Source organism: Pollicipes pollicipes, unplaced genomic scaffold, assembly GCF_011947565.3.
Source record: "Pollicipes pollicipes isolate AB1234 unplaced genomic scaffold, Ppol_2.1 Scaffold_7262;HRSCAF=8765_pilon_pilon_pilon, whole genome shotgun sequence".
Lineage (NCBI taxonomy): Eukaryota > Metazoa > Arthropoda > Thecostraca > Pollicipedomorpha > Pollicipedidae > Pollicipes > Pollicipes pollicipes.
Window position 1 is genome coordinate 21,125,045 of NW_023597055.1, and position 72,089 is coordinate 21,197,133.

Genomic DNA, 72,089 nt, shown 5'->3' on the forward strand with positions numbered 1-72,089 from the left:
ATCTTTTTCTCTTATTCAAAGCAAAACTCAAAGCAATCTTGTATGATTTTGTATGATCTTCAATCTTGTATGATTCTTGTATGATTTTGGTCACCATGGCCTGCGAAAGGTCAAACAAGGTCATTGACCTTAAAGGGGCACGTGACTTTTTGCTTAGATCAGGTATGTAGGTTCTGGGGACACTTTGGAGACCAAAGTTGTAGCTCGACCCTGTTTGACCTTAGTTGACCCAAAGACGTGCCAAAGATTTATTCGGGGCTTTCTGCCGCTGAGAGGAACAGCGGCTTTGAGATAAGAGGCTGGGCATCATTGGTGTAGGCCTCTCATCTTGCCGGTTGCACCTTTGACTTAACGCACTGATCGGTGGATGGGCGTGAGATAAAATGCTTTTAATTATCGTCCTATTGCATTTAAAGCTAAATGAAGATGCTAAAAGTGCTCAAAAATGTCGTTTGTATCTGCTGATACCAAGTTTGCATGGATTTCGCTCTAAATGATTGGGATCACGTTAATAGGGCAAGTTCTGCGCAGGTAGTGCTCACGCGAAGACAGTGAAGGTCGCCAAGGCTCCCAGATGATAATGTGATAACGTCACAAAGCCAAAAGTGATACTGTTTGGAGGTGCTTGTGGAGCCATGTTATCAGTAAATGTAGGGCTGCAAGGATGCATGCAGTTGTGGAAAATACGTAGGGGTGAGGGAGGAAGTGGGAGGAGGGGGGGTGGGGGGTGGGAGAGGGTAAATGAAGAAGAATGAGTGAGCATGCCTCTGAAATGCACTCAAAGTAGTTTTTTTCCCCAGATATAACGCACCTCATTTCTACAGTTTGGAAAGGGGGTGTAGTTTCTCTAAAATTAGTTTTGGGGGCTCAACCCTCAGAAAGTTATGATTATTAAAATAGTGGATACAGTGATAAGCAGGCATATAAAACTACATCCCTGGATGGGAGACCCATCCCCCCCCCCCCTCCATCAACTCAATAGACGCGTGCAGGCTGGTTATATCATTTTTTTTAGAGATTTGATCCGAACCATTTGAATGGATGGATTTTCGGGATCAGAGCTCACGCTAAGCAGTGCTTGTTGTGCGAGCCCTGACCCCTACCATCCGATCGCGCAATTCCATGTCAACGGCAGAATTTCGTGGCGAAAGCTTAACGTGCCGCAATGCTCGGCACGGTCCGTCCTGCCCTCTGACGTCAACTGACCTTTAGCGCGACCGCTGCCACCGGCCGCAGGCCATGCCTGTCAAGGGCAAATAGCGAGCGCCCTAAGGCGACTCGAACCCACCCCGCCACGGGTGGGTGTATCGGAAGGCAGGCGCTCTAACCAACTGAGCCACCTGGACGGACGTATATATGCCTCTATCTGATAGTTCAGTTTAGTCTCAAAAATCATTTAGTGTTTGACGCTCACGAAAAGATGCTTTAGTATGAATGAACCCTCGAAACGAAAATGTTTGATAGTTTTGCCACATTACAGTTAATTTGTCCTTTCTGACTGTTCTGCATGCTTTGACTGTTCCAAATTTCGTCAGTAACAGAAAAGGCACCTTTTTCGCCAATGACGGCAGCAACTGGGGAATGATCGCCCTGCCTCGAGAGTAACCATGCGCCAGCCAACGCCCGCGGCGGTGGGGCTGCGAGTATAGGGCATAGATTCGCAAACATGGTCGGTCCTTCGGTGCGGTTATCTACTGCGAAGGCACGGCCTAACTCTAAGTCTTCAGAATTGTCATCTAACCTCCGAGTACAGGAAAGCGTGTAGGCCTCTGCATATATGGATGTCACGGCAGACATTCCGACAACCGCGTGGTCAAGACTGCCCCGCGAGGGTGCCGAAGGTGGAGCCCTGTCCTGCACATACAGCGTGCAGTGTGTGCGGTCTGCTCTGATCAGGGGTGATATCATCCGTAGCTTCCCGCACGAGGACAGTGAGGCATGGCGTGCCAACTTTGGCACGTGTTGGGACATTTTTCGCCCACCCGGACTGGGTCCGCACGAACGTTCCACTTACCCATCGGATATGCGTAATCGCTGGACGTCGTTATTCTCAGGTCCCCGAACCAAATCCGACGCATGGTTGTCATGCCCGGTCACTGCAGTGACCATGACCTGGTCTCTTTTACCTCGAGCATAAAATGAAGCAGGATGTTACGGGAAAAAACCCATAAGAACAGCCGCTGAATGATGGATACTGACCTGCTGATATGGCATGCTGAAAACCAAGCTAAACTGGTGGGCAGGATACACGCAGCATGGAGCCACCTGGCTGAAGTCAAGCTCGGACACCCAGGCTGACCGCACCGATGTCATTGAGGCGGGAGACGATCCGAACCAGCTGACGAGACGTCTACCTGGGCTCACTCCTGCCCAGGCCCTCCCAGAGGCGGCCAATCCTGACAGGTGAGCTTCGCTAGGTCCCCGGCTGTTGAGGCCGCTGCGGTGCCGGGTGAGCAGCTGATCCGGACTGGACGCTTCGCACCGCTGATGTGTCGGACTGAGACCGACGCTACAAATGTGATGTACCGGGTGAGCCGGTCCGGACTGGACGCTTCGCACCGCTGATGTGTCGGACTGAGACCGACGCTGCAAATGTGATGTACCGGGTGAGTACGAACATGAAACGAGTCGATCAAAAGCAAACATGTGCAATGACGGGGCGGTATTTTTAACAGACTCGTCCTGGACATCGCAACTTGATGCGAGAGTGCAGAAATGCGTAGGGATTCTAAAGCCGCTAATACATTATCGTCCTCTAAAGCCAAAGAACCTCTAGTAGGATTTATGTGAGATTTGGTGGCCTGGACATTCATACTCCAAGGGATTGTTTTTCGTTATTCTCGGAACTTATTTGTAGAGCTACGGGAAAATATAACTGCAGATGCAAAACGACGCTCTCTGTGGCCCTTAATATGTTATAGGGCAACACATTTTTGTCAGGATATCAAAGGCGGGAACAATTTCGGTCAACACTTCTTTTAACACCCCTGACAGCGGCTGCTAGCAAACGCAGGTGCGAAAAAATATGCCCCTGGGAATGGGTCACCAAATGTCTGACTCAAAACAAATGTGCGGCCTTGATGATTGAAAGAATTGTCAACGGGAACTTACAAGTCAAATAACTCGCGACTGGGCATGCATATGCAGATGAAAGAAACATCTTTGGAACGTAGGGAACAAAATGTGTTTAAGAGGAAAGTCCCTATTCGACATCTACAGTAATGCAGTTACCACAGAGTTTCTCAAGCAAGTGTTGAAATTCCACACGGAACGTATGTCTTTGATGAAAAATCACGCGCTGAACGCATCAACTTACGTGGAGGGCAAAATTCACGCCAATTTTCTGAGTGAATAATGCGAGCTTGGGATCGTAATGGGATAAAAATGACGGAGCTTTCATTTGTTTTGTTTGCATGCGACTATTGACCCTCGTCTCGGCACGATAACACGGACCACCCTCGCGAATGTGTAATGCATATTTGGTACTCATGAAGTGGCAGGGGCTTGGAAGGAAGTAGGACCAGGAAGAATATGTGAAGAGCTCCTTAATAAATGTTGATACATTCGCACCGCACACCGAATCAGAAAAAAGCTCGGCGCCGGTCGGGGTAGCATCTGCCACTCGCAAATCAGGAAAAAGGTCGGCGCCGGTCGGGGTAGCATCCGCCACTCGCAAATCAGGAAAAAAGGTCGGCGCCGGTCGGGGTAGCATCCGCAACTCGCAAATCAGGAAAAAGGTCGGCGCCGGTCGGGGTAGTATCCGCCACTCGCAAATCAGGAAAAAAGGTCGGCGCCGGTCGGGGTAGCATCCGCCACTCGCAAATCAGGAAAAAGCTCGGCGCCGGTCGGGGTAGTATCCGCCACTCGCAAATCAGGAAAAAAGGTCGGCGCCGGTCGGGGTAGCATCTGCCACTCGCAAATCAGGAAAAAGGTCGGCGCCGGTCGGGGTAGCATCCGCCACTCGCAAATCAGGAAAAAGGTCGGCGCCGGTCGGGGTAGCATTCGCAACTCGCAAGACCAGGGGCGAACGATTCCGATTTTTAAGAAGCGATTGAGGCAATTGCAAAGCGCCACGTGACATGCGTTACCGCCGCGGTGTTTATTGTGAACATTTACAACGTGATATTATTGGCGGCAATGTAGTTGTTTTACTTAACGCCATAAAGATTGTTAATCAGATAGTCAGGTATCTGGATCTCTAGTCCCACACTGTATGAAGCTGCGGCTATTGTTAGGGCGTATAGATTTGTGCTATTACAATTAAGTACAAAAAACTGGGTGGCGACAAAGTCTCAAAAAGAGGACCGGAGTGGTGGAGCACACAACAGACGCTGGTGATACTCATGTAAACAAGAGCGAAGTGGTTGATACAGGTGACGCTGGGTGATGATTGCCACCCGCTCTTGACGGAAAGGATTGGGAAAATAGCGCACTTTCACGGGAAATTAATGAAAATGAATGCTGCACTTTGGACACCAGAATTCCCGACGCTCCGCAGTCCTGCCTGACATTTTTTCTTATCTGTTTTAATGATGTATTTGATAATAGTGTTTTGTAATACATATAGCATAGTACATCATCTAATATGCAGTGATAATCAAAGATTGTAGGCAATGCATTTTCGTGAAAGCCGATCTTTTCCTTCCAAAATGTTCGCCATATAATGAGCAGCCTCCGCCTTGGCCCAGGAATCGTACGGCCTCAATGGCAAATCACACGACCTTAGAAACAGCACCGCGCGTTACCGGAACCGATACCACGGGTGAATGTGCTGCCGGCTGGCCTGATACGACCTCGGCACAGTTCTGCTCCAGCCTTCCAGACCCAGTTTGAGCTCGGCGCTTAGCAATCCCGCGCAATGTTGCAACATGGAGCACCATAACAGGTCCGCGCGTTCCTGATTCACTGACATTCGATTAGTGTTTGAGACACGCATGGGGCCCGTACACCAGGCATACACGTCAAGCAGTCCAAGTCATATCACGCCAACGCCGCAGACTTGGCACGGCATTAGCGCTGTCCAGAGAGTGAACGCGCAACAGCCAGACTCCGGTTCTCCCCGGCAAGGCGCCAAACACGCCAAACAAACGCCAAACAAAGTCGGTCTCGGCACCATTTACATACTCGACGTTCGATCAAATGCACAGCATCGAAAATTCCTTCTGGATCTCCGCGACAAGCGGATGGTGTGACTGGCATGTCTGCTAAAATTTCTCTAGCTCAGTATTTTAGTTAAATTTACAGTAGCTTGATAGCCAGGAGCCACACCTGGTAAAAAATTGGTACAACACGAAACTGTGGGTCAAACGAGACGGGTGGGGGTGGGGATGGGGCTGGACCCAGCGGTCTTAAAGTGTTTGGGAGTGTCTCTTTCAAAACTGAGATGCCCCTATTTCGTTTCTCTTTAAAGTCGATGACACCCAATGATCAAGCCTGTACACGCAAACATTCAGGATTCTCGTCACAAATCACTACACTAGATTTGCCAGACAATGGTATGAACGTCTTGTCATCGGCACCAAAAGCAAAATGCATCGATCAGCCTATCCGAGACCACGGAGCTTCCAGAGTGTTTATCTTTTTTGCCGATCGCTTTGAATGACAAATTCAAAACCCTGTTAGTATGACGAGTAATTAAATTGATACATGCAACATAAAAATGCAAACCTCACTATCCTAACTGCCGTAAAAAACAAGCACCTCATTCTGTCCTACTATTTCCTCATCATGATGCCGGTAAAGTAAACCTTTAATCCGCGTCAAGTGCATACAGTAGCAGAACGTGCAGCATGTTTGTTCTAGCGTCACCTCTTTTGGATCTCTTTTGAAGCCTTTGAACCATTTAATCATCCTATTTTTACAAAGACCAAAAAGTAAAAAAAAAATGCTGCGGTCATTGCTTTTTATTGCTCTCTGCTATTTTTCTCACCATTTCTGTTCGCCGCCGGGGTTTGAAGCATCCTCAGCTGAAATCCGTGGCGTTTCGTGGTGCCTCGTACCGACTTCAAAGCTTGGTGAGAGAGAATCAGTAGTGCCACGCGACATAAGGGCAAAAGAGCCGATATTGCATGTTATGTTGGATGGAGAGAGCATAACTCTTTAATCCAGAAAGAGTCATAAAAAACAAGACGTAAGAGGGCGGATGAGGAATGGGGGCGAGCAGGTAGAGATATGTCACGGTGACAATAGAGATCTGTAATAGTATTACACATTTCTATGGATATGGTCATTTGCACTTGTCATTATTACACTGAGATTGATGTGGGGAAAAGGCATGGTATGGTACAAATTGTATAACAGAATACGAGGAGCAAGTCAACTGGAGAGGGAGGGTCAAGGATAGGCAAACATAAATTTTTTAGCCACATGTTCCGAACTCACCTGATGTATAGAAACAAACAGGGGTGGGAGTGGCCGTTCAAGTTTACCGTTCACCGTACACCGTTCAAGACGGTTGAATGCGAGCGAGTGTATGAGCTCTGTTCGTTATGCAGTGGCACGTGTGTGCTACGCCAGCGGACCCCACCAATTACACTTTCATAGAGAGCAGAATGTCCGACGCATTATTAAAGCTCGTCGGTGTCAAAGGTGTCTGGCTCCACTAGCTCAGTTTATGGCATCAAGTTCATGGCCAACGGGAGGCCGCGGGCTGACCGGGTCATGATGCCAACGAGCCGGAAGTATTACATCTTGAAAGGTCTGACCTGTCATGCTTTTAAGGCCCGTCGGCGGCCGGGCCTGTCATGCTTTTCAGGCCTGTTAGCGGCCTGGCCTGCCATGATTTTGAAGGGCCAGGGGAGCCATGTTTATAATAATCGGAAACAACGGAGTAACTCAGTGAAGTATGATGTGCGGTAATAATGGGCACTAAGGAACGGCGCACAGGCTGAGGGTGTACGTTTGAGGGTTTTGTAAAAAAACAAAACACTATCCGAGCCCGGACCTGGAATAATGGATGCATTTCTGGGATCAGAGCTCACGCTTATTCGTGCTTGCTGTGTGAGTCCTGACACGTACCATGCAATCACGCGATTCCAGGTGAACGACACAATTTGGTAGCAGAGGTTTAAGGTGCTGCAATGGTAGACACGGTCCGTCCTGCCCTCTGACGTCAGCTGACCTTTGGCGCCGCCGCTGATATCGGTCATAACTGTCAAGAGCGGCGGATATCTCTGATATCGCCAATATCAACTGGCCTTTGGTGCCGCCGCTGATATCGGTCATAATTGTCAAGGGCGGCGGATATCGCTGGTATCGCCAATATCAACTGACCTTTGGCGCCGTCGCTGATATCGGTCATAATTGTCAAGGGCGGCGGATATCGCTGATATCGCCGATATCAACTGACCTTTGGCGCCGCCGCTGATATCGTCCAAAATTGTCAAGAGCGGCGCATATCGATGATATCGCCAATATCAACTGGCCTTTGGCGCCGCCGCTGATATCGGTCATAATTGTCAAGAGCGGCGGATATCTCTGATATCGCCAATATCAACTGACCTTTGGCGCCGCCGCTGATATCGGTCATAATTGTCAAGGGCGGCGGATATCGCTGATATCGCCGATATCAACTGACATTTGGCGTCGCCGCTGATATCGGTCATAATTGTCAAGGGCGGCGGATATCGCTGATATCGCCGATATCAACTGACATTTGGCGTCGCCGCTGATATCGGTCATAATTGTCAAGGGCGGCGGATATCGCTGATATCGCCAATATCAACTGACCTTTGGCGCCGCCGCTGATATCGGTCATAATTGTCAGGGGCCAATAGCGAGCGCCTTTAAGCGACTGGAACCCAACACGCCACAGTCGGGTGGATCGGTTGCCCCGTCTTTGAATGCATCGTGCAGGTACACACCAGGCTTACCAGGCTCTGACAACCTTACAAAAAATCACAGAAAACAAAAAATTGAGAAACAAACAAAGCGCACGGAAAATCACTCGCTGTATTGCCAAGATGACAGCGAATCACAGGTGTGTCATTCCTCATGGCATATTCCTGACCCATCTGTTCGAAATGTTTCATCGGTATGTCAGCATACATTGCAGCCAATAAAATTTCGACATTATTTGCACGCATGCCAGAGTTGGTGCAATATACACATTTGCAAAAGAAGCCGCGTCAGCAGCGGGTTGCCAACTCGTGGTAGAGGTTGATAACGTGGTCGTGGTGTATGTTGTACTGTTCAAACCAACTTTTTGCATTTCAAGCAGTTGTCGTTGAATTTTTGGCCGACCAGGAGGAAACAAGAAAGAATGATGTGGAGGAAATAGTGTTCGATATAAGGGGAATCACTTTGCATCATTGTGCCCTACACAGAACAAACTAGTGGACCAATTCTCATTCAGTCCTGAACACATGTAAAACTGTTTTTTTCCAAAAAATATCTCTGAAATTTGAACCAAACAAAACTTGAGGAAGAAAATCAGGGCACGTTTTTTGGATATTTTGAGTTACGCATTTTTCTCGGTTACCACAAGCGCGCATACGGTATATATCACTATTTACCTTTGCAGCCTACATATACTTGAACCTGCGCTTTCATATCACGGACTGTACTCCAATCACACCGATGAGCAGATTACCACATCAGACAGATTACTACTCACATCACATCAATTGGCATAACTTCCATGCCACTTGCAAAACATCTTTTAGAACACATATTTTACGTGACATCTTTTGGAATACAATACATACATAGAACACGCAATGCACAATACACAATTCACAATACACAATGAAATACACATACTCGAAAATAACACTAATAATGTTGGGAGTTCAATGCGTAGATCATGCAGGGCGTTACGCAACACCGTACTACATGTATAGCGAGCGAACATTCGCGCCTTCACCCATGACACCTAAGTCACTCCACCTTCGGTCGCCATCTGCTGACCGAGCTCCTCTCAGCGCGACGTCCCACGCCGATGCCAACATCGTACTGCTCCATATTCCCGGCAGAGCGCGCGGCTTTGGTGCGGAATATGGCCCGGGGCACGCGCGGGGCCGCTCCCTATATAAGCAGGTGGTGACCGTGCGATCCTGCTGGCAGCGTTTGGAGGCCTACCCATGTGCCCATGGAGGGGAGACGACGCCGGTGCCTCTTCAGCCGAAGACTAACGGTGAGTGGACGTCTCTCCCGACGGTGACGTCACAGCCGGGGCAGACAATCGTCGTCGTCGTCACTGGGGCTTTACGACGCACTGATCTACGGAGGCTATATAGCGTCGCCTGCTCGTCATCCTAGCAGGATCACTAGCATGGAGTCTAGGTCACAGACGAGAACCACGAAGAATCCCACCTCGCATCATTGGTCTCCCAGGCGCGCTGTGGTTAACGCTGACGCGGTAAGCACTACACTGTCGTCCCTCCCTGCGGCAGACGATCGCAGATTTGCGGTAAAGAGGAGGCGGTGGTTAAGGCGGCGGGGCTTTGTTGTTGCGGACTACTCGGAAGAATGGCAGTTCTTTGTCGGGCCTGATCAGTCAAATCGCCGTATACACCTCTCACATCGTCTACATCGCTTCCCCGATGCCCTCTGCGGTGCAAGTTCTCCTGACATGCCCAAGTGATTTGGTACTGCATGTTAAAACCGAAATGCCAGTGAACGCAAGCTCGTTTTCAGGCGCCCTCACATCATGCGCGCTGGCTACAGAATCGCTGCAGATTCTGCAGCCAGTCAACTGATGCAGACTAGAGCTGCCACATTTAAGCCCGCAGCTCATCTAAGCATCGCTAAAAAAGCTAAAAGGTGGCATTTCTCTAGCCAGGGACACCACACCAACGCCGAAAATCCCTGGATTCTGCAGCATTTAGCTTTTGCACTGAGCTATCATTCCTCGCTATTTGGGAGTCTCCGAACTATAGGTCGTATTTTTAGCCTGCAACAGCTGACTGGCAGCAAAATCTGCAGTGATTCTGCCTTTTGCCTTTTGTCCACCTTCGGGCCTTTGTCCACATCGAGCATTGGTGTCATTGGTTCATTGGGACAATATCACGACCGCCGTGCCATTCAGTAGTGTGTCTACATTATGTATTTGTCAGGTATCTGGTCGCTTCAGCGGAAATCTACTGATATGTAAAACAAGTCACGAAATTCTTGATATCCACAGGCATGTTTGTCAGACTTGCACGTGTATGTGTCGGGAAAACGCGTTACCAACACTGACAGTTATTTAACCGCCTCTTATGCAGTGATCAACGACTCTATGCTGTGACCAGCCCGCAGAAGACTTCAGAACCAAACTTTGCAGCACAGACATGTCGACTCGCATCGCAGAGGCCTCGAAGCAGGTCGAGGCCGAAGTGCTAAAATGTAAGGACAGCTACTGTGAACACCATTCTGAACCCACTTTCGACAATCCAACAACGCATCTGTGACTTAGGGAGAGCGAAGCGATCGGACGTAAGTATGAGCAATTATCATCACGTAGTTGATGTCGAAGCAGAAGCGACTGTAGGTCTCCGAGAACCCATTGCAAAGGTTTGATTAATGCGCTGAAATGCTTTACGCCTCGGGCCTGGCAGGCCTGCTTTGGTTGCCGAAATTTGGCATTCATCCTGAAGCGGCCACACCCATTACCTGGCTTGTAATTTGGCGAAGAAGCACCTCTTGACATATGCGTGCATCAGATAGCCGCTGTAGCACTACGCAAAGTCCTTATGTCTCATCGTGCCGGCTTCTGCGTCTGTACGGCAAACTAAACACTAATAAATAGCGGTCATTCCGCAGTCAGATAATCAAAGCGTGCAACATGCACAAGCACGACACGACCAAGCGCAACTTGGATTCATATACAAACCAAGTATTGTCCTCAGCTGGCTCGTGTGGCGCACTGACGGTTAACCTCGCGGGAGAACTCGCACAAAGGAAAGTGGCAGGATTCGAGAACGGCGCAACAAAGACGAGCAAAGAGCGATAAGATTCATCAGTGAGTGATTTATAACTTATGATAAGATTGGTTCAGCAAACAAAGTTGAAGCTGTATGTCCGTAACGTAAACATTTTAAAAAAAACAGCGCTTCCCAGGGGGCGGACTCTGGTTGCACGGCGTAGAGCACGTGACCTTCTGCACAAATCAGCTCTCACTTTTGCCAGTACGCTAGTCCGTTCTCTTTCCTGTCAAAATGTACTAGTCCTGCATCACTGCGACATTGGCTCGTCGAAATCTGGCTCCAGTTGCTAGTCGTGTGGAGCTTTGTTTCGCGGCTGTTGAACCTTACATTTTACATGATCGTGGGATGCAAAGGCTACGTTTTGTTCGCATTGCAGTGTCACAGACAAACAGCGCCTGTTGGAACAGCTTGCACGCAATGCCGAAGCATCTAAGCGACATTAAGTTTAAATAGCTGCGCTTCCTGTTACTAGAAACAGCATGGAAGCGCGCCCAGTGACTGTAAAAAGATTTGCTTCGGAAAGCGTAATGGCCGAACACGACCGCGCCGATCAAATTCGAGGCATTCTTACTATTCAGACCATATTCGCTTGGCCCGCGCTAACGTTCGTAATCACTTATCGCTCTCCTGTTTCGCGGGGAAAGGACAAACGTGTTTTTATGACCTAGGGCTGTGACGGCCGCAACCGATTTCAGCTTACAGTGACGGTGCGCGACAATACACAGCCAGTCTGCAGCTTTAGGTAGGAGGTAGCTCAGTTTGTAGTGGTTTTGGAAGCAGTGATATGACAGATGTTGATAACTTTATTGCACGGGTGCTTCGACGTTACTCTGCTTCGGTTTAGTAACGATGCTGACTGGCCACTGAAGTACCCCATGGCCCGAAATGCACGTAAAATTGTGCCCCTTGGCAAGTGTCCATTGTGCTGTTCTCAGAACACAAGACAACTTGAGCTATAGTTTTAGCTGGAAGTGCAGCACGCTGGAAAAAAACAATTGCTCCGCCATGGCTCTGGCCTCGAATGGCTCCGACCGCAGAATTCCACGCTCGCCCGACGCTGCCGTTAATATTGCAGACCGCCTGGTACCCTCGACGCGACTGCTGGTCATCCTGATGACCGGTCTCGGCGCCGGCACCGTGATGATCAACCGCTACAACGTCAGCATTGCTGTCGTGTGCATGGTGGCGGACGTGGAGCCACCGTCGGTTAGCATTCGGGACGACCCCTGGAATGCGTCCCACCCGCGCGAGCAGATGGGCGGCACCGGGAACGCATCGTCCACGGCAGGCCTCAAGGAGGGCCAGGTGAGGGTGGCCGGTAGTCGGTGGCCACGGCGTAGTAATTAAGATGCGCGTCTGGAAAACCAGTAGTGCTGGGTTCGATTCCCAGCGGCGCCACCCTTCATGTGGGGCAGATGACGGCCCAGTGCATCAGCATGTTGCTGTGTTGTAAATCTAATGACAACAACTGGTTAGGGTGGTAAAGACTAGCGGTGTACAATGTGCACACGGGGAAGAGAGCCCTCACTAAATAGTGTTGGGCGCAAAATCTACGTTGGTAATTTTGTATGCCTTTCCTGTCCATTGTTTTCCTGGAATACATTGAAAAGTCTGGGTAAATCAAAAGCTCAACGTGAACACAGCCAGGTGCTTCTAACGTGATGAATATCCTCAATGTTGCAGGGCGAGTTCCACTGGGACAAGACGTTCCAGGGCCTGTTGTTATCCAGCTACTTCTACGGCTACACGGCAGCGCTGGCACCCGGTGGCTGGGTGGCTGACAGGTCAGCTGACGACGATGATGACGAGCGTGACGGCGACGAGGGAGGTAGATGATTTGGCCCGTAAATGGACACGGAAATGAATCTTGGAAGACATTTGTCGTCTCAACCACATTGGAACACCACACCGGCAATCGCGCCTTAACACGCATCTTATATGAATTTTCAAGTGCTCTGGAACTATAGTGCGCGCGGGCCTTAGGTCCTGTCCGTGCAGCCGGTGTCGGTCTGTTCAGATTTGAACCACATGACCGTTGTTCTTCCTGCGTAAACTCCGTCCCTATAGCTCAGCTGGCAAGAACGCCTGTTTTCCGATATTCCCACCCGTGGCAGGGTGGGTTTGGGTCGCTATAAGCGCTCGTTATTTCCTACTGATAGGAATGGCCTGCGGCCGTCGGCAGTGGTCGCGTTTGTTTAAGTTCGGGTGACATCAGAGCGCAGCATGGTTCGTGGCGAGGATTGTGGCACCGTCAACGTACGCTGCCGAATTCTGCCGTTGACGTGGAATTTGACGCCCAGATGGTAGCAGCCTGGCCAAATTCTGTCCTTGACGTGAAGTTTCACGATCGGATGGTAGCAGCCAGGCCTCGCACAACAAACACCGCTTGACTTGAGCCCAAATCCAAGAAATCCTTCCACTCTAAAAAAATATTTCTTAGTTGAAAAAGTCCTGCCGCACCATGTGACAGGAAATAAAGAAAAAGGCCATTAAGCTCAGTCCAGTGACCCTCGGTGACGCTTACGTTTGCATTGTTGCGAACGATAGCGGCACGTCCGTCGTTAGCCTACTTGGTTCCTTGAGCGTTGGCTTACGCCGTAACCCTGTACCACTGCCACGGGCGGGTTTTGTCGAGGGTGGACGGATATAGCCGGCAGCAGGCGATGCTGCCAGCTCATGCGTAAGCTGTGCCTGGCTCAGATCTGTCTATGCGGGCGCAGCGGCTGCCCGCTGCTGCAGCCGCTGATGCATTTCGACGCCGCAGCGGTGCGCAGCGGCTTCTGTCGTGTGCCACGGTGTCTGGAGGAGCTGCGGCGTTTATGTAAGGCGTGGCACATAGAGCGGGCAAGCTGAATGATCAGAACCCAAAGGTATCAATAACTGTAAATGATTGGTGGAGGCGAGCTAAGGGCTTAACAGACTGCCCTCCGCCCAATTTAGACGATGTCGCCCCCCCCCCAAACACAAATTTTCATATCCGATTTGGTTTCTCATGAGACGTTACTTACCATGGACCTGAGCAAATGTTGCTTAACACAAAATTCTTCGCGAGACCAGCAGTGGAGTTAATACCATGTTTGGGCTGTGTGGAGAAAAAGTGTCGCGGTCGACATTTAAGAGTCAAAATATGAGGACTGAGGCTATTGCTTTTGTCTTATCTAGATGCATAATGCTCCTCGCAAATGCACTCACCAACTTATGCAATGTTTAAAAGAGATTAAACAACAAAAAAGTACCAAACATGATGCTAGATCTCTTCCTATCGAAACTTTTCAAAACCTATCGAAAACTTCGGTGGCAGACACGACAAACATCTAACGCAAACACGACGATAAAATTGTATATCCTTGCAGCGTCCCTGTTCATGGACGTACAATACGTACGGCGCTTACAGCACGTGCAGAGCTTGCTCCTAGTATTTGCGGAGCTTACAGGGCGTACACACCGCGGCATGATCCAAAATAAATGATGATTGTATGAAATGGTCCTCAGAGCCCGCCTCGCTTCACACAGCACCGATGTAAATAATAATGGGGCTACCGACATCCAGCGCCCTCGACCGATGCACCTTGCTGATTGCCAGGCATAGTATTCTTTTTCTCCAGAATATGGGTGAACTAAAGGCATGGGCAGAAGAAATGTCCATAAGTGTTTCTAAATGATATAAAAAAATTGTTCCTAGCTAGATACATGTGATTTGACTATTGCATCTTGATGGAATTACATGGAAACAATATTTCCCTTGTCAAAGTATCAAGACTACATACTAAAGCTTCTTGAAGGCATCAACAACTTAAGAGCTTTTTATTCCATTAATTCATCATAAAAGGCTAATATTCTAGCCAAAAATATTGGTGGCCCAAGCCAGGATTGGAAGGAGGACCCAACCAACATTGGGGGAAGGGGAGCAAGGCCCTCATAAAGTAATACAAATCAATGCCCATGCCAGGGCCACCAAATTGTTGAAAAGGGTGTCTACGGTGTAAGTAACCGCAATTGAGTCTTTTGCACAATGGCTTGACTTAAAGGTGTTTATCTGGTGGACGTCTTCGACGGTCATAAATATAAAATAACTTGATAACGTTAGTTACTAACACTACCTTATCCCATATCATGGGTAGACGCAAGAAGTTTGTCACCCCCCCCCCCCCACCCCCCCCCCCCACACACTCCTCCGCCGAAGTAAGATGGAAAGCACCCAATCAGTCACTAAAAACGCTGGAACAGCATTTTTGCCAAATTTGTTGAGTGCTCGCGTTCCTTCGAATAACGGCTATTCTGATATGAATCTTTGCCTATGTTTTACAATATCCAAGCGCAGTGTTATGTCGTCGATTTGGTGTCAGTGTTCGTGAAATGGTCGGTAATAATAATTATGCCTGTGAAATCTAAGCAATGGCGCTTTCAGAAGTTTGGCGAGAACGCCTGGCCGAGGTCCGATTAGCGGTAAATAAAGCCGGCTCTGTTCGTTGGCGACCTTTCGTTCCGCTTAGACGCAGCCGTTAACTCCTGTTAATGGGGATATTGGCTTGACTCGAAAGCTAGGATTGTCGTCAAATGGTAGCAGGCTGTAGCCAGATCTGGCACCTGATGATCAAACCAGCTGGACCCGTTGTAACCGTTGTAACCTGTAACTGTAACCTCGGGCATAAGGACTATATACAAATGAGAATTGTTTAGCGTTGTCCTCCGGTGCCTGAGCGATATCGTTCCCTTCACCTCACCGCCCCCACAGGGCACGCCTCTGGCTGGCATGGGGGCTGGTGCTTGATGCTTACCAGGCCATGCAGGTGTAGGAGACAATGCATTGTAATGCAACGGTGGTGTGTTGGGAGACAAAAACTCCCATCTCTGCCGTCGTATCCCGAGAGAACGGCGGTTAAGTTAGGCAGTTCAACAAGCTGACGAAACTATACTCTGGGTGCACTGTGTTTGACCATCAAAGCCTTGTTCATCATACTCTGCTTCGCCCGTATTGCTAGTGTTGGCTATAACGTCTGCGTCCAAGCCAGCCGACTTGTTGAGCCTGGGTCTAAGAACTTTGTACGTGTGCCTGTCATTGCAGACTGCCTGCCTAGCTTGTGCTCATGTTCACCTACGTGTGCCACAGACTGCCGGCCCAGCTGGTGCTCATGTTCGGCGTTGTCACCCAGGCAGTGGCCACACTGCTCTTCCCCATCGTCGCCAGAACCAAAGATTATCTGCTTCTTGCACTGAGGGCAGCACAAGGCTTCACCTGTGTAAGTAACTGCACATACTTCATCATGGGTGGGAAGGGAACGCTTCACCGACAGCCGTATGTGACGTCAGCGTTGTGACGTCAACACCGGGCCGGTGCTGTTCCAGTCTGTAGTCCTGCCGGCCAGCGTGGTGCTTATCAGGAACTGGAGCATCCCCGACGAGTACTCCACTCTTTTCTCCATCGCCTGGTCGCTGCAGTACATCTTCGCCGGCTTCAGCTTTCCCATCAGCAGTTCCTTGTGCGAGTATGGCGGCTGGCCGTTCGTCTTCTACGTCACCGGTGAGATGTGACGTCATCTGACCGCCCTGTCGGCGGCTCGGCGCAGGCGCGGGCCTGCAGGCACGGCGACTATTCGTTCGTCTTTTACTTCACAGGCTCGATATGCTGCGAGTCGTTCTACGCCAATTCAATCAGTCGAGATCATACCAGCATCTCAGATCTTGTGAAGACTTGGTCTGTAGGGTCATGTCGTGCCTTGATCACAATTTTTTGACGATTCTAGTCTTTTAAGCTTAAGCTTAAGAGCTCAAGGCACCTCGCCCCCAGCCGCTTCCATCGGAGCTGCCGGCAGAAAATGATGTGGTGATGATGATTTTTTAGTACAAGTGTGGTGACTTTACGGCCATAGCGCATATTTGTAGTTAAAAAACGGAGTTGTGTAGCCCACGTCATGCTTTGAGTGGTGCTATAGAAAAGGACCAAATGAGTTGCAACCTTATTCATTTAGCGTCCTATCTACAACAAATGCTCAACTGCTGAACTCCGTGATACATTGCAGTCATCAGACACTAGTCTCCAGAGGGTTCTATTCTCGAAACTGACCTGTGCATCTACGTTGAAAACTCTCAACAGAAAATATGGATTCGCTGTTCACTCGCGCTGTGCGGATGCGATCCTGGCCGGTCGGAACAGCGCGGCGCGGCGCTCCCGACTGGCCTCGCCCGCCACCCAGCCCATTACCGGCTGGCCCAGCCGTACTGCTCCAATCCCGTCCCCTCCTCCGTCTGTTGCAATGGTTCCAGCCGCTCTGGGAGCATGACACAGGAAACGTACGTAAACGTCCTCCGTTATTTCGTTGACCAGAGAGTAGTCTTCTACATAAAACCAATCTTTGACATGAGGGGCGCAAATTGGCGCGGCAGAAACCTGTAAAAGTCAGGCTTTCGGGTAGGCTAGGTCAAAATTATCGGCTGGGTCCCCAACCCACTTTTTAAAGTGACACCCCTGTCGGCATCGTTATCACCCGGGCACGTGGTTAATCACCCGCACGCGCGCTGACAACGGTCTGGACTCTGCGGCACGCTGTCATGTGCGTTTTCAATAGCATGGACTCTGCGTTATTCTACCCACTAGGTGCGGTGTCAATGACCTGGACTCTGTGGTGCGCCTCCGTGTGCGCTGCTGCTAGCCTGGACTATTGGCTCGCCCCAGCTGCGCAATCCCTAGCCTGGATCCCATGGGACGCCTCCTTATGCGCTACCAATAATTTGGACTCTATTGTACCCCTCAGGTGCTCTACCAGTAGCCTGGACTCCGTAGTCCTTGGTGTGCCGGTGTGCACTGCCAGTAGCTCGGACTCTATAGTTCGCCCTCAGGTGCGCTATCAATTGCCGGGGCTCCGTGGGACGCCTCCTTGTGCATTGTCGGTAGTTTAGACCACTACGCCCCCAGATGGGCTACAACAGCCTGGATTCCGTGGTACGTTCCCAGGTGCTCTGCCAGTAGCCCGGTCTCCGCGTGGCCGCCTCCATGAGCGCTGTCAGTAACCCGGTCTGTTCGTGCTTCCGCCAGGTGCTCTGCCGTTAGCCTGGGTACTGGTGGCGTGGTTTCTGGTCCCCACCTGTCCTGATGAGAGTCGGCTATGTTCGGAGGACGAGCAGAGGTTCCTGACATCCCACCGGCTGTGTCGGGTTGCTACCATAAAGTCCTTGTCGGACAAACAGGTTAGTGTGAAAACGACATTGCGGCCGCTGGCCAGTCTGAGCCTTGGTGTCGTGATTACCGCAGGTCTCCTGTGACCAAACAAAAGTGACGTTTTTGAGCTAATCGTGCAGGTATCTGTCACTTCTTGGACTCCGGTGTTCCTTGCAGCAGAGCTAGTTATTGGCTGGGCCCAGTGACTTCTTGGTCAGCCCAGATTACTGACTGGGCCCAGTGACTCCGTAGTCAGACCAGGTTACTGGCTGGGCCCAGTGACTCCGTGGTCAGCCCAGATTGCTGGCTGGGCCCAGTGACTCCGTGGTCAGCACAGATTACTGACTGGGCCCATATTACTGGCTAGGCCCAGTGACTCCGTGGTCGGCCCAGATTACTGTGGGTTTGGTGATCAAAGATGATGCTTCTCAGCGACATATTTTTGGCGTTAATTAGGACACAGTTTAATTATTTAGGTATCTCTTGGTCCGGCTGTATATTGTTTTTGTTTCATGCTGATCAACACCCGTATTTTGCCACTGTAGCCCCTTGCAGTTGTAGCCGTTTACTGGAGACAACCTTTCGTGGGATTCGGTAGATGTGCCATCGTCTGATGAAAAATCACGAATGTTTATGAAATTGATGCTGGATGCAGGGGAACGATGTAGCGCTTGTTACAAACATAGACGGCAGCCTTCACATGGGCCTAGATTCATTGCTTTAGTCAGATTTGGAAAATTTTTGACTTCTCTAAAAGCTCGCACGTTTGTAATCATTTAGGCGCCAGCATATCATTAATGGCGGACATATCATTAACATAATGGAATAATTAAGGACTTGACAAGCAGGGTAAACGCATGGATATCTAGAGGAAATGGGCAATTGGTTGGATGGGCCCACATTTTCAAAAAATTGTAGGTATTGGTGTTGTTATCAGTAAGCTGTTTACTAAATCACGGGTAAATACTGCAAGAAATTGTCTCAATGGCACTGCTTTCCCCTCACGCCGTTATAGCTCTGTCAATTCACACCACTGCTGCAGCTTTCAACGCAAAGCAGTGCCTTTGGATGAAAACGTTCCTGACAGTTGTCGATGCTTTAGACTGAAGTTCTGTGCAACGGTAGAATTCGGGAGTACAGCAGTAGCACAACAGTGGGGAACAAGTGATTAGGATTGTGTGGCTGGCGGGCATGGGCATAGCCCCGAAGATAGGTGGATGGCGCGAGAGGAAGCTTACCTGTAAAAGCGTTCAGTAACTTATTTGGAGTGCTCGGAGATATGCGATAACTTTAACCAGATTAACATGATATTTTGACAAATTTACCCAAATCCACAAAGCTGGATTCAGTCGAAACTATGTGTGTTTCGAAGGTCATGGAAGGGCAGGAAGCAGAGAACAAGGTGCCAGCCTCAATGAGCGCAGATGTCACGTGCGACAATTTCAGTGAGTAGTTCATGAATCATATCTCCTTTTATACAGTTAATCCTCCATGCTGAGTGGATTTTGCAGCAAAAAGATGTAGCATAGGATGACTGGAAATATTAATGGACTATGAAGTCAACGTAATTATCAGTAAGATGAGCATTCAAATCATAAAGCTTGTCCACAAAAGGGCTAAAACAGCAACTAGCTGTCGATTGCGTCATGTCGCATTAGCAGGACCTAGCAGGGCTTAATCTGGTTTTGATCCGCCATGTTCTAGTAACATAAAATAAGCCATATCCGAAAGCAGAAGTTTTCTTTGGGGCACCTAACTTGTCGAACAGCTCCCAATGCATCAAAGTGGTTTTGCTACCATGTGCTAATCTGATACGTCTGTCATCAGTTGGGACCACGAATGTTTGGTGTTGGGCTGTCATAAGTTAAGAACTCATATTACGATTTATGAACAAGGCCCCGCCTCAAAGAAAACCATACATTACTGTGAAACAGAGTCGGAAAGTAAACACGCAAGTCGACCTATTAAAATGTAATTTTAACCCGACCCAAGGTAGGTGGCTTTGCCATTAACCAGCGTATCTCAGACATTTGAAGGCGCATACGTCCAAGCTCAGACGGCGGGAGCTTTTTGTTCCTGGAATTTATATTGCGTTTATGAAATTACTTATACAAGACATTGGTATCGCAAATATGATAATTGTTCACATTAGTATCGCAAATATGATAATTGTTCACATTGGTATCGCAAATATGATAATTGTTCGGGCCATTGTCCCAGTCTGATGTATTCGTATATGACAGCGTTTCATGCACTTAGTTCTCCGGATGTTGGTAAATGTCAGTGAGAACAACTGAATAGTGTTTCGCCTTCAGCGACGCATGCATCGTTGTCCACATGTCTCTATTGGAGTTGCTGTGGTTGAACCGGGCTCCTCTGATCACGAGTCCTGCGCTCTAGCTCGAAACTAACCAGGTGGATTATTTTTATGTTCGAACTGAGTTTTAATCATTTCCTGGATATTATTATCTTTCTCGTAGAATTCAGAGCCGTATTGGAGTACTGATTACAGCACCATGGATTACTGATGGTGCTGCTTATCCACGTCATATGTGCCGACTCTTCGACCTTTCTGACTTTCCGTAGTTGTTCTTTGTCGATGATGATTCAACTCAAGCGGGTCGGTGGTCGAATTCTCACCACATACGCTCTGTCGCGCCAGACTTTAGAGTCCGTAACCGGACAGTTGGCTTTCTGTGCTCTTCCAGTCTGATCGATAGAAGGCGACTGGTTCTTTTCATCGCAGGACCTACCACAGCTGCGTGGCGTGCTGTGCCTGCAATTTGTCATATGTTTCCTCTTTGTCGGTGGTTTGACTTTGTCACATGCTCTTTGCGAGCTTCTATTTACTTCAGAAAGGACTGCTCTAATGCTACTTATCGGTACAAATTTCTCTGGATCTCTCTGACAAGTCATTGTCGTAACGATATCCCTGTCGTTGGTTTCTCCTTCGACTGCCCTTTTTTCCGGCATGCTCCTTGGGATTCCGGTCCTCCAGAATGTTTCGGTTAGGTGGTCAGGTAGTTAGGTGCTGTTTCTTTCCGCCGTGGCAATGTCCTGCATCTGCTGTTGGTTTTTCCGACTTTTATGACTGGGAACGGTAGCCTTTTATTGTTGACACGTTCCATAGTTAACTAGATGAGAACTTTGGTGAGCTGTCTATAATAAACTGTCGCAAGCTGTTGACGTGGTTGAGGAACTACGGCCACACCTCAGCTGAACGAACAACGCTACCAGAAAATCGAGGGAGTGGCCATGTGATCACCTCTGCCACGAGTGATTGCCGGAATCTGCGAAGAACATTTCGATGACGTGGTGATGGAAAGTGCACTACTTAAGCCTTCGCCGTGCCCACGATACATCGACGACATATTCATCCTCTGCCCACACCAAAAACGGGATGGCGTGCCTCGACCACATAAACAGCTTGCAACAGGTTGTCCGGATCACTATGGAAAGGAGGCAACAACAGGCTACCGCTGCCAGACGTACAAGTCGAAAGAACCAAGAAAGCGTACCAGAAATTAGTGCACCGGGACCGCAACAGCAACTGGTCACTACCCGAACGTCTGGTCACATGAACTGGGCACCGTCAGGAAATGTACCGCGGGATGCTTTGCACATCGGGTGACTGACAACAGCTATGATGGCGCATCTAGGGGAGAAATAACCACCTGACCGAGAAATTGTGCAAGCACGGACACCGAAAAAGTCTCCTTAACAGAAGTTGAAAGAGCATGCTGGAAAATGTGAACAGTCTAAGGACATAATCCTGCGATATCATTAGTTTTGCACATGGACTTGCCGGAGAAAATCTGAAGAATCTGTGGACAAAACACATCAGGGCAGTCTTCAACAGAAGATCAGCGCTCAAAAGAACGCGTACACAAATCAGACTATCGGCACCTAAGGAGCAAAGAACTGCATGTGCGACATACCGGGCAGTTGTGCCAGGACCTGCAAAAGAGACACGAGTCGCCGTCTGAGCGTCGGATTAGAGAACAGAACCGAAAACATCCGGTGTGGGACTTGGAAGCCTGGTGAAGCAAAGGCGCATGTTCAAAAGACAATCACTGACCAGCATGGGATGGGATAACTATCATCGAAGGGTGCAACACTGGAAATCCAGAAAGATCAAGGAGGCAGCAGATATGACATTGGGTAACAACCCCACCAGCAAGCCAAGTGTAGACGTCACCCCAATATGACTTTGAATTCTCAAAAACTCAAGCATCCAGGAGATCAATGTCAGAAGGTTCTTACACCATTAGATCATCTTGCACAATTAGCTCAGTGTTGGAACGTTGGACTCATGCTCAGCATACAGCTGTTAGAAAGCCGGCAGTATCAAGGAGAAATTTGGATTGTGGCGTATTGGTTGCAGTGACGCCCACAGAGTTGTCGCAGAATTCAGTCAGACCTGACGCCTGAGCTAGTGGCCGAAGCGCTGCATCGGTACGAACAAACTAGACGGGGGCAATGTCCAAACATACTCGTCCCCGAAGTTATAAGGCATAAACAAAGTTGTTGCACGGCTGACTTCTTAGCTGCTTAACAGGTATGATTCCGCAGTTCTTTATCGTATAGGGACGTGGCATACATATTCTGTGGTTTTGGATGAGGAAGTAGCGTGTCTGTTCATTCATGCCTAAAGATGGCCATACTATGGAGCTACAACGTGGCCAAAGGCATGCGTTATCTGAAAATGTGCGAGAAATAAAAATGTTAAATGAATTTAGATGGCTAACACACATGCCCTCGGATGGGAATAGGTAATCAAACTTACCCTTTCAACGATTTTTCCAGAATGATTTAAGAACGTTAACTGTCGAGAATCGAATAGCGGGCGGCTTAATGTGAAAACAGTTAGATAAGCCTTGTGAGGTCGCTGACTTATGGTAGGTCCAATTCAGGTCATGGCTGTCGGTGACGGGCATTTCTACGGGAATCATTCAGTGTGATGTAACAACAAAGTGTTAGACAAAGCCACGCATATGTGAAATAGTTCGTTGACAGTAAATCAACTGACTTTAGAATTGCAACCAACTCTGTTGACCTGGGGTCAGGCATGAAGGACAGACCGAGGGCAAAACTATTCTGCATTTTTACTCGAGAGCTTGGTTTCTGGAGTAGTTGCTGGTGCTCATGTCGAATATTTTAATTACATGTCGTAGGCATTTGGTCCTCTTGCAATTATAAAGGTCAAGCAATGTCACTGACCTTAAATGGACACCATTAACATCCTGCATAAAACAGGTATCTAGTTTCACGGCGGTTGCATGATGAGACTTAGGCACACTTGAGAGACCAATCTGGAATTTGACCTTGTTTGACCTTGTTTGACCCCAAGGTCATAACCTAGGAACATCAAATTTCGTTGCAAGTGAGCTCACGTACAGGCAAACCCACCCGGTGAATTTGGTGTCTTGAGCTAGCTTTCTTTATGACATCTCAATGGGGCCAAATTGACCCTCACCCCAGCGAAGGGCATTCAACCGTCACCCGGGGCGCGCGTTAAGTTATTTGGATTATCCTAAACCCCACTTGCGACAGAAAGACATTTAAGTGCGAGATTGGGAAGAATCACTCTATAGTCGACCGCCTTGTCAATACTGATCGCCACTCCGTGCCATATCTGGATTGCCAACTGCCTGTTGTCGTAGGTGAAGCCGGTGCCGACACCGCTGTTGGCAATAGTCACCAACCGCCAGGTGCTCATCATCGTCGGGACCTTCTTCTTTTACCACTGGTTCTACTACTCGCTTAACATCACGCTGCCGACCTTCCTGAAGGAGACGATGAACGTCGATCTGACAGAGGTCAGTCTCGTAATATTGGCCGTGCTGCGCGATGTTGACCTGCCGCGTGACCTTGGCTGTGTCCTGCGACCTTGCTATCCGGCACTTTCCGTACGAGGGAAACAGCTGCGATCGTGAGGGGACCACTGCGAGCGGCGTCATCAGGTGGACCGTCAGCATGACCCGAACGCTCCACATACATCAGCACGCAATATTTGGCAAGGTCATCGCCGTTAATACTAAGTCATTTGTTTGCATATAGCGCTATATTGAAGCAGTGACACTCAAGTCACGCAAAATTCCACTGTATCGTCCGCCTTACATGACATAACCTGCGTTTGCCAACGTGCCTTATTGGCCGACGCCATATCTGAACGAAATGGTCGTTCGATGACGTCGCGTATCATAACCGTTTTTTACTTCGCAGAACGGTCTCCTCTCTGGCTTGCCCACCTTGTTCAGCTCGATCGGAGTTGTGCTCGGTGGTCGGCTTCTTCAGTATCTCACCACTAGATGGCAGTTCAGTCGCACGACCTCACGCAAGCTGATAGCTAGTTTCGGTACGTAGTTTTCCATCATCAACTTCCTTATGTAAGACGTCTTCGAATGCTGCGAGGGCCGCTACTACTTTTGGCTTATATGTAGTAAATTTGGGTAAATGTCTCACCACACTGGGCCGGATCGGACCTGACCAGACCGGACCGAACATGGCCTAAAGCGTCCTGATCTGATCTGACATGACCTGATCTGATCTCTTTTACCAACAGCCATCCCACAGCGCCTGCGTTCCTTCCTCTCGTCTTATCCTGGATCTTCGCGGCGCCCCGTTTGTCCGGGGCTAGTTACATGCATCAGCCATGAGTGAGCTGAAATCCCCCCAAGCGGAGGTCCCGTCCGGGCGTCGAGCGCAGCCCCGCTCAGGGGTCCCTGTGCGGGATAAGAGTCGGCGGACGGACCTCAGGAGCATATAGTCTTACTGGACCATTATCTACTTCCATTATTCCCATTGCTCTGAACTTATCATCGGCCGAAAGGGTTCTAATCTAAACCAAACCAAACCAACAGCCATGCTGGTGCCTGCTGGATTGCTGGGGGCCATGCTCGTCCTGCCCTCGGGCAACACATACACCACCATGGCTCTGATCTGCTTGAGCAACGCAATTATCGTCCTGAACGTCTCCGGCGGTAAGCTGATCCCTTCCCGTCCTCACGGCGGAATCAAGCTTTGTTTGCGTGGTTTCTGCGGGTAAACCGATTCTGAGTGTTGTCAAAAGTTAAGCAGATTCTGTACAGTCACTGACGTTTTTGAACACAGATTTTAAGTGAAGGTGAAATACAACGGTAATAACCTGACCGGCTCCGAACTGAATTGTTGGCGCAGGTAGTGTTCTCGATATACTCACACTAATTTACTGCAAGCTCAGGGAGCGATGGTTAACTGCGAGATTCAACAGAAGCAAACACAACTGTAGTTCCACCACGGCGCAAAACGCAGAGCATGCAGGACCCCACCCCTCGTGAGGTCAGTTCCACGCTTTATGCATTCCACCTGGCCCGTAACGCCACCTGTAGCGGCCGCTGACGGCTCCCCGTGGCGTCCATCTCCAGGGCCGCTGTCAGCAGGGCCTGACCTGGGGCCGCAGTTCGCCGGCGTCATCTGGGGCCTGGCCGGCTCCGTCGGCAACCTGACGGGCGTGCTGACGCCGATGGTGGCGGCCGCCATGACCCCGCACGTACGTCAGCGCCCGTGGCCGACCGCCACGAGGGTCGGGCACCGGTGTGGGGACGGGAGGGGGGGGGGGGGATGTCCGGTGAGAGATGTAGGGGTTCTGTGAGAAAGATAAGCCGGGCTAATGGGATACGCCTCCGATTGGTCGAAGTCCTGAGATGTTGGAAGTTTCAATTGCATTTTGCCATGAATTGGTTCTAAGCATACTGCAACGTAAATAATATTCCGATCTGCGTTGCGGTTGAGCACAAGACAGTAAGACGAAACGCATCATGCCATTATTTAGTTAGAAGACAGATGATTAAGTATATCAACACAGCTAGCTTCCAATATGCGACTCTTATGACGACCGCCTCGGTAAGCTGGCAGGAACACGAATTAGAAGGCCCTGTGAGACATTTTATTGACCTACGTGCACGCCATGCGCAGTTCTGCTGAAATGAATTTGTTGGGGCCGTTTGGTGATGCCAAGTACCAGAACCACAACAAAAATGAACAAAATCTAGTAAGCACTCCAAAGTTGAGTCTGGACCGTTGATGAATACAGATACCGCCTGGTGTTCCGACGTAGCTATGACGCCGAACCACGTCCATTGTCCGTCATGTCACAGATGTTTGTCGGTCCGTTGTACGAATGTCCGTGAGACCGCCTTGTCGTCGATACGGTGGCCACTGACACCGGCCATCGTGACCAACGGCTGCATTCATGCTTCAGAAAACCTTGCTGGAGTGGCGCTACTTCTTCCTCATCGCGGTGGTATTCTTGGTGGCTATGGACTTCGTGATCGTGCTGTTCTGGAAGTCTGAGCTTCAGCCGTTCGCGAGGACTGACGATACGCCACCCCAGCCGTCTGTCCGGTCCCATGAGGACGATCCTCATGAGGACAGTCCACAGATCAGCTGCTCGGATGATGTGTGATCACCACGGAGACGTCCCACTGATCAAAGTCAGGAAGCCGTTGCGCCGCTCTGTGATCCGACGGCTGATTGGAGGGAGTGACGACGGAGGCAGGACCGTCCGCTCTCCGACGGCTGATTGGAAAGAGTGACGACAGAGGCAGGACCGCCCGCCCTCCGACGGCTGATTGGAAGGAGCGACGACGGAGCCAGGACCGCCCGCTCTCCGACGGCTGATTGGAAGGAGTGACGACGGAGGCAGGACCGCCCGCTCTCCGACGGCTGTTTGGAGGAGTGACGACGGAGGCAGGGCCGCCCGCCCATGATCTGCTTCTTCTTGAGACGGAGTAGAGGAGGCCTCTAGGGTTGACTACACGACGCTGCAACGAGCTGAAACATTCCGAAAAACAAGTGGGCTGTGAAAATATCGAATGTCTAGCAGCGTGGATCATAGCGTCATGGGTAAATACAACGAAACGAGTTGGCTTTAGATTCTTCTGACGGCATTTTGTGCCCGAACACCGATGCCACTAACATTCACACGCGATTACAAGCGGTCACTCACTCACAAACGATCAGACGGCGCCCACGCACGGCCATGTGGTGGAGAGATGCTCTACGATGTAGGCCTGTTCTGAGACATGACTAAACCCGCATAAGGCCTGCGACATCATGAGATGCAATGCCACGGAAAAACGGAATGACTGTCGAGGTCAGTCATAAGTAATTGTCCCACACAACCAGCGCAATCGTAGGGCAACTCCTGGCTGTTCCAACGATACACTCAGCACCAGATCACTTCACGGATTAAATTTTCAGCACTCGATGCCGTCGAGCCTGTCTTGCCAACAACCAAGCCAACCACCAATGCGCTTTTCACAAATTTCGAAGCCAATTCAATCCAGTCCGACCTATCATAGAAATGTATGAACCAATCCGTGCCAATCCGCGTCCGTGTTAAGGACTTTCAAAATCTTAATAGCGCTCTTGAAGCATCATTTGAGTATTTTGAGTTTATGTTATTTACTCATTGCCACTGGAAAGATGGCAATTCGTTGACATAAACCAAAGATATCTTACATGGCTCGTTCCATGTTGGGAATGTAATTTTGCACGGGCATCGGGACAAACAAAGCTCATCATATCATGATTAATTTCACAGTTGTCTCGGCCAATAATTTACAAACACCACCGCATCACAGGGGTCAAAATCGCTTCTAGTTTCAAAGACCTCAAAGCATAAGCGCGTTATCTAACTCCTTCAGACTTCAGGTTAAGTGAAACATATCTACCTGCACTCAGCAATTTCAGCGGTGCGCAGTCCACAAGCTGGCGACGACGACGACGGACGACGCTCGTCTAGTACGCCTTCTGAATAAATAAAACGACCATCTCGCCTCATACATCACAAGCCATGTGTGCATTTGTTGTCAGACAAACGAACTAATCAAACAGCCTCAACTGCATCCATGGTTTCCTGCTAGATTACCGGCTTTATCAAAACTATAACCCACGCGCGCCACTCTCCCCTGCAGTAAATGCTCTTTTATCCCCAAGAATGGAACAGCTGCGTCTTTTTTGAACCCCTTTGCTGAATTGCCGGATGCTACCAGATACTCCTGTTTCGCACATAGCCCTGTACTGGAAACCATGAAAGCTACGTTTAGTTGTAATTGTGAAAAGCACAGTTGCGTGAAGTGGTATTTAAGCAAATAAAAACATCGTTTTCCAAATGTATTGGCTATGAGACGGCACATTCTGTCCGTTTTTATTGTTTCCAGCAAGCGAGGAGAGATACCCTAAATAAGTAATTAAATGAAGCAGCACATTAGTCGAATTGTGTAACGTCTGTCGTGCCTCACCAGTGCGAACAGAAGCCCCCGTATTCACAATACGTGGTGCAAGAGCGGGGTGCATCTCGCCCACCATCCGACATCGGAGATGACCGCTGTAGCTTTAACATTTCATACACATGCTGGCCATTTGTCTAGGGCTCTGGTGATCGCACAACCTACTCCAAATATTATGTGCGTCACCAAACCTTGTCTGTATTGTGAGTGTTACTTTTACATATCAAGTCGTCAATGTGACTTGTTTACCACAACATTTTGTGTGTGGAATATGTGGCCGGGTTATGTACAACGTAACCTGTTCGTACATTGCTTGAAATTGAAACTGTTGTATTTTATTGGTTCAAAAGTACTTTTCTGGGTTGATGTCTCCATTGAGCATTTCAGAGATCATTTAGTGTTTTTTCTTGATTCGTTTGGGGCATTCCACGACAAACTGACCACAGAGTAACACAACACTCACTTCGAATAAGACCAAAACACGTCTGTGAGGTACGTATACGGCTAAAACACGATTATGCTAGCTTTCGAGTTTTAGGACCGCACGGCGTAACGATAAAGAACTAGAAGCAGATAAAATTACGCGGTGACGTACGTCACAAACCGTATTTTTCAACTTCGTGTAACGAAGACAGTTTGCAGAGAACAATGTTTGGGAAAAGTGCACAAGGAAGCCGAATGAATGTCTATGCTCTCTTCAAGATGGGCCTCTATTTAAACTGATATGCAATTGCAGATCATTCTATTGCCGCTCAGACTAAAAAAGAATTCGACAGGATCTCCTCTAGATCGGTTGCGAATTGAATTTGAACATTGGCGGACCACACACAGCTGCACGCTATGAGCCGACCGGCCGGCATTGGGTGACCGGGCGCCATCGGCTCACTTCATCGGGAACTGTGACTGTGACCTCGAGAATATGTACTTTAATCTTAAAACAGTCACTCTGTCATTTTTCAGAACCCTAGAACCATGTATGAATGGGGAGTGCGTGTTAAGGAGGAGTGCGTGGCGATCTGACGCATCTGTCGTCTCTCATGCGTTGCGTAGATGGTAAAGTCGTGTGCTCCGAGTCCTCACAGTGCATCAAAAATTATTGCGTGAAGTTGAGCTGAAGGTCAACACGAGGAAAAGCGAACGATTGGTCTGGTTTTGCACAATTCGTTCTCCTAATCTGGCCTGGATCTGAAGCAAAGTCGCCTTATGTGCCGGCCCAGCACGCCTGGAATCGCATACATGGTATCCAATACAGCACGCGTCTAATTCGACGCCGGCTCCGAACGAACCGGGACGGGGCTCACGAGTGGGCGAGTGAGAGTAGAGCCTAACTGGCGGGGGTCGGGGAAATGAACGCCTGAAATTGTGCTGCTTTCATCAAGTACCTCCAGGGAATGCTCAATAAAAAGAACGAGTAGAAATTGGGTGAAGATCAGAGAAAGCTGTTTGACGGTGAGTGTACCGCGAATCATTTGTCATCTTCGAAAATGGGATTTTTAAAAATATGCAGAATGATCGTGCCTAGCTGAGAATACTGGGAGGCCGTTTGATCTGAACCACAAAGCATTCAGCAGAAGTTGCGCAAAATTACCGGCAGCCGTCAAGACAAGAACTTCTCTTGAAAGGGTGTGGTAGAAATTCTGGATTAACTCCATACGGCTTGCTGGAGAAGCATAGCTATCCACCGTCTCAAGTACGGATGCGACTCTGTCAACGGGTAAGTGTGTCGAAGCCACATAATTTATGACCACAAGCTCCGAATCAGCTGCAGGACTGAGCTCAGCCACGACAGTGGGAGCCCGGTTAGCGAGATCATGATTTTGCGATTCATGATTTGTTCATAATTCATGATGCTTGCGATCATGACTCCAATGTGCACCTTCGAGCAATTACAGGCAATGATCTTTACGGCTGTCGACATTGAGTCCGTTCAAGTAAGACCAGTTTTATTTTTTTGTCCATGCAAGTGCTCAACAGGCGAGGTGAGCGCGTTCCCTGATGCCCCGGCCGCACATCTGTGTGTGTTAATGTGGTACAATAATGGTAATGATGGCGTTGGTGTGCAGCACTTCGCACATAAAAATCCGGCACAATTCCTTAACGTATGCTCAGTTTATTTGCCAGGATAACAACGGCGCCGCACTCGTGATAGCATTGCTCACCGTTGTAAGGGGGACTGTTGAAAACACTACAGCTCAAGAAAGCACGGAGGAAGTTCGGTGCCGTCACGCAAGGCGTAACGATACATATGTCCATTGGCCACTGGCCTTTTCCGAAAATTATGATTTCATCGCACAAGACACAGTCTCAGGCAACCGTTTCGGAACTCTTTTGGACTGGTAGTGTCTTTACAATATGCATCCATTCGTGGCATATTTCAAAACCGCTAATGAGCTCGTCAGCAAAATTATCTGTATCATCACTGAGAGGTTAACCCATTCCACGGCCGCAGTACACACTCGCCAGGGAAACGTGCTAGACATGCTGAAAAGTTTCCACCGAGTACAAACAACATCTTTGCTTCATCTATTGCTGCCTGATCCAATACAAAACAAATGCCATTTCCTCAACACGTGTCAACGTATTCATTCCGTTTCCTCGCCACCTTTCACGGAAAAGACCCATGCATCGAAGTGAGGACACCATTTAGCGCCTGACAGGATATGAACATTTGCAACACCCAAAACAGGATCAAATCCTGCCGCCACATTGATGTGATTCGTAACTGTGCCGATCACATTTATTTGGTGAGTTAACAGATACAGTGTGGACGCATTTTATGAAATGCTCTACGGAGCACAATATGGGGAGGTACAAGTTTGTACGTGTTCATTATAGCTTACGTTCTACATATGCACACACACCATCTTTTTGCGGGTAATCCTGCCATTTGTTTTGAAATTCATGTAGTTTAACCCGACCGTTTTATTTTCATTCGTCGGCGCACTTTGCATCTATGGCACACGTGATGAAATCTACAAAACAAAGCATAGAGAAAAGGTTAAAAAACGCACGAACGCTGAAGAGAACGCACAGCTACAGTCCTAATTAATCCTGTGGAAAACACGCCTCAGGTGCAGCTTCATCAATAAACGTAACTGCTCACACATCCGAGGTCATTCCGTGAGGGACGAACGCAGCACAGAACATCGACTTCAACGACTGAGGTGCAAAAAACCCACGGCGCAGAAAAGCAGTCAGCAATTTGAACTTGCTTGCTTTGTTTTGTTGTATTGACATCACCGACAGGAACAAATGATCCGTGAAATAACTTGCTGCAAACGACTCAGTTGCACGGAACCTACGACACAGAAAAGTAGCCAGCAATCTGAACTTGCTTGCTTTGCTTTGCTATATTCTCATCACCGACAGGAACAAATGATGCGGGAAACAACTTGCTACAAACGACGACTTTGGAGCTGATGACATATGGCTACACGCCACACCATTGAGCTATAATTTCCCCTCCCTCCCTCCACGTGACTGAGGATAGATGACAGGTACGTAAGGTCGATTAAAGACACTTTCAAGGTATTGCACCAGGGTCGCGCTTGGCTTCAAGGCCGCGGTCACCACGCCCGACGCAGCGCGCCGATCACACCCGGTCACCCGGTACCGGCCGGCCAGCTTATGACGTGCCCCGTGCGTGACCCGCCCTTGTTCAAATATGATTTTCGACCGACCTGACAAATGTCCTATCAATTGCTCTGCTTTAGCATCAATGGCAATAAATTGGTCTCTTACTGCATACCAGTTTAAGGAAAATCAAATACGCTATGCGTTTCAGAAAATAAGGTCAAAGGTGGATCTAGACCACAATATGTGCCTAATTTACCCTTGAATGTTACATTGATCAATGCTTCAGAAAAAGGCATTTAGTTTTCCGATGCGTTTTTCCCAAGCACTATTCTCACCAAACTGTTGTTGCTAGATCAAGTTGAAGAAAAGGGTTCGTGACGATATTGCGTAATTTCATCTCCTCCCAGTTTCTTTTCGGTATGCCGCACGGCTCTAAAGCTTGCATAATTATGTTTTAGCCCTATGGTTACGCTTTAGACCTGTCCTCGTCAAAGTTTAAGGGGGCTTCGTGTCGAAATACAACTATTTTCGCTAGATTTGTTGTAGAATAGCCATTTGATCAACAGATCACATTGACGTGAGTTATATGAATGAGTGGCTCAGACACACAAACACGCAACGAAAAGTGGCGTAATGGTTTCGACTTCGATCAGTGAGACGTCTCCGTGGTGATCACACCTCGTCCGAGTGGCTAATCTGTAGACCGTCCTCATGAGGATCGTCCTCATGGGACCGGACAGACGGCTGGGGTGGCGTATCGTCAGTCCTCGCGAACGGCTGAAGCTCAGACTTCCAGAACAGCACGATCACGAAGTCCATAGCTACCAAGAACACCACCGCGATGAGGAAGAAGTAGCGCCACTCCAGCAGGGTTTTCTGAAGCATTAAGACAGTAGATGACCACAATGGCCGGCGTCAAGGGCCACGGTATCGACGGCAAGGCGGTCTCGCGGACATTCATACAAGGGACTGAGAAACATCTGTGACATGATGGACAATGGACATGGTTCGGCACGGTTGCTGCGTCAGAACGTCTAGCGATGTCAGCATTCGGTGACGATTCGGACTAAAGATCGGGGTGCTTACCGTTTGTGTTACTTTCCGTTACTTTACCGTTTACCTTTACCGTTACTTTCTGTCCGTTTTTGTTATGATTCTTGTAATTGGTATCGTCAAGCGATCGCAACAAATTCATTGGAGCAGCACTGCGTGTGGCGCATGCTTATTGCAGTGAAGTTTAATGTACGCTAGAGCGCAGTTATCTATGTCATCATGGTCGCTGACGTACGTGCGGGGTCATGGCGGCCGCCACCATCGGCGTCAGCACGCCAGTCAGGCTGCCGACGGAGCCGGCCAGGCCCCAGATGACGCCGGCAAACTGTGGCCCCAGGTCAGGCCCTGCTGACAGCAGACCTGGCGATGGACGCCGCGGGGAGCCGTCAGTGGCCGTCACAGGTGGCGTTACGAGCGCAGCTGGGGTCTTCCATGCTCTACGTCTTGCACGATGGTGGAGTTACGACTGTATTGTCCTCTGTTAAAGCCCGCAATGAGTCATGCATGCCTAAATTACAATAAACTACACTCAGCATGTTGGAAATAAAACGCGCACAACCAACTCCCTTTGGAGACGGTCAGGCATACTTTCTGCGGCTGCAGTTCGGCCCGATTCGAAAGCCTCGTTCAAAAACGCAGTTACTACGCAGACACTGCTTAATTTTTGGCAGCACTCAGAATCAGTTTATCCACAGAGACCATGCAAACAAAGCTTGATTCCGCCGTGATGACGGGGAGGGATCAGCTTACCGCCGGAGACGTTCAGGACGAATATCGCGTTGCTCAAGCAGATCAGAGCCATGGTAGTGTATGTGCTGCCAGGAGGCAGGACGAGGATGACGCCGAGCAGCCCAGCAGGCACCAGCATGGCTGTCGGTTTGGTTTGGTTTAGATTAGAACTCTTACGACCGATGACAAGTTCAGAGCAATGAGATGAATGGCAGTAGATAATGGTCCAGTAAAACTACATGCGCCTGAGGTCCGTCCGCCGACTGTTATCCCGCACAGGGACCCATGAGCGGGGCTGCGCTCGACGCTCGGACGGGGTCTCCGCTAGTGGGCATCGGTGGGGGGGGGGGGGGGGGCAGGGGGCAACCCACTCATGGCTGATGCATGCAGCTGGCCCCGGACAAACGGGGCGTCGCGAGGATGCAGGATATGAAGCCGGTACGGAAGGCAAGCCGGATGACGAAGCGGTTGGAGCCAGACCAGGCCAGATGAGGTCAGGTCAAGTCGAGTACGGTCATGTCATGCCCTGCATTGCCAGGTCAAGTAATGCCATGTCAAATCAGGTCAGATCAGGTCAGGTCAGGCCCAGTCCGTTCCAGCCCAATCGGTTCAGGTCAGGTATGGTGAGGCTGAGTAGCATTTAACTAAATTTTGCAATCTATGTGCCGTAAGTCACAGCCGCACTTGCAGCATTAAATGACGCCAAACATGTGGGATTTCCTGATGGAAAACTACGCACCGAAAGTAGACATCTGCTTGCGGGAAGAAGTGCGACCAAACTGCAGTTCAGTGATCAGGTACTGAAGAAGCCGTCCACCGAACAAAACTCCGACGGACATGGACATGATGGGCAACCCAGAGAGAGAGCCGTTCTGCGAAGCAAAAAACGGCTATGACATGCGACGTCATCGAATCACCGCTTCATTCAGATATGGTGTCGACCAATGAAGCAAGATGATGATTATAAGATGATGTAAGGCAGACCGTACAGTAAAATCTTGCGTGACTTGAGTGTGACTGCTTCAATTGCGTATTATATGCAATTAAATGAGTTAGCAGTAACGGCGATGACCTTGCCAAATATTGCGTGCTGATGTGTGTGGAGCGTTCGGGCCATGCTGACGGTCCACCTGATGACGCCGCTTACAATGGTCCTCTCGCAGTCGTAGCTGTTTCCCTCGTACGGAGGGTGTCGGATAGCAAGGTCACAGGACACGGCCAATGTTACGAGACTTACTTCTGTCAGATCGACGTTCATCGTCTCCTTCAGGAAGGTCGGCAGCGTGATGTTAAGCGAGTAGAAGAACCAGTGGTAGACGAAGAAGGCTCCCACGATGATGAGCACCTGGCGGTTGGTGGCTATTGCCAGCAGCGGGGTCCGCGCCGGCTTCACCTACGACAGCACGCAGTCCGTAATCCAGATATGGTACAGAGCGGCGATCCGTATCGACAAGGCGGCTGGCTATGGGGCGAGTCTTCGCACAGCGACATGCCTTTTGATCGCAACTTGGATTATTACGTCCGATGAAATTCTGAAAAGCTTAACCATCTGAAATTCCTTCAGCATTTTTGTTTTCCGCGCATTTCAAAACATGAAATGCATTTCGCCACGCTGCTAGTACACACTAGCACCGGTTTTGTGCATGAAGCGATGAACACGTAAAACCAACAACCACGGCAAATGTACGCCGCATCCATACGTGATACAGGATTACACAACATCCGCCAATCCTGACGTTTCTGAGTTAAGATTAACTTTGTTAAATGAAATGTTCTAAGTTTAAAGACATTTGAGCAAACATCACATAAGATCAAAAAAGGCCGCTTATAACTATTGGTATACTTTTAATTGCAAAAGACTGCTCCAGACAACACATAGTTAAACTGAATAGCATAGACAACACTGCATAGTTAAAACGTTCCTCAATACGCTATTGTTTGGTTATGGGCTCCTTGCACGATATTGATTCGGAGCCGATCGATAGCTGTCATACTTGGAAATCGTAATCACGAACTCCAGGTATGAACGTCTCTACCATTATGTTCTAGTCGGTCTTGATCGCCATGTGGCTAATGGAATGGGTGGAAATAAATGATGTTATTGTAACATTACAGATGCTGGGTGACCTTACGATAGTCACCCTGAAACAGTCTGCGTATCGTTGCGGGCGTGTAGTTAGAAACTAGAGTGGTTTAGGTCTTCAGATGGGCGGGACTGTGAACTTCAAGTGGCTATTTTAGTACAAGGGAATTAAGACGACCGGCTTACAATAATTACATACATGATATTCGCTAAGTAAGCTTTACTTTTGACAAACTTTGGGTCCCAGATCTTGCTCATTAAAAATGTCAAATAAATCATTACAACAGGTTTATCATATTTGAATAGTTGATTCTGTAAGCGAGGTCCATAACTAGAAAATCAGCAAAAATACAAGCTACTGGACTAAATCATGTACATCATTATTGTACGGAGGTCATCTTAATTCCTTTTAATACTTGTCATGCCTCAAATTGCACAACCACTGCACCATCTTATAATTTCTGAATCAAACAATGACAATTTATTTCAAAACCCCACACAGATGTGGAACACTCCCTTTGAAGAGAATGTTTCTCATCTAAATACATAAAAGCAAGCAGCAGGTATGATGAAGCAAGCTCACTTATAACTACAGGTATGCTTTTAAGTGGAAAATACTGCTCTAGACAACGCAATTTTCTATTTGGCACATATGCTCCTCATGCGTCCTGGCTCGATTACGCCATCGTACTTTGGCAAACATTGAAAGCTAACTGACGGTCGTTATATCTGGAAATGGTGCTCACGAATGCGAAATATGAATATCTCGACAGTGTTATTTTTTGGTCTGGATCATCGCATGGCTCACGGAATGACAGGATTTGGATGACGCTGTTCTGACGTTATGAATGCCAAGGCGACTTTGAGCTGCTCCCCCGAAATGCTGCCCGAGTGATCGTGGACGCGTAGCTCAGAAACTGGAGGGGCTTAGATGTTAGGAAGAGCAGGGTTGTGAATAGCACCGATAGGTCTTCAATATCGCAATTTCAGTTCAAAACCCCATATAAATGTGAAACACTCCCATGAATACATCTATTTGTCAAAATGCATCATTGCAATACTGCTATTCATAGGTATGACAGCTTAAAGCGTGCCAGTGCCAGCTTGGCTTACGGTTGGATGGTGTACGCACAGCTTATGCGTCTCTTAAGAGTTCCGGTTTTCGAAAGGCGTGTCCTCTGATGATGAGTCCAATGCTTCCACCAATGAACTAACCGGTAAGCACAGTATAATGCTGTAAGAACTTCTCTCTATTTATCTCCTAGGTACTTTAGTTGTTTTTGACAAAATTGAAAACGTTAGGCGTACTAATGGGGTTGTCAGTCAACATCACGTGTTCGTGCCCTTCGATTTTCCAGATGAGTCCAGTGTTGCTCTCTGTCGATGACGGTTACTTGAACTCAAGCTCATCAGCGACAGCCCTTTGACCATGCGCACTCTTTCACGCCAGGCCCCCGAGTCCCACAACGGATGTTCCGTTCTGCTCTCTTCTTATCTGACCGACAGAGGGCGACTTCCTTCTCATTTGCAGGTCCTGCCACAGGTGACTGGCATGTCACATATGCAGTTTTTTTGTGCGCTCCATAGGTGTTGGTGGTCTGGTTTTGGTGAGTGTTCTTTTGAGCGCTGATCTCCTTCTAAAGACTGTTGTGGTGTATATCGTGCACATATTCTTTGATCGTCTCTGGCAAGCCTATGTGTAAAGCCAGCGATGCCGTTTTCTCTGGTTTTTCTATGACTGTCCAGTTTATCCAGCATGCTTTTTGAACCTCTGATCGAGGACACCGTTGTGTATCCATCCCTGCGAAACGCCTCGGTTAGTTCGCTATTTCTCTCCTAGCTGCACCATCACGGCTGTTGCTATCTGCCCAATGAGAAAAGCATTTCACGACACATTTCTTGACAGTGTCTGGTTCATGTGAATAGAAGTTCGGGTGGAGACCAGTAGCTGTTGTGGCTCCGACACGCCGATTTCTGTCATGCATTGTCGGTCCTTTCGACTTGAACGTCTAGGAACGGTAGCATGCTTTGTCCTTCGTTCCGTGGTGGTCTGGACAACCTGTTGCAAGCTGTTTATGCGGTTGAGGAACGCCGTTACGGATTATTGGTGCGGGCAGGGAATTAATATGTCGTTGATGTGTCGCAGCCACAGTGACGGCTCAAATGGTGCAGTTTTCATCGCCAAGTCATCGAAATGCTCAATGTGGATTCTGGCAATCACTGGTGACAGAAGTGATCCTATGGTCATTCTCTCGGTTTGCTGGTAACATGGTTCGTTTAGCCTGAACGCGACCGCGGTGACACAGAAGGCGAGTATCTCCACTTTATTATTGGGATGCATGTTCCTTCCAGTGTCTTTCCATCGCTCTTTGACCTGTCCTGCACAGCAGTACGCGGCCTCATATGTTGGTTCGGTGTGTTCGGCACACCCTTCTGTACAACCACGACTACATTCCAGCCAAGCGAACAATGCTACTAGCAAACCGAGACAATCGCCATGTGATCACCTCTGGCACCGTTAATTGTCAACACCTTCTTGGAATATTTCGAAGGCATGGCGATGGAACTGCCCAGCACACGGCTATAACCATTCATGGCTATCCGTGTGGTTGCGACGCTTCGACGCCATATTCGTGCTCTGGCGACACCAGGAAGACGTAATGACATCCGGCCACGTCCACACCCGTTGGTCGTTCACTACGGACAGTTCACTATGGGCAGTTCACTATAATTCACACGTAGTTCACTATGGATGGCGAGAACTAATAGGCTTTTCTTCCCAGCCAAGTCGGGAAAACTAACAATAGGTTCAGTACATCGGTATACCGGAAAGGAACAGCAACCGGTCACTACCTCAACTTCCAGTCGCACTGGTCCCACGCTGTCTAGACATGCCACATGGCATGCCTTCAAGATCGCGCGAATACAAATGGCCCTGGTGGCGCCACTGAGAAGAGCGAAATGACCCCCTAACCGATGCATTCGGCAGGAGCGGATAGGCAAGAGGCTTCCTGGACCCGAAGCCCAAAGAGCATGCCGAACAGGGACAGTCAAGGGAGAAACGAGGGGCAACGGCATCGTTACCTTACAATAAAGACTTGCCAGAGAAGACCACAGGAATCTGTCTACAATACGACATCAGAACAGTCTTTTCTGAAGTACATAAACGCTCACAAAGCGCAATTGCCAAAGTCTGACCAGCAACACCCAGCAACGAGTCAAATATTGCATATATGACATGCCATGCAGTTATGACAGGTGCTCTAAGGAAACAACCAGTCGCCCACTATCTGCCAGAGTTGAAGAGCACAGAAAGCCAACTATCCGGTTAGACTATCCGGTTAGACTATACGGAAAGCCAACTATCTGAAGTCTGGTACGACAGACCATACATAGTCAAAATTCGATCACCGAACAGTCTGAGTTGAGAGAATCATCAGCGACAGGAAGCAACTATAAAAAGTAAGGAAGGTCGAGGAGTCGGCACACATGACATGGATTAGCAGCACCATCCGTAAGCCAAGCGTATACATCAGCCCAATATAGATCTCAATTCTGCGAAAACATAGCCATACGTCCAAGAGATGAGTAGGAGGGAGTTCGAACATAGCAAAACGACCCAAACGTTCCAGCTCAGAGGTATAGCGGTGAACCTATGATCGGAGGAGACCAGTTTAACCCCAGCAATTCCAGCAGCATTTGGGCTGTGATATACACATGGCTGAAAGCCAGGCACTGCCCAGCCATAAATACTTAAAACACTCATCGACATCCCGAGAACTAAGTGGTTGAAACGTTGTGCTTGCACGATCACACCAGGCGAGGACGACAGCCCAAGCAATTATCATATTCGTGATACCAGTGTGTTATATAACTCGCCCCCGTAAGCCCTTCACAACCATGAAAACCAAGAAACGCGACCCAATTAAACTTGAAGAAAGAGCCTCGTGCCTTGAAAGTGCCTTGAAACGTCTGAGATATCCTGACCAAGGAAAAATATCATCCTGGATCGGGTGAGATTTACGTTTTAATGGATCGAATTCAGTGTTTAGTTTTCAATTTTGTTTCGCGGTAATGCATGGTTCTTTGAGCCTGGAAGTTTTTACAAGTCATAATATATCAATGAGCTTATGACTGCCCAGTACAAGAAATCGGTCCGTCCCAGTTCACCTCAAACATATCAAATTAGCGTGTGGTAACAAAACTGTTTTGATACGTTGGGAGCTGCTCGATAAGTTATGTGCTCCAATGAGGCCTCCACTTCCGGACATGATTCACATTTTGTGACGCGAGAACACGGTAGGTCAAAACATGCTTGGGCCTTGTTTTGTCCTGCTACTGTCCAATCACGCAAAAGAGCGCTGGTAGCTGTTTCTAGCCTTTATGTGGCCGTGCGTTATGACTTGAAGGCACATCTTGCTGATAAGCACGTTGAGGGCCATAGTTCATTAAACTTTCGGTTCGTGCTATGCCGACTCACGTTTTTCAAAATTCATTGAACATGGGCTCTTGAAGACATACAAACACCGGAGAGTTGTTTCATGAACTCTCCACTGAAATTGTCCCACGAAGATGTGTACACATTGATGCTGATGCCATGTCCCCTACTTCTTAACTCTTCAGAACTCCTCACTAAAATTGTCCCACGTAACATGAGTCATTACTGAGGCCTTGTTCCCTACTTGTTAACTTTCCATGGCCTTCGAAAGATATAAAGATTGAAATACACCTAGTTATGTCAACATGGGTAAATTTGGCAAATTCCGTGTTAATATGGTAATAGTTACCACATATCTACAAGGATTCCCTACCTGTTAATATGGGCCTTAACAGGTAAGCTTTCCTTCACCCGGTCCACCTGTTGCCCATAAGGCTTTGCCCATGCCCACCCGCTACACAACCCCAAGCAGCTGCACCCACCCATTAACAATCCGTTTTATTCCTCCAGCACTTTAGTTTAAAAAAACGCATGACTGCCAGGAAAGTTTACCACCAAACTTATCGCTTTGCGTTAAAAATTGACATGGTGGTGTGATGTGAGATACTTATGATGACAAGGAGAACAAGTCATGACGTTGAGCCCGATTTCTCGCAGCATTGACCCAAATAGTGTGCACAAAACTGGAGAGGCTTGGGTCTTCAGAAGGGCAGGGCTGCGAACAGCGCCGAATTATCGTCAAGATGGCTATTTCAGTTTAAAACCTCGTGTAAATGTGGTTCACTGTCTTTAATCAACATCACCAAACATATCACTGATGAAACTCATATTTCATGACCGAACCTACAATAATCTGGGACAATCACGGAGTCATTGGTTGCAGCTAGTAATCTGGCCTGACCAAAGAGTCACTGAGCCCAGCCAGTAATATGGGCTGACCAAGGAGTTACTGGGCCCAGTCAGTAATCTGGGCTGACCACCACGGAGTCACTGGGCCCAGCCAGTAACCTGGTCTGACCACGGAGTCATTGGTTGCAGCTTGTAATCTGGTCTGACCACGGAGTCACTGGGCCCAGCTAGCAATCTGGGCTGACCAGGCAGTTACTGGGCCCAGTCAGTAACCTGGGCTGACCACCACAGAGTCACTGGGTCCAGTCAGTAACCTGGTCTGACCATGGAGACACTGGGCCCAGCCAGCAATCTGGGCCGACCACGGAGTCACTGGGCCCAGCCAGTAATCTGGGCTGACCAAGAAGCCGCTGGGCCCAGCCGGTAATCTGGGCTGACCACGGAGTCACTGAGCCCAGCCAGTAATCTGCGCTGGCCACGGAGTCACAGGGCTCAGGCAGTAATCTGGACTGACCGCGGAGTCACTGGGCCCAGCCAGGAATCTGGGCTGACCACGAAGTCACTGGGCCCAGCCAGTAACTAGCTCGGCTGCAAGGAACACCGGGGTCCAGGAAGTGACATATGCATGCACGATCGGCTCAAAAACGTCATTTTTGTTTAGTCAAAAGAGACCTGCGGTAACCACGACACCAAGGCTCCTCAACAGCTGACTGACCAGTGGCCGTCATGTCATCATCATACTAACCTGCTTGTCCGACAAGGACTTCATGGTAGCAACCCGACACAGCCGGTGGGATGTCAGGAACTTCTGCTCCTCTTCCGAACAGAGCCGACTCTCATCAGGACAGCTGGGCACCAGGAACCATCCCAGTAGTGCCCAGACTAACGGCAGAGCACCTGGGAACGTATCACGGAATCCAGGCTGTTTGTAGCCCATCTGGGGGTGTAGCGGTCTAGAGAACTGACAGCTCACAAGGAGGCGTCCCACGGAGTTCCGGCAGTTGATAGGGCACCTGAAGGCGAACTACAGAGTCCGAGCTACTAGCAGTGCACAGGGGCACACCACAGACTATGGAGTCCAAGTTACCACTGGTAGTGCATATGGAGGCGTCCCATGGAATCCAGGCTAGGGATAGCGCATTTGGGGCCAGCCACATAGCCCAGGCTAGTAGCAGCCCACACGGAGGCGCACCAAGGAATCCAGGTTATCGACGCCGCACTTGGTGGGTGGCACACCACAGAGACCAGGGTATTGAAAGCGCACATGACAGGCTACCGCAGAATCCAAGCCGCTGCCGGCGCGCGGGCGGGCATACGACAGGGGTCAGGCTTTGGCGGTCGATCGGAGCATGACAAAGGCCATTAACCACGTGCCTGGGTGGCGATGGTGTGGGCAGGGGCATCACTCTTCAAAATGAGTTGGGGAACCCAGCCGATAGGCCCGACGAAACCTCTCCCCTAACTTGATTTGTCTTCGCATTTGATGAGCTCAAATTTGCATTGCTCATGCCAAGGGTTACCACTTTATTCATCGCAATGAAAGAGTGTTTTAATAAAGACTGGCTCCCAGACCAAGCTGATGAGAAACTGCAGCTTTGAGGGCGGCTTAAAATTGAGGGTTAATTTGGTCTGACATGTGGGGTCAAGAGAAGAGTGCGCGCATAATATATTGTCTTGTTGAGGGGTTAAAATGCATCATATGCACTGACAGGAAGTACCTTCACTTCAAACTCTGGTGACCGGTCAGGTCGCCAAAATGGCCGTCTTCATTAACAACTAGACATGGCGATACAGTGACTTGACATGAATTTTATGTTTATGTAAGCAGGAAAGGCCTTGCGCTTGTTATGCTTGTGCATAATTTTGACGGCGGCAGCATATTTCCATCATGAATTACACCGAATAGAGATACTGTTTACAGTAGTTTGCACAATATGCAAAGTAGTTCGCTCCACATTCTGCCACGAGGCTGTATGTGCTTGTCATGGTTGACTAACTTTTGAAGGAAAACATAGCATGATATATCGGTTCCTGCTCGAACAGATCTACATGCAGATACAATGCAAACCATTAAATGTGTGAAATCATGCAGGAACTGTGCGCAAGGGAACTCAGGACGGCAATGCGCCTTTAGTACTAAAACAGAACTCTTAATAGCAGAACTGTATTCCGAAGAATGTCTCTTTTAAATATGCTTCCAAAGAATTCTTCCCCGTCCACAAAGGAATGAAGCATGTTTACGTAGGCCTCTTGTCCCATGGTCCCAGCGCTGCTAAAACGATTGCAACAGACGGGGGGGGGAGGGGGACGGGGGACGGAATTGGGGCAGTACGGCTGGGCCAGCCTGTAATGGGCTGGGTAGCGGACGAGGCCGGTCGGGAGCGCCGCGCCGCGCTGTTCCGACCGGCCAGGATCGCATCCGCACAGCGCGGGTGAATAGCAAATCCACGTTTTTCTGTCGAGAATTTACAATGTAGTTACACAGGTCAGTTTCGGGAATAGAGCCCGCAGCGACAGATCTCTGAAAACTAAATGCGTTATGCCGTTCAGAAATTTAGCCCTCGCAGCGGAAAACCTTTTAGCACAAATGATGTGGTCATAAAGACGTTTCCAAAACATCACTCAAAACATTGCATAGACCATGTGCTATGGTCGCAGCGACACCATGCTTTCACTGAGAAGATTTCCACCATTGCTGATTTTTGCCGGCAGCTCCGACGGAGACTTCGCGGGGCGAGGTGTCTGAAGCTCGCTTAAAGAGATCTCAAATTTGTTAATAGTTGTGATACAATCATGATCAGTGCACGAAATAACCCAGTAGACAGTCTTCTCAAGATCTAAGACGCTAGTATGATCTTGACTGGTAGAGTTGGCGTACCGAGAGAAAGGCGGGTAATTGTCAGTCAAAGTAACAGTCAGATGACGTCACATCTCACCGGTGACGTAGAAGACGAACGGCCAGCCGCCATACTCGCACAGGGAGCTGCTGATGGGGTAGCTGAGCCCGGAGAAGATGTAGTGCAGCGACCAGGCGATGGAGAAAAGAGTGGAGTACTCGTCGGGGATGCTCCAGTTCCTGATGAGCACCACGCTGGCCGGCAGGACTACAGACTGGAACGGCGCCGGCCCGGTGTTGACGTCACAACGCTGACGTCAACGTCACATTGACGTCACATACCGCTGACGGCGAAGCGTTCCCTTCCCACCCATGATGAAGAATGTGCAGTTACTTACACAGGTGAAGCCTTGTGCTACTCTCAGTGCGATAAGCAGGTAATCGTTGCATCTGGCGGCGGCGGGGAAGAGAAGTGTGGCCACTGCCTGGGTGACAACGCCGAACATGAGCACCAGCTGGGCCGGCAGTCTGCGGCACACGTAGGTGAACATGAGCACCAGCTGGGCCGGCAGTCTGCGGCACACGCAGGTGAACATGAGCACCAGCTGGGCCGGCAGTCTGCGGCACACGCAGGTGAACATGAGCACCAGCTGGGCCTGCATCATGCGTAGGTGAACATGAGCACCAGCTGGGCCGGCAGTCTGCAGCACACGCAGGTGAACATGAGCACCAGCTGGGCCTGCATCATGCGTAGGTGAACATGAGCACCAGCTGGGCCGGCAGTCTGCAGCACACGCAGGTGAACATGAGCACCAGCTGGGCCGGCAGTCTGTGGCACACGTAGGTGAACATGAGCACCAGCTGGGCCTGCATCATGCGTAGGTGAACATGAGCACCAGCTAGGCCGGCAGTCGGCAATGACAGGTGCAAATGCAAAGTTCTTAGACCCAGGCCCAGCGAGTCGGTTGGCTTGGACACAAACATTATAGCCAAAACTAGAAATACAAGCGAAGCAGAGAATGATGAGCAAGGCTTTGATGGCGAAGCACAGTAGACCCTGGGTTTAGTTTCGTCAGCTTGTTCGACAGTCACACTTAGCCGCCGTTCTCTCGGTACACGACGGCAGAGATAGGAGTTTTCATCTCCTAACACGCCAACGGTGCATTACATGGCATTGCCTTCTGCACGTGCATGACCTGGCAAACACAAAGCATCGGCTCCCACACGGCAAAATGGAGCGTGCCCTGCACGGGCGGTGAGGTTAATACCGGTCATTGTATTCACGAGCCATCCCGATCATTTTAATAATCGGTTGCCAGACCTAGCCAGCATCACTCGCCAGCAATCCTAGCGTCTGATTCAAGCCAACGTCCCCGTTAAAGGGAGAACGTTAAATTTTTGTGTTGTCAAGTTATTTTTGGATCAGATGTGTCTGGTTTGATTCTGCTCCTGCGGGAGAAAGCTCATTGCACTTTCCGGTTACCACCATGAAATGAATAATGGGATTTGCCTTCCTTTCACCAAAGATTGTGTTTAGTTATATTTGTAACACAATTTGTGAAAATGCTTGTGTTGGAAATGCTACGAAGGCTCGCCACAAGCTTTCTAGAGAAAGGGATTATACAGAAATTCGCGGGATAACGGCCAACATGAGGCTGTTATCCCACGAATCTAGTGAAACGTTACACTGTGGCTTTGATTTCATCCTAATGGCTCTTTTCGAAGCGGACGTTGGCTTCGGGAAACGGAGTATCTCGTGATCTATAGTGACGCACTGATTCGAACTTCTACAAATGCCTTTCTCGCCAACTGGCCCTCGCCGCCCACTGCCTCAACCACAAACGTCCATTTGTACTGACGTCATTCATGCCTGTGGTGGTGCCACTTTTAACCTTGCAGGCCCACAGTGTGGGTTAAAACAGCTCAAAAGTGGCGCCTCCAACCCATGACAGCTGACAAGGGCCCTCAGCATATTCTCCCTTAGTCACGACGACAGCGGTCGCGACAACGCCAGTTATCACGGACTCGGGATACACTAAGCGATTACCAAGGAGGGAAGTGCAGTGGTGTTGTAAAACGTAATACAGGTGCACCATCGCCCGTGCTGTGATGTGTTCCCTGTGCGCGCGCCCCCGCGTGAGCCGCTGGTGCTGTGCCAGTGGGCGCCCCGCCGGCGGTGTGTAACCGGCCGCGGCCGCTGACCCGTCCGCACCCGGCTGTGCGTGCTAACGCTCAATACAACGAGGTCATGCTGCCCTGGACTTTACATATAGCGCGGACAGCGTGATTTGTAATGGAAAATAATTTGAAATGTTCTCCGTATTATATCCTGTGGCGATGCAGTGGCGCTACACAGCGCTATCATTAAACACAAATGGTCATAAAGTTCCACCAGAACATGCTTTTGAACACAAAAATCTGTTTCAACACTCCCTTTAACAGGAGTCCATGGCTGCGCCTAAGCGGAGCGAAAAGCCGCCGAGGAGCAAACCGGTATTGCTCTCCACTAATTCGACTTCAGCCAATCGTTGCTGCCAAAAGTCTGAAGACAACGTCAAGCGGATTTCAAAAACAGGGTTAAGAATATCGATCGTTTTACGAATACTGGCATCAAATCGTTGCTGCCGACATAACATTGCACATGGATATAGAGCAGGGGTTGAGATTCTTAACCAGCGTTCGAAATTACACATGAACCAGATATTGAACCGATTATTGCTGTTTCAGCAATTTTAGTCATTTTCTGGCGGTTTACGCCTTGCTTCGACGGAGGAAGATAGTGTTAGAAACTAATGCTATCAAGGCATAGACTAGGCAATATTGTCCAAATCTGAAGAGATCGCCCCCAAGGCCCGCGCACTCTGTAATCCAGAGCGCCTGGACATTCATATAAGATGCGTGTTAATGCACGATTGGCGGTGTGGTGTTACGATGTGGCTCGAAATGACAAATGTCTTTCAGATGCCTTTCCGCTATTATTTACGGACAAGTTATCTGCCTCGCTCGTCAACGTCATGCTCGTCATCGTCGTCGTCAGCTGACCTGTCGGCAACCCAACCACCGGGTGCCAGCGCTGCCGTGTGGCCATAGAAGAAGCTGGACAACAGCAGGCCCTGGAACGTCTTGTCCCAGTGGAACTCGCCCTGCAACATGGGGGCGTTGATCAAGTAAACGTCACGTGACCGCGTTTGACCTTGAGCCTTTTATTCGCGACGTGTTTTCCATGCATTGAAAGGAAGCAATGGATGAGAGGAACATATGCCTACCAAGGTAGATTTGGCGCCCAACGCTATTTGCTGTGGCCCCTGTTCTCTGTGTGCACAAAATGCACCGCTGGTCTGTGCCACCCTCGCCTGTTATTGTTATTGGGTTTGCAACGCACTAACATGCTGGTGCGCTGCGCCGTCACCTGCCTTACACCCTGACAGGAAGGGTGGGCACGGCTGGGAGTCGATCCCAGAACCACTGGTTTCCCAGACGCGCACCTTAATCACTGCTCTACGGCTATCGGCCACGCTCACCTGGCCCTCCTTGAGCCCTGCCGTGGACGAGTCGTTCCTGGTGCCGCCCATCTGCTCGCGCGGTTGGGACGCATTCCAGCGTTTTTTCCCAATGTCGTCCACCGGCGACGCCACGTCCGCCACCATGCACACGACAGCAACGTTGACGTTGTATATGGTGGTCTGTGCGATGCCGACGCCGAGACCGATCATCAGGATGACCAGCAGTCGTGTCGAGGGTACCAGGCGGTCTGCAACATTGACGGCAGCGTCAGGCGAGCGTGGAGCTCTGCGGTCGGGCCCATCCGAGGCCGGAGCCATGGCGAAACTCTGCGGTCGGGCCCATTCGAGGCCGGAGCCATGACAAAACTCCGCAGTCGGGCCCATTCGAGGCCGGAGCCATGGCGAAACTCCGCGGTCGGGCCCATTCGAGGCCGGAGCCATGACGAAACTCCGCGGTCGGCCCCTTCGAGGCCAGGGCTATGGCAAAGTTATCGTATATTTCCAGCGTACTGCATTTCAAGCTAAAACTGTAACTCAGGCTGTCTTGATTTCTGAGAACTGCATAATTAACACTTAGCCGGGGGGGGGGGGGGGGGGCAAAACGTCGTACATTGGGGCCCCCAGGATATCGCAATAGGCAGTCAGCATTGCTACAGGGCCGGAAAAAGTAGCGTGGAAGTAGTCATACATGAGTTATCAGTGTCACATTCTTGCGAGTGCTTCCAAGTCTATTGCTGGCTGCCCACTGTCGCCGCGTGAGGCCACTGGCACACGTAAAAAAGACAACAGATATACAGATGACATATCTTACAAAGCCAGATAACGTCATGAAGTTGTAGAACAACACGCCCAAGAAACTACAGTAGTAAACTAATGTTTTGAGGTGCTTGCAAGACATTCTATCGCTAGGTGTTATCCCTCATTATTCGATCGATGCTAGAATACTCAAACGAATTGACTATCAGTAGATGGGGCGGAAGTTGGAATCGTCTGCTTACGTACGAGCCTGTCGTCACAAAATCCCGTCTATCTTTTCCCCACGAAGCAGGAGTGCAACGAGGGATTACAAGCGTTGCTACAGGCCGAGGGAATATCATTTGAATAATAAGAATGTCTTGAGCTTAATCCAACCGGCTCTCCCGGCCATCACGCCATCCGAAGGTGACGTTTTTGCAGTCACTGGTTGCAGTTGCATGTTTCTCTTAGCAACATAAAGCGCAGGTCTTTAACTTCGTCTCACTTGGGTCCTTGGGCATTACATTTCAGGGCCATAGATGTCGGGTGGAACAAAGTTCAGGAAAAAACTGCATTATTTAACTAGAACCATCCTAGATGTGCAATATACGGTAGACTGGTAGGAAAAGTACACCGTAGAGCGGTTGTGCCACCAACGTATTTCGATGAAACTATTGCGTTTAAGCTGTTCCATCAAGCGTTGTTTGCCTGCGAAATGGCAATTCGAACAAAATATAGCCTCCTCATTTGATGAGCATGGAAAACATGAAGTTGATCAGCCACGAAAAAGCTCGATGCGAGTAGCAACTGCAACTAGATTTCGACGAGCAAACGTAACAGTTATATGGGACCAGCAAGTTTTGGTAGCGGTGAGAACGGACAACCCATAGATTCAGGACTAGAGAGGACAACAGTGTCCGCCAGTACGTGAAAGCTACCACCATCTTGGAGCAGTCATTGAGCCGTCTGTGCGGGTTACCTGAGTACGTCGGAGAGGTCGGCATTTGGCGTTGGTGGCTTTGCGTAGCATTCATTGAAGCTACCGATTTGGTGTTACATGAAGCATTTTGCACTGCTTTCTGCCACAAGCATTGGGGTGAACAACATATAGTAGTAAAACTGTGGAATGTTAAGTCACAAACATCACCTTGGCTTGCTGGTGCATAATCACATAGATGGTGATCTTTGGCCACTCGCCGTACAAACGAAGTATTGAGTTCTGTTGTTCTACTGTTTACTACCAACAGTTACCTTGATGAGCTACCAACTAAAAGGTCATTGACCGGGGTGAAATATAATGTTGTGCTCGTTGTTTTGTAAGCTGTTTTTGCCTGTTTGAGAACAGAACATCCACTACTCTACTCTCTATTCACCATCTACTCAGACTATTTTCAGGACATGTGCTCAGGTGTCTTAAACCTACAAAATAACTCCAAATGCTGATCTCAAGCTCGGCGGTTCTGCTGCACTCGTTACCATCCATTCATGACTTCTCAGGTGGGTGAAAAAACAACCTGAGCGCCAGCCAGTTCGTCGCTACATTCCGGTACGCGCACGGAACGCAGCAGGAGCATCACTGGGCTGGATCCACATCCATCCTGGCTGTGGTCACGCTCCCAGTCGGCGGGGCGTCGATGACGCCTGTGTTACAGACAGCGCCGTCGTGCTCGATATACTGGACGATCATGACTGCCGGCCAGGGCTATCCTTAGTGGTCGCCAAGGCCGGTTGCTATATTGCTGTGTTTGTCGTCCGAAAGGGACTGGACGGAGGCTGCGACGAGAAACGCTGGTGAGCCGCCAGCAGACCAATGACCCCACATCCTTATGTAACCTTCTGTGGCTGGGAAAACGCGATGGGCTGATGGTTCTCTCCGCAAGAGTTGTCAAGAAATGGTCCTGAGTGCTAAGGAAAACCTCTTTTTCATGGCCAGGCGAGGCTGCGCAACGCGCGTCTGCAGAGGAACAGGACCGGCAAAAATTGACTAAAGCGGTGCTGCTCAGAGGTTATTAGGACAGATGCGCGAGCCGATAGTGTAGTCTTCATCTGCACGGTGGCCTATCGAGCAGATACACTTTTCTGAGACTCTCACACTTCTCCGATCGTCGGGTTCGTTCGGCCTATTGCCTTTTATCGGCTCAGGCTTCTTTTGTACGCGATCTGGGATTTTGTAGAAGTAGATGGCTATTTTGAGATGTGATGCTTAAGCACATGAAGTAGTGTACGACGTTTTGGCAATGTTATGTAGCAGCTGGCTTTATAATTGTACATAACGTAGTTCAAATTTCACTGACAGTTCGCAGAGAAGTGCGCGCGAATCCTTGATATTTTTTCTTGAAGGACGTTCGTGACGCCTCGCGACGGTCCGGCCAGCGGCTCGCGAGTACCTGGGGGCTCGTCAGGGGTCGTGAAAGGTTCGTGAAGACCACCCGTTGAAGCACGATAGATTCTCTGCACCTACATTATCGGGCGATTGATGAATATGTTGAAGCAAGGAGAACTGGGGGATTTTGAATATACGAAACAAGGATCTCATGACTTTGTTCAGTGAATAACAAAAACGTTAGATTACAGAGCAGTGTGACATTGTCAGATACCTGAACGTGAATTTGTATAAGGGTATCAATTTGTATCAGGGTATGTATCATTCCAGTTGATACTGTGGCAATGATTGTCGTGTAAGTAACTGGCTGGCCTGAAGTGCTCATAAGCATTGCAAGGCCAACCAGTCCCTGCCCTGTCCGGGTGCCTGCTACTGCGTCTAGCATATCTGACTGTGACAAGTCCTTGTGCTCTCTTCTATTTGTGAAATTCGTAGAACTGCTGGGTGCAGCAGACGGCGGCGCATCACGCCCTGCACGATGCAGATTCGGCAGCGACTCGTACGTCGGCGCTATACTCACGGCCGCCGACCCGTGGACACCGGCAGCATCACCGCGGCACCAGGTGTGCCGACTTCCACCACACGGCAGTACCATATCGCGCCCCTGGACGCCCACAATGGAACCTGCACAATGGCGGGTGGACCATACGGCACCTGTTCCACGAACGCAAGGTAGAACCAGGGTAATCGATGCCGGCAAAGTTCCAAGCAAAGCAAAGCAAAGCCGGAAAAGTTCAGTACAAGAAAACCGCATTATTTAGCTAGAAATACACCAGATGTGCAATGGAGCCCAGGTTTCTAGTTTGCACAAAACATTCATAAGCCGATAGCTGAAGGTAGCGTGGTGAAGGTGCGGAAACAGTGAATGCATTTACACTTCAAACGAATGCCACGCCCGGACTTTTTGCCCGCCCCCAAAAAAACTGAATGAGTTGCACACTACAAAACATTGGCAACAAGTATTGGTTGATGGAAAACTATTCAGCATGTTCCATAGGGTGTTTGTAGAAAAGTTATATAATGCCCCGGCTTCCAATAAAAACCATCCGGTCACGGATCCAGCACCTTACCGATTTAGCTACGAACTACTACTGGACGCGTCGCGAAAGTCGGGAAAGGCGAGAAAATCCGTGCGCAAAAAATTTGATCCGGGATGACGTGGAAGTTTGACTTCTCTAAACAAAAAAAATGCCAACAGACCGGCTTAAGACAATCAAGCTATCTTTCGTTTGGTGCCGGGCTCATCGAAATTGGCGTGATAGAATTCGTTCCGCAGCTCTGTGAAGAGCAGGCCTTTAACACGTGAACCCGATGGGCTTGTAGGAGAAATATGCCGTAGAGCGGTTGCGCTACCACCGTACTTCAGTCGGGGCTGAGGTAGAACGGCGGTTCCGCCGATGCGTGGCGTGAGCGCGGCGGTACCACCCGGGCCGGCGGTCGGCATCAGCGGTGGGCTCACGTTCCACAGGCTTTCCGAACGGATGTCCTTCGTACACAACGGATGAAACTCAGGTCGACCACCGCCGGGTTCTAGAGCGTCAGGTGGACAGGAAGACAGCGGCCTCACCATCGCTCCGTGTGGGTACGGCAGACCGTTAGCGCAGGCGGCGGCCGTGGAGGTCGGCAGTGAAGATTTCTTTACGCGGGTAGCTCATTGGCCAGTGAAATACAAGAAATAGACGTTTCGGGATCATTATCATGCAACCTTATCTCATGAAGCCATTTAAAACCAGTCCCAGCTTTCATGTATTGCTTTCACGATTTCACACCGAGACCTCGTTTCATGCGTTCCATTGGCTTCGTTATAGCAAGTATATGTTGTTTTTTAGCACCCCAATATGGCAGCCGGCTTTATGTACCTGCCAGCAGACCACACCATTTAGCTGTCACATCTTATCCTGTATATCTATAGGACAACCGTACCGGCAAAAGTGAGAGTCCATATGTGCACAAGTTCACGTGCTCTCTACTGCATAGTTAGGGTACCGCCTCTTTCGAAGCGTTTGTAAGGATGAATGCCAGATCTCGGAACTCAAGGAGACTTGCCAGACCCAAGGAAGGGAGCATTCCAGAGCATTAATATAACCTGTTCCCATAGTTTCTCGACAGCATCCAGTCGCTAAGTTTTGACATTGTCTATGTGACGCTGATTGCTACCAGTCGCATCGGATTACTTCGCTCGTTCTGCGACGCAGGTGTATTGATGGTTTGCTGGAAGTAAAGCCGGCACGATGTTAACCACAGCAGTTCTTACATTTTAGCTCTCCGGCCTCGACCTGCTTCGTGGGCTCTGCGATACGAGCCGACATGTCTGTGCTTCAAAGTTTGGTTCTGAAGTCCTCTGCAGGCCGGTCACAACAGGAAGTCGTTGATCACTGTGTGAGAAGCAGATTAATGAATGTTGGCATTCGTTACACCTCTTCCTGACACATGCACGCGCAAGTCTTACAAATATGCTTGTGGATGTCAAAAACTAAGTGAATTATATTACAAATGACGGAGTGGACAGTGAAGCGACAAAATACCAAGCAAAAACATACCGTGGGCACACACTACTGATTGGCACAGCGAGGGCAACATCGTATTAATGAGCGATTAACACCACTGTTCGATGTTGGCAAAGGCCCGTTGACACTTTGCGTATTAGTTACAGAATCAGTGCAGAATCTGCCGCCAGTCAGCTGTTGCAGACGAGAAATGCCATAGCTCGCAAATCTGCAAGGCGCGGATAAAAAAAAACCGTTCGGCCTACGTCCCCGCTCGGACTGCAACATTTCTGTTTAAGGGAATGTTTCACATCTGAAGACATTAAAGCATTAGACAGGACGACACAAACTCACTCATAGCTATTTATTAACTTTTGAGTGGAAACGACTGGCCTAGACAGCACAATTCTCTGTTTAGTAAATATGCTCCTCAGTGCGTCATGATTTGACTACGCCATCGTGCCTTGCACAACATTGATTGATAGCCAATTGAATGCCTTTATATGTGGAAATTGCGCTCACGAACGCCAGATATGAACGCTTGGACACATATTTTTCTTGGTCTTGATCACGGCATGGCTTATGGAATGGTAGGATTTCAATGACGTCATTATGACGTAATGAATGCCGAGATTATTTTCAAATATTCTCTCCAACATACCTTTCCCCATTTTCGCGGGCGTGTAGCTCAGAAACTGGGGGGGGGGGGGGGGTCTTAAGAAGGGCAGGGTTGTGAACAACACCGAAAGATCTTCAAGATGACCATTTCCGTTCAAAACTCCCGATAAATGTAGAACACTCCCTCCAACCATGCATATGATACTAAAACTAACGGATTATACCCAGACAGCCTAGGCAACCCATGCCAATGAGTTTTTACAATGCGTTAGACATGACCTCCATGAAAATGTAAATGGCGGTAATCTAGTGATGAGGCACACAGGTGCCACTGCATAACAAACAGCTAAGTAGAAGACATGCTGCAGAATGGCGATAACGAGGCGGTTTGCCATAATGGCGCCATTCCAGTGCTATCCGTTTGCCCCGCTGGTGATACTACCACCGAACGTTGCGCTCATAGTTCGGCTCACAACAGATCCCTCATCAGCGTCCCTACACAGCCCAAGACACTAACGGGAGTGTTTATTATGCTCGTGTTAAGTATGTCCGGACATCGTGTTCATGCATCACGCCCGTGTGAGTGGCGTATGAGGTTGATCAGGCGCTGAGGTTCGTTGGATGAAACTAGGTATGCAGTCTGATGCCAGAAAAGGTCGACTGTAAGGTGAATGTGCTGCATGCTGCGAACATTCGGAGAGTTCTTTCGGGATACCCAAGCATAGACAGAAAGGTGTCTGACTTTCAGGTGTCGAGTCGACCATCGGCCCGAACACCACCAGTGTCTTAGAGACTTCAGGGCAGTGCCCGTTATCAGTCTGTCTTGCTAAGAATTGAAAGACGTCCACTTGGCCGGCTTTTCAGCCTTGTGGACTTCCGATAATCACGCCGTGTTTCGCTGCTGACTAAACCTGACGGCAGTGGATTGATTCCGTGACTCTTCCGCGAACAAGGCTTTGTCGGGAGCTGAGGGGCATTCAGTTTGGAAGCACCTTGCAGCGATGCAGCTGCATAGCCTGGTGGGTAGGCCGCAAAGCGAACGCCCCGCTATTGCCATTCTGCTGCAGAGGTTGTATTCGAAAGGCGCCAGGACATACCAGAAACTGAAGGACTGCATGGAGACAGACAATGTGCGCCTAACCAGAAACATGTGAGTAGAATGTCCCTCCGAACCTACACTGGTGGCACCCATGCTCCTGCAAGGAGGATGGAACAGCAACTTGATCCTTCAGCGCTGTCTCAAGGCAATGCTGCCACATTTCTTCGTGACAGTCAAATATACTCGCTAGCTGAGCTGACTTGTGAGACAGATGAAGAACCTTCCCCAGCGTGCCAGTGAGGAGCTACTGGCGAGCATGCACGCATGGTGACACTCGGACAGTGAGACCGCAGTGCCAGCAGAGCAGATGTTGGCTGCCCCGGTCAGCTGCTGTGTCGCATCGTCTGGCCAGTTGCTGGGACCGCAAAAGGCCTAGATGAAAGTACAGAGACTCGAATGACCCACTACATCTCTAGCCCCACCCCTCGCAGGAGCATCTCCGTGACCCCCCCCCCCGCGACAAAGAGAACGTAGGGATATTGTCGACTTCGGTTGGAAGGTCGAAATGCCGGCCGTACCAGCATCTCACCGGCCGCCTCAAAAGCAGCACCTACTCTCGAAGCGTTCCTGGATGAAGGGTTCTGCAGCTGCACCGCTGAAAGCAAGGCATGCAGCGTTGCACGCCGCGACTGCAACAGCTATAGCGTAGACCTTTGGCGTAGAGATCGCTGCAAACGTTAAGGAGAAATCGTACGCTATAGCCGTTGCAACAGCAAGCAGATGGACATCGAAGACAACGATAGGGAACTAAGTGTGCATCGTGATGGTAACTATGGAACAGAAGGATGTGACGGGTGCTGGCTGGTAGTTATGCGCTCAAGGTCTTTTTAGATGTCGCAACAGTGTGCGTGATAGGTCTTCTCTGCGTTTCATACTTTACTTATGATCTGGCGTTGAATTAAACTTCGTAGCTCATAAATAATTCCAGAAATGGACTCGCCAACCATCTTTGACATCGCCTATGACAACCATCTTTACGACATATTACACAACCATCTATGTCATCCAGATCAATGCATGGTGACATAGATACAGATATGAACAAATTCAACGTTCCATGGCAGCTGGCCGGGGCGTAGCCAGGATTTTCTTAAGCCCGATTCCCAATAAGTTGTCCGGCCCGGGATATTGGGTTGCCTCGTCCGGAATTCCGGGCCGGAGCGCAGCTGGCGGTGGGAAACCGCGGAAAACTCGATCGCCTTCGACCGGCCGGTCGGCCGGCTTCTTCCACCGCCCGGCAAGGATCCGACGGGCTGGCAGGGAAAGTTGAGGTGAAGACGTCGCTGATCGTCAGTTTGTTTAAGGCGCTTGTGGTTCTTCTAAGGATCTCCCACGGAGGGACTCCCTGGCAACAGTGTCAAAAAGCCCCAGCTCTAGACTGCTAGCTGTTTGTGAAGACCCGAACAGCACCTTCAGAGGCCAACGGAAGACGCTGAAGAGGCGCGTGATAGGGTTTCATTCGGCGCTTCCTGTTGATGAGAGGAACAGCGGCTTTGAGGTAATAAGCCGCGTATCGCCGGCATAGGTCTCTCACACTGCCCGAGGCACCTTAGGTGTACCAGCTTAATAAAGGTGCTAAGGGTGTTCAAAGTGTATTTTGCATCTGCTGATACCGCTTTTGCTGGCGTTTCGCACTGAATCCATCGATTGAAACCGTGTTAGGACGAACGAGGTCTGCTCCGGTAACGCACAAGCAGAGAGTTATTAACTCTTGCAGTCGATTATACAGTGAGGTCACATGGCAAAAATTATATTATTTTGTTTTCAGGTGCTGTTAGAACCATGATAATTGGTAGATGAACGGCTACAGGAATGCAGCTTTGCAACAAACATTACATACCGAGAGGGGGGGGGGGGGGGAGGGGATTTGACACAGGGAGAGAAAATAGCTGACCATGCATCCGAAATGCAACTCAAATCATTCTCAGATTCGGCTACTCTCTTTTCAGAGTTTGGAGCAGAGGCATACTTTCTCAAGATAAGCTTGAACGGGCCGAACCTTAAAAACACGATGAATGATGAGAAACTATAGTAACAAAATGATCAACGCAATTAGGAAACAACACCCCTGGTTCGGAGGCACAATCTCCCCACCTGAGTAGAAAAAATCACCTCTGTAGGGCTAGTACCAAGTATGCCTATATCGGATAATCTTCTTGGGTTAGTTTTGACCATCATTCAGTGTTTGATGGAGTGCTGAAGGTCTACAGGTCTGCAGCTGGTCTGGAACAAAACCCAACCAGTGATAATTTGGGATTTTGGAGCGGTCACATATTTAAATTCAACTATGTCATGGCATCAACAATTGTAATCAACAACACAATCATAACGAACAATACCCAACAATGCTCACTTGTGTTGTCTTGCCTTGTCTCGCAATACTCAATGCTCACTCATAATGAGCAACTCATATTGAGCAATAGCTGTGCGGGATTGAAGCTAAAAGCAAAGCCTTCAATCGGATATCTAAAAATGCGCTGTGGACACAACGGTTAGAATGAGTTTATTGTAACAGCAGCGTAGAAAATGCATGTGCTTTAAAAACACTACACAGACATGACTATCATTAAATTGCTGCTGCGATGCCTGAAGTGCGCGTAAATTTCTGCCGTATGGATGTATCTCATATCATGTAAGTCATTTAAGTTGCTTGTTGGCTAGTTCTTTATCAGCGTAACAAAATGATGAATGTCCTACCTACAAAATACGTTTGATTTAAGTGTGCAAGATTGTGCATTATCAGCTGGTATCAGCATCTGTTGCACACGAGCGCCTGGAAACTGAAATCCTTGCAACCTGCAAGTCTGCTTTTATCCCGATTCGTTGAACTCCTAAAACCGCAGGAGAATGCAGGAACATGCCTTTTACGCACACATTGGCCACAAGATTCCATATGAAGCTCACACTTGTTTGCAATATTTCACGTAAACCGTAAGGCTGAAAAAATAATACCACTTCCAATTAATGGTGCCAGATATTTATCTGGGCTTTACTAAGCGTGACTGCGTTTTATGTCACAAGCGACGTCTTTGGACAAAAACAGCTGGTGCAGAGGCAATGTGCAGTCATCGCCTTTCCATTTCCCCGCGGCAGTAATGCGTGAAATGCTCGCAAAAACGCACATTGCCGCGCACAGACACCAATCAGCGTGCGGGAAGCCCGACTTGGATCGGGCGCTGAAGTCATACTGACTACATTCGTGATGTGCGAACCGCGTAGAGGTTCGCATTCCAGAATAAGTGTTCATTTTTGGTCCACCAACAAGGGCCATGTAGCTGTTGGCTTGACGGTGTCTACCCGGTTATGGGACAGTCGCGTAGTCGCATGTCACGGTAAATGTCATTTCGTGCTATTTGGATAAGGTACTGAGTCAGGCTGTATTTGTTGGATGTATTATAACAATGGCATGGCAGATGACCGGTCGACGCTGTTCACAATCTTGCTCTTCTTAAGACCTAAGCCCCTCTAGCTTCTGAGCTACACGCCCGTGAAAATGGGGAGAGGTATATTGGGGAGAACATTTCAAAGTCACCTTGGCATTCATGGCATTAATTTTCTTTTATTTTTGAAATATTTATAAATATTTATATGTATATACTAATTTTGATATATATATATATATATAATATATCATATCATTATATTAACTTATAACATTATATATATATATAAATTATGGATAAAAATATAATATATTTACAAATAAAATATACAAAAATTAATTGGCATGTAATAATGCCAATTCAAATGCTGCCATTCCACAAGCCATGCGGCAATCAAGGCAACAAAAAAAATTGTCCAGGCGTCGTCGAGGTTCTTCTTTCCACGTTGCGCTCGACCCACTCGTTGCTTACGCATACAGCCTGAACTTGACAAGCGGGGTGTCGCGATGATGCAGGATGAAACAAGACAGAGGATAACCGGATCGAAAGATGTTGTTCAAAATGTTATGCATTTTTGATAATTACTGCGAAAATAAGAGCTGTAATCAAATAACTTATGAATAAGCTATCAGTGAACACGTGAATACAAATAGACATCTTAAACTAGCAGACAAATATGCAGGAACACCACTATAAAGGGCCAAAGCATGAGTACATAACGATATTTGGTCCAGCGAACACGTCCAGCCCGTGCTGCCATCTCACAGGAGACTGAACTAAAAGCGAACGCTGTGATGCAAATATTTCATGACTGGAACAATGACGTATTGAAGAGCGTATTTACTAAACAGAGAAATTTTGTATTCATGGCCAGATCGTTATAGAAATATCAATCATTTCTCGTGCCCTGAATCGTAAAACTTAAACTCTGTAGCACCAGCACAGATGCAGCTAAACTCCACCCCGGAGAATCGCAGGCCAATGACAGCAACGTTGATATGAGCAGCACTTCGACGTCTTATTGACCACTTGCATCCGAACAACATGACTAAAACTCTAGAATGGAACAATTCACTTCTTTAAAAGAGCGTGTTGACAATGCGTTCCAGTTTGAAATGGCAGGGAAGTATTGATAAAGAACATATTTAACGAAGTGCAAATACATACATGTTCTAGAAGGCACTTTTTGATTGCCCTTCACGCATGTGAATGTGAATGGGTTAACTCTATGTATACATATACATGCTTATCAAGAAACGAATCAAGGTTACACAACGTAATAGACATAATCAGTATAAATCACCTTTATTAATGTGGGTAGGACGTCTTGGAAATGGTTTGAGATCAATTTGTAGATCACCATTATTCAGTCCTTACTTACCAAGAAATAACGAAGACGCATGTTCACTATTGCACGTGCAGCTCTCTAAAATCGTTGTCGATAACTGATATTCTGTTCAACATGCGACCGCAGTCGTTCGTGTGTTGCCATCTGTGCCATATGCAGTTTCTCCAAAAAATGCTACCAAGAGCTTTAGAAACTTGTGACACATTCCCTGTGCTTATAGAAAAACTTCAGATATGTCATGTGCCTCTCGATTCAACCGCTGCCTTACCCGGCAGGGATTATCGGGCCTCTGTACGTCGAACCTGCCAGATTAGCAGTTCGGAGATTGATCGAACGTGTGGATGAACCCTGTAACAACAAGCCGCTTTGTATCCGCTGTAAACTGATTCAGTGCGATTGTTGGCATCACAGCACAAGCATGCAAGCGGCCATTCGTTGGTTACGCACCGCGGATATCGACCAGGGGCGAAACAGTGTCTTCGTCACCGAAGACATTGGGGACGGTCTTTATTGTCACCTGTAGAGACCGATGATTAGAATCTATCAGAGACCGATGCGATGCAGCTGTAAATGTGGTAAAGCACAGAAAGCAAAGGTAACTGAAATGCAATGCGTGAAAAAGATTGGTCATTTTGGTTTCGGGAGTTTCATATGCACTGAGATATAATTTGCTGGACATGTCAAAAGTCCTGGTGGTTAGGACACGGCTCTCATTGCTATCTCATTGCATCTCATCGTAGCAACGGACTTAAGGCTGCTGCGCACGTCCATTTTGCAGGGTTTGATGCATCCAGAAAGATCAATCCACCGCTTTGCTACCAGATTGTACACTATTCTGATTTTATAAGCCACGTCACCTTACTTTGAGCATTACTGCTGCTGCTATTACTGCTGTTTCTTATGACAAATATCTTGTTTCTGAAAATGCAATGCCTGAGATGGAGCTTCATAATTTTCCACACTTCCCAAAATTCAGATTTCTAAGCCTTTGCAATTCACTCTTTAAAAATAACGACTCCCTTATCCAGAACCACCAACCAGAAACACAACACGGGCTTCCAACACCTATTCCACAGCCTTTCTTTACATGGATGGAGGGTCAATGCCCACATAACGAGTCGTAATTAGCGAGATTGGTTGATTAGCGCGGAGTCTGAGCACGGAAACTGTGCCGTCACATGACGACCTTACTTAGTGTTTCGTAATAATTCTGATTTCAACACCGCTCATGAAACCAGATCGCAACTTTTGAAAGTGGCATTCGTGTAGCGTACATGCTAGAACCGCCTATAGCATTCGTCCGCTCCTCTGCCATGGGCAGATTCAGGTACAGTGTATCTCATGTTCCATCTGTAGACCTGGGACCTATTGATCACATATCACGAAGTCGTTAAAAACAGCAGGGTGTGAAATTATTGTTGACAACCGAACATTGGTGCTGACAACAAGAATGCTGACATTCTTGCCGAACCGAAGGCCCAACAACCTGCCCCCCCCCCTCCCATTTTTTTTGGTCACCGGATTTAACCCACTTTATTTTGATTAAACGCAATATATGCTTTTAATTTTTGCATAACTGATAAACGCCTTCAACTTAAGCAGTATAGAAGCCATGCAGGGTTGGATCCGGGGAGCAGGCACTGGACACACGCATCTCTTCTGATCGGCCTGTGAGGACGCCCCTTTAGAGACCACCTTAAGGCGCCGATGGCGCTCTTCTATGGCGGTCATAGGAGGCGGCACGCATTTTGGTTGTGGGGGACGGGCACAGGGTAATCCATGAAGGACTTAGGAAGAACTTCACTTTGATTTCGCAAACCCTGGCGTGTTTTATCGCGCTATATATGTGAAGTTTATTGCATCGCTTATTCGCTCAGCTGTTACGATTTGTATTTTGTGGTGAGAGCAACCATGACTTTTTGTCATGAGAATGGTGCGAAACACCACTACGCAGAAATATCAGAAACGATAGCTCTTGTGTTATGATCATCTTTTACCCACGTTTTTTCAGTATTCCAGCCAAAAACATTGGGGGCCAAGCCAACACTGGGGAGGGCCAAGTCAACATTGGCGAGGACCCTCACAAAAGAATACAAATCGACACCCGTGCTTGCTGCATTAACCCGCACTTCGACATTATAATGTTCTGCATCTTAACAGAGCGTGCGGCGCCAGTACCTCACTGCAGCTGCGATGAGTCGCTCACTGGGGCGTCGCCATTTAGAGCACTGGTACTGCCGAATGTCCGACACATGACTGGCCGGGTGTCCGGCACAGGAAGGGTTGCGTGTCCCACAGGAGAGGCGAGACGGCACAAGAGTCGCCGGTTGTCCGGCACAGGAGGGGCCGTCCGGAACAGGTAAGGTCTCGTGTCCGGTAATGAGCCAGTAGCGTAACTGGCACAGGAGCAGCTGTCCAACTTTGGTGTGGGCGCACGTCCGGCACTGGAGCGGCCGCGTGTCGGACCCAGCCGAGGTAGCGTGTTCGACGCAGGGCTGAGAAGGACTGACGCCGGACAGCGGAGCGCTTAGCCCTCGCCCTGATTCCCTGCTCTTCACGACGAGGACTCACCACAGGGTGGCGGGGGGGGGGGGGGGGATCCCCGATTGCAGAAAAACCCCGGCTTTGACGATAGCTAGGATCAGGTCACCGACGATGATCAAGCCCCTGGCTGTATCAAGTCCATGAACGTGCCCAGGCTTCTGCCTGTGCCAGGCAACTGGCAACGGCGGTGTGGGTCAGACCCTGTAGCAGTGTCGGGACCCCTAATGAGGTTGGTCCCATGACTGTGCCAGCCCCTGATCGTGTTTTAACGGTAGCATTTTCAGGGCACCTAGCCGTGTCTGGGTCCTGCACGCGTCAAGGCGTTTGCCCTGTCGGGTGGGTTTCGTCTCCGGGATCACGACAGTCCCTGTCCACACCGGCCACATTTGGCCCACGGAAGTTTCCGAATGTGGCGCGGCGTATGAATGTGTCCATAACGAGGATCTGTTACATCAGACCGCGAGACTGCGGTAGCTGGCGGAGAGGCAACAGGAGGTAATCGCACAGCTGTCTTTAAATCAGTCTCAAGACCGGTCAGTCTGAGAGAATATGTCGACTCGTCGACAACCGCACTGTCAGTACAGGTGCTTCTGAAGGCAGCGTTGGCGGTGAGTGTGACAGTGATGTGAAAGTTAACAGTGACAGGGCTTTGTAAAAGCTTTGACACCAGGCTTTGTAAAAGTCATGATACAGGCGAAGGTAAGAATGCACTTATTTCCGCGATGTGTTTGGAGGTCGTGGGAGTTCTATGGGACGGGCATCGCTATAATGAAGTTGTCGTGCATCCAGTCCGAAATCGAGTTCGGTGTTAAGATTACAACCTTATCGGGACAAACGCATGTTATGAGGTTGGCCGCAAAACGATAGCGTTTCAGCAAGTTAGCATTTTTTGGTACGAATTGCTGGATCTAGCGCAATTCTGTCCGGAAGGAAAACGTTTTAGACTTTTGGCCCGACGCATCACTGTTATTGTCCCTGCGAAGCTACGTTCTTCATTATTGGTCCCAAAAGCATAATTGGTAGATATTACGCCACTGCACTTCTAGAGTTCATGTTGCATCACGCAGCTGCGGAATGATTGCGCCTTTATTATAGGCGCATTAGTTTAAAATAATATTAGTATTAGTGTGTCGTATATACGTATTAGTACAAGAATACTAATATGCCTTTAGTATTATTTATGCATTACACCACAAACGTTCATAAGCGGACAAATGTACCTTTGCCTTAACAAATATGTCGCAGGTATGAATGTAATCGTGCTGGACAATTCTCTGATAATAACACATGGCTGATAAGTTCGACATGCGTAGTTTCGGGAATGTGCACAATCAGCTTTCACATTATGCCATTTTTGGGCTCCAACAAAATCGGTTCTGTAAACGTCGCAGTCAAAGTTGTCACTTTCTAAGGTCGGTAGTGGATCTGAGCAAATAAAGCTGACTAACCTGCCCCCTTATTCTGATTGTGTGTTATAATGACTTACGCCTTGAAGCTGATGCGAAAGTGCTTATGACAGTATATGATGATGATGATACTGATAGTGATCACTCAGGTACCTACTGTACCTGCTGTTCAGACACTTGCTGGAGTTGGTTGGCCTGGCATTCCCTTTTTGCTCATATATACTGGAGAGGGGGAGGGGGGGGGGAGCTCAGAGAAGCATTGCAGAGGTTCAAGCCACCATCGTAAGGAAGGGGCCTCAGTTCCCACCAAGAGTATACGAAGTGACACCCCTTCTCGCCACTGTTGCACGTTAGATCCCAGAATATATTCGCCCCACGCGCGCTCAAGCCCAGTGCGTAGAGATCGCAAACCCCGATACATCGACGAGCTCGGAGCGCGAAGTGCTATGCTCTTTGTGGGGATCTTCTGCGTGCGTAATGATTTTCAAACGTAATTCTCCAGCGGACATTGAAGTCCAAAAGATCACGAGGCTTCGGGCAACGACTGGTGGAAAGTAACGAAAAAACCAAAAACAGCGTTCGTAAAAACTAACAACCTTTCGGCCCGGGTTGTACCGCAAAGCGCAGTAAGGTGACTGTTGTTCTTGATTGGTGTTTTAGGGTGCGCCGCAGCAATGTGAGTTAACATAATTATCAGACGAAGGCATATTTTAAATAATCAGCCTAGTTTTCTATTCAGTTGGGGTGGGGGTGGGGGGGGGGGGGGGGAGGCGGGATTGTACCTTCTAACCAGGGCTGCAGTTTCCTATTTTAGCTACCAGCTTTATCCATTATTTTTCGCGCATCATAATTTGGGGTTGAGCCCCAAAAACTGATTTTTAGGAACTACGTCCTGCTGCCAGCTGCGTAAAGCTGCGTCAAATCTGGGAAGAAATCTGTACATGTGCATTTTGGAGGCAGGTTCAGCCATTTTTCTTCTTGCATCCTCCCTCCTTCCCCTCCCATCTTTCACTCCTACGCATTTCGCAAAACCGCATCCCTTTGGCCCTACATGTACCGATAACATGGTTCTACGAGCACCTGAAACAATATAACTGTTTTCGTGACGTCATCGTGCAATCGCCTGAAAACGTTGGCCGTCTTCATCATCTTGGCATGATCGTTGTTGGTGCAGAACCCGCACTTCCTAGCATGATCCCAATTATTTAGATCAAAACCCATACAATATTGGTATCAACAGATGCAAACGGCATTTTGAACACCTGTTGTACCTTCATTTAGCTTTATATGTAAGATGGTTGCAATTAAAAACGTTTTATTTAATGCCTGCCCACCGATCAGTGTGCTAAGCCTGAGATGCAACCGGAAATGTGAAAGGCCTACACCAGCGATGATCGGCCTCTTGCCTCAAAGCCGCTGTTCCCCTCAGTAGCAGGAAGTCCCAAATGAATCCTCGACATGTGTCTGTCCAAACGATTTCCGTTTATTCCCGAAGCTACAGCTTAGGTATCCACAAACAACAATCCTAGATCGGCAGGGCTTTTTAACGCTATTACTTTAACAACTGACGATTAGCTACGTCCTCCTAGCTAGATAGCTTCTCACGACATGAACGCAACCAACAGCAGCCCACATCCTCGCAATGAACCTAACGTATCACCGCGTGGCGAGCGACCATGCCGTCTGTCTCAAATGCCACTGCACTTTAAAACGCTGCGAAGCAAACTGATCACGTTTGTCGCAATATGCTGTTGCCAGCCACGATTCTTTCGATCAGTAACAAGCCTAGTTCTCTGGTATTTTGTAATATTTAGGATGTGAAGTCATTACTGGCTGAAAAATCTATCAAAAACACTGATCTGAGGGCCATTGGAAAAGAACTGTGTCACCACCAATTTGTGACGTCAGCACTGATATAGTTTAGTTTGCAGTATGTTTCTGGCACCTGCTAAAAACTATCCTGATTAAGGCTACTATGTTTGGCAGCACTTTTTGGCTCAATCTGCTCATACAGCGAAACATCAACGTTTCGACATGTGTTCACGTTGTGAACGTTAGCGAGCACAGACCAGTACTAAGCCTTGAGTTTCGTCGAGCTACGATAATCTGCTGTAAGGTGGTCTTGTCTGTTGAAACATGTTTTCATTTTCTTAATTCTGTCACCTATTGGTTTGCAAAAACTTCAGTTTTTGTCACCGATCATATCCGGTAAATCAGAAGCTTTTTCATCCCTGGGGGGAGGGGCACAGGGTTGAGAATGGGCCCTCTGATGGCGAAAGCCCTCGCGCCTCAAAACAAAATCGCTGGAAATAGCTCACTTGCTAATCAGGGGCTAAATTCTCAGAAGCCAGAAGCCACTATCACATGATAAGCGTACCTTGGCATTTATTCATTTCCTTAAGAAATACCAAACAAGTCCTGTCATATTGATGCTCGTGATGTCTGCTTTCGTCATACTTTAAAACTAACTCTGACAGTCAAAGGTCAAGCTTATACAGAACGCGTTGCACTGGTATGTGTTCGTTTACGTAAGAAACGCAACAAAATGGGCATCATATTTGTGCTCATAATGTTCACTTTCGTCACCGCTGGTAAAATTGCCTTTCAAGGTCAAAAGTAAGGAAAACAAATAATGAAGTAACCCGACATTTTCTTAGTGAACAAATCGATGAAACAAATTTTGTTTTTTAATGCTGCTCATGACGCTCACTTTCATCACACTTCAATAATTATTGCTTGAGGTCAAAGATCAAGCTTACACAAAACGCGGTACGCTGGCATTAATTTGTTTACTTGGTAAAGATATACAAAATGTCACGAAAACATATGATATCGATACTAAGCATGGCCGATTTCGTCACGCTTGAAAAACCTATCAAGTTCAAAGGTTACGATCACGCAAAACGCGGTAAACTGGCATGTATTTGTATCTTTAAGAAATGTAAAAAGTCGTATTATATTGATGCTCATGATGTCAATGGCCCACGCATCGGACATGTGCGTGCGGGGTGCACGAACATGTCCGATGCGACGTAGAACACGACGTAGGATAGTCGCGTGGTGCCACGCAGCGGCAGTGCTGCGATTTTGTAAGACAAAGGTGGGTGGTGGAGGATTATTCGTACGGGTGCAGCTTCCCCGGGCACGGAATAGCAAACGCCCAATGTTGGACGAAGATTCCGTTATCGACGCGTGCCACGCTGCGGTCATCGGCCCGTCGACCCCCCACGTCGTAACGGCGGAGCTGGTGCACCGCGGGACGCGGGCTTCAGCCGAATGAAGCGCCAACCTTGTCTCCTGGCATTGTCAGTGCATGGTCTATCGAGTGAGCTCATTCTCCCGCCTCCCCCCCCCCCTCCCCCCCCTCCTCCCCCGGTGCCATCAGATACCCCAGCCTACAGTTTTAGTTTTAGTTGCAGTTACGGTTGTTTTATATGTGGCGCATCCACGTGGTGGTTGTTCGCATAGTCGCACAAGGAAAAAGAACACAAACACAGTAAAGAGATACACACATACGCGTAGATACACAGTTTCAGTCCAACCAATAAGTCTGCGATTTAACACGCGCCCGGGTGCCCGGCTGGATACCTTTCGCTCGGGTGGGGGTCAGTTTGACCCCCCTTAGATATCGAGAACTAAGGAAGCTATAGATACCAAAACAAATTTACAGGGTGCGTTGACCTATACGTAAGCTCACTTCAGTCAAATCTTAAGGTTCCTAGGTCATGAACTTCGGGTCAAATAACGTCAAACAAGGTCAAATTTTAGGTTGGTCTCCAAAGTACCCCCAGAACCTGGATAACTGCTTCGAAGTAAAAGATCACAAGCTCATTTAAAGTCAGTTATGCTGTTTGACCTTTTGAAGGTCATGGTGACCAAAATCATACAAGACCGCTCCGAGTTTTGCATCTGAATAAGTTACAAAGATTACGCTAGGCGGTATGTTCCTAAAAACAAAATGTCGACTTGGGTCGTTTTGGGTCGATGACCTATTCTTACCTCTAAGAATTACATGACAGATGTATAATGCAGTTCCTGCGATCAATAAATTCGAAATGAGCGCCAGAAATTACCCCATACAGCAAGGCCTGGAGTAATACAACAGGTTTTGACCTTGGTCTGACTTTCATACCTGACCCTAGGTCAACGTACTTTGCTCATTCGATGTTTGTGTTGCCTACGAAAGCATTTCAGAGATGTATGACTTCGTCTAACAGTCCGTTGTTGCATCAGATTGAACGATTTCCTAAAAAAGGACTTCGCTGAAACCATGGCCTGACTTTGATCTGCCATAGGTCAGCGACCTTACAAGGTCCTCTAAATTTTTGATACCAAACAGCTATGCAAAATTTGGCCCATTCTGGAAAACCTTCGGGGGGGGGGTCAACTTGACCCCCGCACCCCAGCGCGTTTCAAAACAGCCAAGGATGCCTGGTTAGAGGGGCGCGGACGGCCGCGGCAAGCAGTCGGTTCCACGCGGCGACGGCGCGGTACGCAAAGTGCCGCTGGGAGGCGCTCATTCGGACAGGTGGCACATGTAACGAGCCGACACCGCCCGAAACAGGCCGAGTTTGGCGCTTGGAGGACTCGGCGCGTGTTACGAAAAGAGCACGCAGTGCGCTAAAAGATTCGGGGACGTGCAGTGCCCTGTACACGTTCAGGCATTCCCCGTGGTGCACAAGATTCGCAACGCTACGCCTGCCGAGCGCCTACAGCACGGGTGAAATGTGATCGCTGCGGCGGACACCGCTCACTAGCCTGGTTGTGAAGTGTATCCCACTTTGCATCCGGTCTAGGCGACGCTCAGTCGCTCCACCCCAGATGGACAAATGATGTGGGGGAAGATGTGGATTTGGCAACGACCTTCAAAATCTCAGGAGTTAAGTGGTGTCGGATATTCAACAGGGATACGATGATTGCGTTACAGCGCCGAACGAGGGAGGAGATGTGGGGCTCCTACGTAATGTGGTGGTCGAGGAGTACACCCAGTACCTTCACTGAACATGATGGATAAATATTTGTGCGGGGTGGAGATGGAAGTTGAAGGTCTTTGGGATAGAGGACTTGGTGCCGATCAGCGTGAAGCCTGTTTTTTGGGGTTTCATTTGTATTTGACGGAAACCAGTTTTGAATGCACTGAATGGACTTCTCGACACGGGCTTTCAGGTTCGACGGGCCTGAAAGGGGTAGAAAAGGGAAACACCGGGAGTAGCGGAGTCAAGGAGTTAGGTGTCATTGGCGTAGGATGGTAAGCGGCCATGGGGTAGGAAACTGGATAGGTCGTTAATGAAGATGAGGAACAGGCAGACAATGGATTCCTGGGCCATCCTGCAGGATAGAGATAAGGTAACCGAGCCACTACTAACTACCTGATTCCGACCGTTCAAGTAGTCTCGGAACCATTCCGAGGACACCCCGCACCATTCCAGTTAGCTGAGGAGGACGCCGTAATTAATTCCCTCAAAGGCCTTGCAAAGGTCAATCGTCGTTGCCGACACAACATGGCGTCGTCGGCAGCCCTTACAAGCCACCCGACAGCATCGATCACGGCGTCCGCTGTCGAGTGACGCGGACGGTAAGCGTATTACGATGGAATCAGTACATATTTGCCAAGAGGGTAAGAAGTGAGCTGAGAGCAGACTGCCTTCTCGGTAAATTTTGACAGTACAGAGAAAGTCCCAATGGGCCTAAAGTTGTTCAGGTCAGGTCTGATCGATCACCCGACTCAGACACCGGGGTGACGCGCGCGATCTTCCAGTCGGACGGAAAGGTGCGTGGCATGATAGAGAAATTGAGCAGATGTAGAAGATGAGCACCAATTACAGGAAAACACTTTTCACTGCATAGAATGCTACGCCATCGACACCGAAAACCCTCGACGCGTTCATCTTCCTGATGGCTGCAGAAAGCTCCGATAGAGTGGCTGAAAGCTGGGAGAACGCCGGGGCGCAGACACGGCACGGGCGCGGTCCAGCCAGGGGCGCACCCGCACCACCACACACAGCCGCCGCCCTCACAAGGATGCAGGAGCCAACGGCAGCAAAGTGGGCATTGAGTGCACCTGCCCAGTTGCCCATGTCGCAGTCGGGTATGTCACGCCCTCTCGCTGGCTGCGGTCCGAATTGCTTGAGGCGGCTCCAGAAATCCCGCCGCCATATTGGCAGACCGCTGCACAGGTAACAGCGTCACGCGAGAGCGATCAGTCCCTTCACTCTGTTACGGCGCCGCTGTTACACATGGCACGCCTCTGTGGTACGGCAGCGCTCCCAGGTCTCGCGGGCGCAATCGCGCTCCTCCGCAGCTGCGGAAAGTTGTCCAACGAAAAATGGCCTGTCCAATGTTTACGCCCAGACATTTCTGAATAATGCATCACTGGATACTGATCGTTGCTCTTAAGAGCTCGAAGTCCAAATTGTCATATAAATGCGGTAGATAGGCACGAGCTACGTTTGTTTTGTTTGCATGGCGCTTATCTGCCCCATGCCCTTCATGAGAACTAGTTAACTGTGACAAACTTAGAACATGAACTAAAATAAAGTGTCAACTCTGGTCAGCTGCGACCAAGGTATTCATGCAGCAAGTTAACTGATCATCTAATGGTCCTTCCCAACTTCAGTTGTTCATGTTGGCTATACTGACGACGGCGGAATGCACTGTTTACAGAAAAGTGCGCAGCAACATAATACACGTGAGAACATGGGCACGTTCGGGGGCCACTGGTTCGCCAAATGGTTAGCCGCAACGTTCGATGCCATGTATGCTGAGCCGGCAGCCTTGATGGACCACTTGGAATGTAAGATGAAAGAGCGCCTCAACCAACGCGACATGCTGAATAGCATATATGTAAATCAATGCGTGGTAGCTTCACCCTTCTACGACTTAGACCGGTCTCGAGTAACTGTGAGGGCTTCATCTGAATCACAGATAAATACATAGCCATACCCCGAGCCAGAAAAAAAAACAAAAAAAAAGAAAAAAGAAAAAAGAAAAAAGAGTGAGCATCCTGCAGGCTTCCCACTAACTCTTTCGAGATGCAGAGAACGTGACAACTTGAAAATGGTATGCTAAGTGAATAATTGCATGGAATGCAGCCCGTGCAGCTACATACGTCATCCGAAGTCGACGTTGCGTGACGACATTCCTTGCAACCGATTTGAAGGGGAAATCTGAGCATTGCAAATTCCGCGGTCTGCATGCACATATCAATAGCGGTCTGCTGCTGGACTAACAGGATGATTACTGGCCACCATGTGCAGAGATACTGAGCTTTCTTAGATGTGAGGAAAGTTAACATCACGAACACCATTATGGTACACAATGTGTCGCATTTCTTAAGTAATATAATAAATGACAGGGTACCACGTATTATGTGAACTTGGCCTTCGACATTACGTGTGGACATTACGTGTGGACGTGTGGACAACATACGTGTGGGTAGTGGACATTACGAGCACCACTATAATGCCAGTTTCGTTGAATTTCTTCGGTGAACGAATAAATCTCAGAGTAACGCGTTTTCTGTGACATTGACATTTTACTTCGACAGTTCGTTTTTCCAGTGTGACATAGGCAGGCATAACGAACGCTAGCATTAGACGAAGTGAATCGTATTCCTTAAGTTTTCGAATAAATGGCAGCCGGTACTGCGTTTTACCTGACCATGGCCTCTGACCTCTACGTTTTGTTTTTCAAGTGTGACGAAAGCGGACATTCTGCTCATCGATATTTTAGCCATTTGTGGTAGTTTTCAAGCAAACAAAAAACTGGCACGGTTCCAGTTTTGTATGACATTGACCCTTAACCTTGAGAGTTAGTTTTTTCCAGGCGCCGTCGGTGGGACAGCTTGAGGAATAATGGGCGGCAGACACCAGCGATATCACCATGCCACCATTGCCCTGAGACGGCCCTGCCGGCTCTGCACAGCAGTGGCCGCCATCATGACACCTTAAAGGAGTGTTCCACATTTGCATGGGGGTTTGAACTGAAAAAGCCATCTTGAAGATTATTCGGCGCAGTGCACACGTGAGTCAAATGCATCTTAGCTTAACACGCGCCCGGGTGGCCAGCTGGATACCCTTCGCCCGGATGGGGGCGGGGATCAATTTGAACCCCCTGAGATCTCGGGAGCTAAGAGAGCTAGAGACACCAAATTTGCAGGGTGTGTTGACCTGTACGTAAACTCATTTAGGTTAAAGTTTGAGGTTTCTGTGTCATGACCTTCGGGTCAAACAAGGTCAAACAAGGTCAAACTTTAGGTTGGTCTCCAAAGGGCCCCAGAACCTAGATGACTCTTTCTAAGCAAAAGGTCATGTTCTCATTTAAGGTCAGTGACCTTGTTTGACCTTTTTAAGGTCACGGTGATCAAAATCGTAGAAAACTGCTTCGAGGTTTGCATTTGAATTAGCAACCAAGATTATGCCAAGCAGTTTGCTCCTAGAAACAAAATGTTGGGGCAGCTCAGGGCAATGACCTATTGTGACCTCTAATAGGTCAATGAAAGATGTACACCACGGTTCCTGCTATCAATAACTATTGAAATGAGCACCAGAAACTGTTCCATACGACAAGCTCTAAAGTAATAAAACAGGTTGGTTGTGACCTTGGTCTGACCTTCATACCTGACCTTAGGTCAGCGTTATGTGTTCATTCAATATTTGTGTTGCCTAAGAAAGCATCTCAGAAA

The 72,089-nt window shown here is 48.8% G+C and overlaps 2 protein-coding genes across 2 annotated transcripts; one reads left to right on the plus strand and one right to left on the minus strand.

The window, feature by feature from the left end:
* Nucleotides 1–9,062: 9,062 nt before the first annotated feature.
* LOC119113563 (sialin) lies at nt 9,063–26,943 on the plus strand. The gene is made up of 12 exons (XM_037237859.1): nt 9,063–9,133; nt 10,206–10,326; nt 11,983–12,212; nt 12,591–12,691; nt 16,018–16,147; nt 16,254–16,428; nt 17,941–18,092; nt 23,727–23,882; nt 24,289–24,421; nt 24,927–25,046; nt 25,470–25,594; nt 26,306–26,943. The coding sequence occupies exons 2-12, from the start codon at nt 10,272–10,274 to the stop codon at nt 26,507–26,509; spliced, it is 1,581 nt and encodes a 526-aa protein (XP_037093754.1). The 5' UTR covers nt 9,063–9,133; nt 10,206–10,271; the 3' UTR covers nt 26,510–26,943.
* A 5,642-nt stretch (nt 26,944–32,585) lies between these two features.
* On the minus strand, nt 32,586–47,548 carry LOC119113564 (sialin-like). The gene is made up of 10 exons (XM_037237860.1): nt 47,423–47,548; nt 46,944–47,044; nt 44,300–44,429; nt 44,002–44,176; nt 41,811–41,947; nt 34,933–35,088; nt 34,435–34,567; nt 33,717–33,836; nt 33,202–33,326; nt 32,586–32,789 (listed from the first exon to the last, which is right to left on the minus strand). Exons 1-10 carry the CDS (start codon nt 47,546–47,548, stop codon nt 32,586–32,588), a joined length of 1,407 nt encoding a protein of 468 aa, XP_037093755.1.
* Nucleotides 47,549–72,089: the final 24,541 nt, after the last annotated feature.

Excerpts from the sequence above, each read along its gene's own strand:
- LOC119113563 (XM_037237859.1), top strand. The coding sequence starts at position 10,272 with ATGTCGACTCGCATCGCAGAGGCCTCGAAGCAGGTCGAGGCCGAAGTG. Across the intron at positions 16,429-17,940 it reads GTTCGTCTTCTACGTCACCG|GTGCTCTGCCGTTAGCCTGG; the intron begins GTGAGATGTGAC and ends TGCTTCCGCCAG. Across the intron at positions 18,093-23,726 it reads AGTCCTTGTCGGACAAACAG|GTGAAGCCGGTGCCGACACC; the intron begins GTTAGTGTGAAA and ends CTGTTGTCGTAG.
- LOC119113564 (XM_037237860.1), bottom strand. The coding sequence starts at position 47,548 with ATGGTGGCGGACGTGGCGTCGCCGGTGGACGACATTGGGAAAAAACGC. Across the intron at positions 44,177-44,299 it reads TAGCACAAGGCTTCACCTGT|TCTGTAGTCCTGCCGGCCAG; the intron begins GTAAGTAACTGC and ends GCGCCGTTCCAG. Across the intron at positions 41,948-44,001 it reads GTTCGTCTTCTACGTCACCG|TCTGGGCACTACTGGGATGG; the intron begins GTGAGATGTGAC and ends CTCTGCCGTTAG.